The 72,089-nt window shown below is 32.4% G+C and overlaps 2 protein-coding genes and 1 pseudogene across 6 annotated transcripts; all 3 read right to left on the bottom strand.

The window, feature by feature from the left end:
- Nucleotides 1-5,984: 5,984 nt before the first annotated feature.
- LOC120075098 (BRCT domain-containing DNA repair protein) lies at nt 5,985-17,201 on the bottom strand. Of its 3 annotated transcripts, XM_090312949.1 has the most exons (12): nt 17,061-17,201; nt 16,814-16,891; nt 10,374-10,607; nt 9,962-10,054; nt 9,474-9,575; nt 8,558-8,820; nt 8,245-8,376; nt 7,887-8,009; nt 7,284-7,406; nt 6,867-7,084; nt 6,588-6,741; nt 5,985-6,455 (listed from the first exon to the last, which is right to left on the bottom strand). In XM_090312949.1, exons 3-12 carry the CDS (start codon nt 10,579-10,581, stop codon nt 6,237-6,239), a joined length of 1,635 nt encoding a protein of 544 aa, XP_090169075.1. In that variant the 5' UTR covers nt 10,582-10,607; nt 16,814-16,891; nt 17,061-17,201; the 3' UTR covers nt 5,985-6,236. The 3 variants fall into 3 exon arrangements, with proteins under 3 accessions (XP_090169075.1, XP_090169076.1, XP_090169074.1); XM_090312950.1 differs by lacking the exons at nt 16,814-16,891; nt 17,061-17,201 and adding an exon at nt 10,699-11,120; XM_090312948.1 differs by lacking the exons at nt 16,814-16,891; nt 17,061-17,201 and adding an exon at nt 10,692-11,120.
- A 45-nt stretch (nt 17,202-17,246) lies between these two features.
- Nucleotides 17,247-34,430, bottom strand: LOC120075097 (3beta-hydroxysteroid-dehydrogenase/decarboxylase-like). Of its 2 annotated transcripts, none has more exons than XM_039028264.2 (13): nt 33,968-34,430; nt 33,620-33,868; nt 33,440-33,529; nt 33,232-33,365; nt 32,931-33,101; nt 30,897-31,022; nt 29,630-29,709; nt 29,309-29,507; nt 27,563-27,668; nt 23,204-23,378; nt 22,880-23,036; nt 17,991-18,057; nt 17,247-17,660 (listed from the first exon to the last, which is right to left on the bottom strand). In XM_039028264.2, exons 2-13 carry the CDS (start codon nt 33,849-33,851, stop codon nt 17,524-17,526), a joined length of 1,674 nt encoding a protein of 557 aa, XP_038884192.1. In that variant the 5' UTR covers nt 33,852-33,868; nt 33,968-34,430; the 3' UTR covers nt 17,247-17,523. The 2 variants fall into 2 exon arrangements, with proteins under 2 accessions (XP_038884192.1, XP_038884195.1); XM_039028267.2 differs by having other exon boundaries at nt 33,620-33,889; nt 33,968-34,427.
- Nucleotides 34,431-47,875: 13,445 nt separating this feature from the next.
- LOC120076686 (ethylene-responsive transcription factor ERF018 pseudogene) lies at nt 47,876-49,099 on the bottom strand (annotated as a pseudogene). The gene has a single exon (XR_016529294.1). The product of XR_016529294.1 is annotated as an ethylene-responsive transcription factor ERF018 pseudogene (transcript).
- Nucleotides 49,100-72,089: the final 22,990 nt, after the last annotated feature.

A 72,089-nucleotide genomic window follows, 5' to 3' on the forward strand; every position in this document is an offset into this window, starting at 1 on the left:
AAGACGATTACCGCAATGACGGCGCAATGCGACAGTCGATCCAGAGCTATGTTTCAACCGCATGCGGTAATAAAAGCAACACCGCATGCGAACCTAAGATCGAAAGATGCAGCTGAGCAATGTAAAAGCGGAGGATTGAGACACGTGTACAACTAACGATTGTGCAGAATTGATGGTCTTATTGCATAACAGAAGGAATAATATCCCTTCATCTTCAGAATTACCATAACAATCAAGTGGGGACCACAAGGCCGGAGTCAAAGATCTGCACCTATAAATACCCCATTGATTTCAGAGAAACTTTATGCTACTTGATACGGGGCTAAGTGCTGCTAGATTATAGAGAAAAGGTTGAGCTGAGTGCTTAAAAGAAGAAATCCGGGAAGAAGACGAGATAAGGCCGAGAGGTGAATCTCAGATCTAATATGCCAAACACCCGATTGAAAGCTCTGTGCAAAGATCCCTGCTACCGGTGGAGCAAGCCTGAGAGGAAAGCTCTTCCTACCATCAAATCCATCCTATCCGACAAGCAGATCTTCATCGAATCAGTGCCAAGACATTGGCACTTGTTTGTATCTGTTCTATCTCTTTCATCGTTGTATTTCTCGTTCTCTTTATCTCTTCATTCACACACCATGTATCAAACGCTTAATAGAGATATTAAAGGTTTCGATAGCTTTCATTTATCATTTTCTATCTTTTTTCGTTCACCCGTCAATCACTTTCTTCATGATATCTTCTTAATTCCCTGGTAAGCAATGTGAATTGACCAAGTACTTAGTCTATATTAGAGATATAAAATGCGTTTAGCTAAGGCATGCTAGATGACATCTTCACCTAGGAGAACAGAAGTAAAGATGCTATGCTGATCTATCGAGAGAAGGTCAGAATAATGAATTAACTAAAGGAGTAGTACTTCCAAACATGGAAGAAATCTTGCGTTCATTACGCTAGTCTCTGTTTCACCACAGACATGTGGGAGCACGGCCGATCACTGAGAGGTGTACGCCAAGAGAAGAGCGGAACAGTATGTGTAGCTTCAATGCAATTAAGAACTTGCGTTGTTTATATTATTTGTCTCTCTCTTTCTATTCTATTCATAAGACTTGTTGCCGCATCCCACGTCTTTGCATAACTTTCACAGTCAGCCTTGACCCCAGCATCTTGTACATGAAGGCTGTATCTTGTATCATCTAGCTTAGGTTTACTGTATTTTTATGTTATTATCGCATCTTTACTGCTTTCCTTTATTTTATTGCAATTTATATACCTATACAAACACACTTTTAAAGATTGAAAACCTGGTCGCACATATCATGAACGTACCACAATAACCTAAACCAGTCCTCGTGTTCGATCTTGGATCACACCGAGAAACTTGCGGTGGAATTACACTTGGTTCCATCATAAGGAAACTTGTGACAGTGCATGGCATACTACATGACATCCATAATTAACGCATATTTAGAAGTAGTATCGCATCATTATGAGCATAGAACATCATATGTCTTTAGCATCCAAAGTAAGTCAACCGTATGTCTCTACATATATGTCTAAGCTACAAGATAACCATGGATGTTAGTTTATTGGTTTGTGGTTAATGCAATTAATTTTAAAATAAAACATCAAATATTTTATTACATAAATAAAATATTTTGTACATTACAAATACAAACTATAGAACCCTACGAGATTTAGGGCATCAATCCCAACACTAAACACTTTGGTTTGCATTTGAACTAGGAAGAGGAGGGCATTCCTCCGTTAAAATGAATCTCAGTTCATTAACAACTAGTATCGTATTTATGTTTGATTTCCAATTTGAGTAACCCTCGCCATTGAATTTATCAAAAGCTAAGAGTTGAATTATCGAGTTTGACATGCTGAAACATAAATAAATTTTATCAGAAAAAATTAATCTAAATCCAATTTTAGCAAAAGTAATAAAGTGCCCATATTTCTTTATTATTTGCAACAATACGTTTGTGAGTTAGAATAGATGCTACCGAGGGGCAGTCAAATACTCCTTCACCGAAACAAGACATTCTTGACTAAATACTAACTCTAGAATAACTCTTTATTCTATTAGTTATTTAGTTACCGTTTTCTATCAAGAACTTACTAACACTCAGTAACTCTTGTAAGTGTGACCTTCCAATTTTAGATTTCATAGAACGATATGGACAAGCCCCCGATTTGGAAGACAATGTTCAAGACAGAACGAAGAAAACCTATTTATTTCTGAAATTTGAATTGTTCTGAATCCTATGTTACAACTCTCCGAGGGGGTAGCCATGAAAAACAACTAATTAATGTCGCCTAAAAGCGACAGCAGGTGCAATATAAGAATCTCACTTTTCAAACTAATGGAAAAGATCGTAGGATATGTTGACATATTTCTTGCACTCAATTACTATGAACTACTTTCCCTATTCACCTTGTTATTGACCTATACAAGCACTTTCCAAATGAAGCAGTCGCGGTAAAAGTGACACAAAGTCGAGCATGGATCTCACGATGTGAACTCTTAGGGACGTGAGAACTAAAAAAAATTATCATATATATTATTAATCTCCCACTAAAGTATTCTCATTTTTTTGGGTATTTCTCTTACTTAGGTATATTCCTACTAAAAACAATCATAAGTCTAGGCGGTTTATCCAAATATAACGATCATATTTGGATTTTAACCTAGATGTCTAAGTGATAAAACCATTTTATTATCTCACACCACTCATACAAACTCATAAAATCAGGTTAACAATGCTCAATAATTTGGCTATAATCCCCAGGTAGCAGGTGTTTCGTAAACCATCAACTTAAGTACCTCTAGCCTTAGACAGGATTATAGACCAATTGAGTTTGTAACCAAAGTTTTACAAGATAATGACCTATTTTAACTATTAAAACAAGTTGTTATTTGTTAACCCTAAGTGAGCATGTTGTTTTATCTTTGTTATAGATTTTAAATGTCTAACTCATTTTATAACACTTTATAAAACTATAGACATGCTATAACATTCACCAAGCATTCCATATTTCAATATAACAATTATATTAAAATCATGAAACCCTACATCATGCATATTATATATTATAACATATTATAATATACTATCAATGCATGATACATGCTTCCTTTGGTGGGATTTTAAATCAACATGACATACTTTATGCACATACGAGATCTAATTTAATTATACATACATTCATAATGCATAAATAATTAAATTCACATTGAAATGGATTGGTTTTGGCATCTTAAACAAGCAAACAACCTAAATATTACATTAATAAATAGAAAACAGCTTCCCATAGCCTCTGGACCGCTCGACCCGAACCGCCTGAATCGAACCTCCAAGACTTCACAAAGGGTTAAACCGGTCAAAATCAAGTTGAAACAAACCACCAAGGCTTGAACTGGTCAAATTGATTCAGTTGAATCGCTGGTCATCTAGCACGAGCGTGAACTAGGCTGGGATGGACAGCGTCGCAACACTTCATTCCAGCGTTGCAATGTCATGGGTTTTGTTCTTCATTTCTGGGTAGGCTGAAAAACAGCGTTACAACACTACTTCAAAATTGATTTAGTTAGAGCGCGTAGATCCTTAATTGCTTCCATATGTTGAATGTCAACTCCATAAATTAGTACCAGAGCATGCATGTTCATTAAAAAAATATATATAAATAGGGTTTATAGAATACAACCTTTGTAGTTTTCACCAAATTACTCGATTGATCTCCAATTTCTTCTCCAATCTCAGTAGTTGACCGCCACCAAAGCTTCTCAATTATCCTTAGGCCTTAGATTAAAGTGTGGTCTTCAAATTGGGGAGGATTTAAGGTGATTTTTATAGAGTTCGAAGAAAAGACAGAAAAACAGTTTTTCAGCTTTTGTGAATCTCAAAGTTTCAATTCTTCCTCTCCCAAAATCAATTCAATAACTTCAATAAATAAAAGTTGATCATGCAGATGGATGAAACAAGAAGAAACCACTTCATTTTCTATTTCCAAATTAGTGACATGAGGTGGTTTTCAATGGAAAAAGTGGGATGAACCCATTATCCATTTTTTTTTCATAAAATTGATTTAATTTTTTAAAATTAAATCTGAATTTTAAAAACCAATTTTAACTAAATCAGTTTCATAATTTTAAAAATCATAAATCAAAATTTAATCCAATTAATTTCATAATTTTGAATTTCAAAATCCAAAATTTTGATAAATTAATTTGGAAAAATAATTAAACCAATTTAATAAAATTAATTTAATATCAAATATTAAATTAATAAGACGTCTCATCAAATATTTAAATCATATTTAAATATTGTCAACTCTCTAAAACCGTAATGTTTAATTCGTTAATTAAACATCGACTATATCAATAATAATCTAAACCCTAAATTGAATTTGAATATTCCAAATTCTCTCAACACACTATTCTGAAGTTTAATTCTTTTATGGGCTAGTAGAGGAACCTAATGGATCTACAGATCATGAGCTCCAATGATTTGGGATTAATTGGGTAAACTCTTTAAACCGAATTAATCATTATTCGTTAACTACTAAGACATACCACTATAGCTCAGTAGTTGTAATCTTCTCACTGTAGATATATTTTTGTCCACTTGATTTAACCAGTAAATTGATCCTTCACAGGTCGTTCGTATTTACAGCTAGGTCAAAATCACGGTTATACCTCTGTAATACATCCTGCTCCTTAAGTCTCCACTAATCTTCTATTGAACAATTTGTTTACGGTCCAATCAATAAATCAAATCCCTCTCTGTCATGAGAGGGTGGAGCCCCTTTGTTCAAGAACATGAGTCAATACTTAAGGGAACAACCTATTTGCTAACTCTAAGATGGGTAGGAGTGAATTTCTTCTTGCAGGATTATGTTCCCAGCTATCTATCTGGTCTTATCCCTAAAATTGGAGGCTTATTGAGCGGTGATGTTGAACCACTCTCACCTATGCAGATTAAAGGGTAATCCCGAATAAACAGGAGTTCATAGTTAACTCAAAATTAAGATTAAGTTACCTTAGGTCATCAAATTGAAATAGTCAGTTTTAACAATAAACAATTGTTTATAAATAAAAGTGACTATTTCGTGGTCCGATCTTATGCAAACGTCTTTTGCATAGGATTTCTCCACCCGCATGTCTTTACATGAACGATTTTTGGATCACATCATTTGTACCAACTCTATCTCTACATAGTATCCCCTGGAAAAGATACTCAACTCTATCCATATACTTATAGATCTTTTTGGCTATATACTAAAACTTGATTCTCTTTTATATCTCTACATAAAGTTTATTCATATTATAGTCGTGGGTTAGTTTATTGGATTTATAAAAGAGTGCAATTCAATAACTCCTTTATTGATGAAAATTTCAATAATAACTTTATTGTGAATAGAATATTTTTAATGTTTACAAACTGCGAATTTTAGGACATTTTGAACAATATTATAGTTAAAAATTTTATGTCAACAAAAAATAAGTCTTTTTTAAAGAAAATTAAAAACTAATAGTGAGTTCGTGACATAAAAAATGTGATTCACAAAATTGAATACAACCATGTACTTTAGAACCAAACTTTTTTTAAGAATCAAATCTTTTGACTTCAAGGTTGTAATAGCAAAACGTTGACCCATATTTTGGCCTTTTGAACCATACCATGCATGAAACATCACGTATACTTTGTTTGGTTTATTGTCCTTAGTTTCAATTATGTTAAATAAGTTTCAATTATACATAAACACTAGATTTAAATGTATTTAGAAACGAACAAAGATATCAAGGAGAAGAATAATATTTGAAATGTCCAAACAATATGTTACGTTTGATAAACTCTAATCAGGGAGGTCAACTAAAGAGTATTAGGGATTGTTTGATAATTTGCTTCCAAAACGAATGTTCTTCAAAATTATGATATACACGTCGAAACTACACAAATCTGTGATGAACTTTGAAACAATTATTCGAATATATAATTATTGTATTATTGTAGAAATAATTCTCAAACTAAGCTGAAGTTACAGAGGAATTGATTGAAAAGCTTCACCCTCTAATAAGTTGAAGAGCATGGCACTATCATCACAAGATTCAACAGTGCCGCTTAGACTTGAATTCTCAAATATGCTACATTAGCTTAACATGTAATTCAATGTTGATATAAGTGCAACTCAGTGAAAGTCGAAAAACAACCACCCTAGCTGGTATAGAAATCTCATGCTCTGATCAATAACTCGTAGACATTACTGTTGTTGTCAACGCTAACACGCTTCAACATTTCAAAACTTCTACGGCTCCCCAAGAATTCTATCCTTTTGAAAACTGTATGACCAGATTCTGTTGTTTCTCTACTGCAGTAAACCGATCGAAGTCGGTCAGCATGCCTCGAGTCAGTGTGAATTGCCATCTCTATTTCATGTTCTGACATGTTCTCCTGCAATCAGAGCACACAGTTTCATGTAAGAATAGGCAACTCACCTTCCTAATGAACATGCCCAATCTTTAAAGAACGATTGAAATTTAGTGGTGTGAATAACTAATTGAATTTTTGCCGTCATAGTAGTACCTGATAAAATGCATAAATATGATCGAGAATCTGGAAACATGTGAACCCCTTGTTGCTAAAAAACGTCCTTGAAGATGGGCCCATCTCGAAGAAACGATCCACTGGAAATAGTATGGTCAAGTAATGGTTTTTGAATACAACTTCAGATTTCTCACTGCAAGTGAAAGTGAAAAATGAGAAAAGGCAGCTGTGTCCAAGTTCGACACTACCCGAACTACAAGTTCCACATGATGACATAAATGATCAAATGCATCGATCAAACTGTAGAAGTGATCCGACCTTTCACTGAGTGGACGAGTTAAGTTTGCAAATGAAGCTTCAGATTCCTTGCCATCTCCTGTAGCATCAAAGAATTCTGGAGTATGATGCTCACTAATACCTTCACTACTAAAAGAGTCTGTGTAAATAGAAGCAGATGAACTTGGCTCAGATGTTGACCAGCAGATTGAATCCAAAAGGCTACTTGGGGTTAATGGACGTATTGGGTTTTGATACGTCTGTAAAAAAAAAAAAAGGATAACAAACGGATAAATACCATATTTCTCTTCAACCATACTCTGGACATTCCATTTTAGAATGTTAATACAGATTTTCAAATTCATCGACCCTTCAAGGTGATGCAGAAAATACGAAATAACTCTTGAGAAGCACAACCGACATAAAAAGGCCCTAAATAAAGTTCAAATAAGGGACAACCTGCATTCGGCAAGCACGACGTTTTCTCACCCCAAGTTTAGCATTTGAAATAATCTTTTCACGTTCTGCCTGGGTTGCCTTACTTCTAGAATTTCTAGCATCTTCTGGTTGCCAATGTTTTGCCTGTTGATGATGGGGCAAGGAAGGGGCGAAACAAGTGAAACACTATTATAAGGATTTATATATGACATATTGCTCATTAGAAGCAAAAGCGGGAGTTAATGTGTTCATGTTATAAGGTATAGATCAAGTGTTTGCGTGGTCCTGTTTCTTACAACAGCATATGTTATTTCGTTTTTTAATTTTGTTATAACGTGACTTTTCTTGTTGATTAGTAGCTTTGTGTTTACGATAAATTCAAGTTACTTAAAACTGAATTTCACTGTCATCTACATTACTGCACTAGTACAGTCCAGTATTAATACTGTATTGAAGTATGAGACTGAGATAGAAGATAGAATACTTGTAGTCACGAAATCCAGATAGCAGGAAACCTCATCAATAATAGACCTATTACTATTAGATTAGTCATATCAAAATTACTAACAAAGATACTTCAACGTTAGACAATGCTCAACAAAGGATTAAAAAGTCAAAATGTACCTCCATAAAATTTTCGGCATAAAGATCTTCAAGTGTTGAACTAATCTGTCGTGCCAAGTCGGCAGACATGTGAATAAGCCTTTGTGCACATTTCTCCTTCACAGTTTTGAGAACCCAGAGTGGCTGAAAGATTGTCAGATGAATCTCAGTGAAGCTAAAAGATTTCAAAAAGAACAAAAACACACACAACGAAATCTCAAAAAAATTCTTTTATGATAGCTAGGGCCTGTAAAGTTGTCTGATACCTACAAATGCAGACATGATATAAAGACAGCAAAACTATAGCCCATATAATATATCTGAAAAAATTCCTTTCTAACAGATTGATATGGGGAAAAAAAAGTGAAAGACCACTTACTGTAACTAAATTGCTGGAGTGGCCAAGATATCGATGGATGGAAGTCCTTTCACAAACCACGTGACTTGTGCTGCAACCAGCAAACCATTGATCCACAAGTGCGGCACCGACTCCCTTTGCAGCCTCAATAACCTACAAAAATTATGAGAATCAATCATTAGCTAGCAGCCTCAATGGCCTGCAAACTAGTAAATACTAGCTTCACGGAAGGGAAGTTCCATAGCACTCATATAGTCTAACATTAGCATTCATCTATAGTTACCTCCATAGTGTTAGTCTATTAGAGCTATAAAACCACAGTGCTTTAGATTACCTTATGTTGCAGCTCCGGTGAAATGTCTGTATCAATATACATGGATTGACCAGAAAGATTATAGTCCATTCTTCTGTCACGATCTTTTTTAGAGAATGATAGTTGAGATTCTCCTATCATATCATTTTGCTCAACTCCATTAATGCCCACTGGAAGGCAGGAATTTCCATCACCACTGGACCCTACTAGTTGGTTCAATTCATCCAGGCGTCCACTATTTTCTCCAAGACTCTTGATATTATAAAGAGACTCGCTCAGTCTTACTGCAACAGATTAGAACAGTTGACTCATTTATCTGACATATATGCTTACAGTAAAACTAGTAATTGCACATGTTTTTCGTCTAACTTGTAATGTTATATTGTTTTCCAACATGAAATAAATAAATATATATAAGAAAAAAAATCCTCAACATACAGGCCAATACAAAAGAAGTGAATAGAAAAAAGAAAAAAAGAAAAGAAAAGCCTACAACACTCCAATAGGAATATATGAGCAAACTACCCTAATTCGTAGGATTGCACTCAAACTTAAGAAACATCATAATATTGACCTCTATCCAAATTTTGACTTTTTTCTTACTCAGTAAAAGAAAATACTGGACAAATATGCATTCTACACCAAGACAGAAAAAGCTTTTCTGATCTTAAAATCACTTTGTAGAAAGCATACAAGGATTATGTGATTTATGGTCGACAGAAGATTCAACGAAGTTATATAGAAGTTATTGGACTTGAGAATCCAATTAAAAAGAGAAGTAAGATTGTGATTAGTGTTTATGTCAAGGTTTATATGCCTTAAGTATGTCAGTCTCATCCTGAAAATAGGCAGGAAACATGAGAAAAATTTTTAACAAGAAACAAAGGGCATCATAACCAGTTAGGACTCAATTTGACACTACATTGCTTGCTTTTACCATTTCTCCGTACACTATCCACAAACCAGCCAAGAGAGACAACAAAAAGCCCATTTTTTGATCCATGCTTGAACGCGTGTTCAAACTTGCGTCCACCTAAGCTGTAGTAACTGTCAAGGTATACATTCATACTAACACTGGCTTTTAAGCATGTCCCAGGTTTGATGATAAAATAATCACTTAAGATGTGGAAAAATGTAAAATGATTGATCCAACAGCCCTTTTTTTTTTTATTTTTTCATAAGTAACAAGTCCTTAAAAAAAAGGACAAAAGAAAGTTCACAAATTAGTTTCAGATACCTTGATGAATACCCCACTAAAATTTTAAAATATGCACATATTTTTCTCATTAACCTTGTCAACAAGATCTGATAATTCAGTAGGGGATGCGGATCATAAAAGTTATACCGTAGGGGTTAAAATAACCAACCAATACCAGATTAAAACAAGAAACAAAGTTAAATATATCCGAGATAAGCTAAAGGATATTTGAACCACCAAATGTGTGCACTGTGGATGCAAATTGGGGCTGTAAAGTCCACCTAATCTCTCAGTAGCTTCCTTAACTTGTTTCCTTGCTTCTGCCGAAACATAATGCAAATTATCAATAATTGAAACAAAACTTATTCAAAGCAAAATATATAAACCACAATTCAACAATTCTTCAAACCATCATCATAGATGACTTGAACAGATATCTCAACAACACTTCTTTATTTAAAAACTGCCAACATGACTGGACTAATTGATTAAGCAAGCCAAAAAAAGAAACTATTAGAATTTTCATCTTAATAGCAGAAGATCCAATCTAATTCACAAAGAAACTCAAAATACACAAGACCAATAGCGATCACAAAGAGTAACAATTTTGAAGAAAAGATTTAATGGAAAATAACAAACCTTTGGATAAACCAGTGACGCAAATTACGAGTCCAGTAAAGGGACCGGTTAACCGCGCTTTCACCGTTTCAGACCTTGAAGACGGAGAAGCGAGAGACATGGACTCAAGCTGTTGTAAGCCTCCCAATGATGATAACGGTGATGAGAACCCAAAAATCAGCCTAGAACAGCCTTTACTACTAACCACTTCAACCGTACCACCTCCCATAACCACCGGCAACGCCACTCAGCTTACTGCAAAACCTCAAAACAGGGCAATTTTAGAAAAGTTAAGCCCTAGAACGACAAAAAGGGGGGGAACACAATGAGAGAATATACCCATTACATGAAACTGAACACCGTGCCGATTCCGAGAAAGGAGATGGAAGAAGAGGCAAAAGAAATCAGAAAAGAAGAATTGATTCAAAGGCGGGAAAAGCTTTTGAAACATAACAAAGCGTAATCTGCAACCAAGAGTCAGAATTGACATGAAAAGAAGATTTTCCGAAGATTTTTTGACCGAATCAAAAGAACTGATCTCAGAAATGGAAAAGGGAAAAGGAAACTTTGATTGTGAAGAAGGAATCGAACAGAAAAGCAAAATAGGGATTGAAAAGGAAGGAAATAACGGAATTTAAAACAAAATTTGGATCTTTTAAGAGTAATCCAAGCTTCTCCTTTAGTCGCAAAAGCCAACTTTTTTGAACGAAGAGCAGAGGTTTGAGAGTGGAGCATCCAACTCGGCCTTCACTCCGACTTCTCGCATCGCTGGTGTTCAAAGTTTCAAAGTTAAATTACAAACTTGGGTCACACATCTATTTCAACCTAAACTTTAATAATTATTATATATGTATATAAGAACTTTAAAATTTTTAGTTCATAATCATCTAGTCTTACTTTTAAATTTTTTTTACAATTTATCCATGAACTTTAATAAATAATAAATTAATCTCTTTATTTTACAATTTCTATATACCAAGAACATTTTTCATCCAATTAAACATTTTTCATCCAAATTAAGTATTAATTTTTATTATATAACGACTTAGACTTTATAATTTATAAATAAATTTGATTTTCAATCAACTTATTAATCTACATGGATAAGAAATTTAATTAAATCATACTAATATTTTTTAAGAGAGATTAAATTGTTACGAATTGTAAAGTATATGGACTAAATCATCACCAACTAGAATTTAAGGTCAAATTATGAATTTCAAAAAAGTTCAAAAACCAAAAGTTAAAATTCATTGTTTTAATTCTTACAAATTTTAAAGTATAGAGACTAAATCATTACCAACTAGAATTTAAGGTCAAATTATGAATTTCAAAAAAATTCAAAAACCAAAAGTATTTTTATAAAGAAAAAAATTGTCTATTAAATACATGAATTTTTAATCTTAAAGTTTATTAGATTTCTAAGATAGTTAAAAGAATTAAAATTTAGATATAAATTTAAATTTTATGTTGTTAAACTTCAAATGAAAGTTCTTTTTAGTTCAAACTTCAAATGAAGTTGAAAATCCAAAGGCAGCCAATTTTATATTTGGTTATGATCTTGGTAAGTTCTAAATTGGCCAAATATAAAAACTTAATTTAATAAATTTTATATTATCATTTTGGTTCTTGGAGTTCCATATATCCTCAATTTTAGTTAATATGCTTTTAATAAATCTATTTTAGTTATTTGAAGTTATATTTTATCAAAATTGGTTAAATAGTAATAATGCTTTTTATGCAATAAAATTAAAATATAAGATTTATTGAGAGTATAAAATCGATAATGGTTGATGTTAAAAGGGAGAATCGTGTGATTTGGCTCTCTTGTCGCTTTGGAGTGTTTTTAATCATTAGTGTCTAAGAGTCTTTGTGATCTCGACATCTTGTGACAGCTTGGTCTAACCTCCTTTAGTTTGAAGTTTATATTCCTAGACATTCTTTCATTACTTGGGTTGCAATTTAAAATCAACTATAGATGTGAGACCGTATTAGCAAGCGGTGTTTTGACATCCCTAGTGTATGTGATAAGTGCGTTGGTAGAGTTAAGTATAAAGACCATTTATTCTTTGATTGCCTATTGGGGGCATGCTCTTGTTGTCTCTCATGGGGATACAAAACTCAATTAAATGTCACTTTAGTGCAAGTACGTTTGAGTCATAAGATTTGTAGAGTTGTTTGGTGTGTTGTTATCTATCATATCTGGTGAGTGTAATCATTGTGTCTATGGAACTATCTTCCATCTTCCTCAAATGGTCAACAAGTTGTGTTTTTCTTCCTTGTTCTAAGTGGGTTCAAGCTGCTATAGAGAGGATTCATGTGGGCTCATTTCTTTGGGGCCTTTTTTTCTTGCATTGTGTGTGCCTTTTCTTCTATTTGTTTGGTTAGTTCTTTTTGTTGTTGTACTTCTCTTAATTCATGTGGCTATGTTTGTGTTTTTAATTATATCTTGACCTTAGGCTTTGGGGTCCACTCCATTTGAGTGCAATTCGAAACCTTTAGAAAAAGAATCATGGTGAAGCTATCACATTAAATTAGTTGAAACAAATGAATTTGTACAACCTATGTTTAGATAATGAAAAAATGTAAAGAATCAACTCATATAGCTTGAAAGAATTTGTACAACCTAAATTCATGTGATTTGTATTTAATTTTATAAAAATAAGCGTACAATTTAAGAGTGAGCTTTCAATGACATCTGAGTTTTCAAACTTTGTATTGCATTTGGTTATATAGTCAAAATAATTTTGCAATTCTAAAAACACTTACAAATATACATGAATTGCCTAGAAAGAAAACATTTAGATCCATGATAATGATTTCTTTTTTAGTTTATTGTTTTTATAATTTATGTTTTTTTCTCAATTTTATAATTATAATTTCTCCCTATGCTAAAGAATCACTTGAATTCCTAGTCAAATTCTAAAAAAGAAAACAAAAAATTGAAAATCCAAATGTAGAAACTTATAGATGGAAGTAGTCTTTATAAGCTAATTTTCAAAAACCAAAAATCCAAAATAAAATGGTTATCAAACTAGACTTTATGGGTCATCCAAAAGTATTAATTGAAGAAGTATTTTCTCAAAAGTAATACATTTTCTCAAAAATTGGCCCCAATTGACTTCGAATCTTAAAAAAAAATACGTATTTAAAAATTTTATGTAGCACATATAACTAGGAACTCATAATTTGAAACAAACAAACTCACATGTAAAATCTAAATTCAATATAAGAATCTCATGCTATAAAAGATCAACCATCAGCCAGGGAGATAAATGCCTCATAAAATTTGATAGGAAGAGAGAGAGAGAGAGATTGATGGTGGCTGAAAGTTGTGTATGGTACCAAGTCTTTTTCCTGAATTACTGCTTCTAAATTGGATCTTGTAATATGATGTATACTAAATGGGGACACATACAGTTGTATGTGATTAAAGTAGACCATACGTATCAGTTTTGACCTCAAAATAATAAAGTGAATACGCAAACCAACTAGCCACTCAATGATTTTAAATCTTCAATGTAGATTTTTTCATATCTGATTGATACCAAGCAAATCAGGAAGAACCTTACTGAAACTTTTGAAGCCTGGCAAGCCTAACCAGACCCTAAATTCATGGTGTATTTTTCTTGACGGTAGTTTAGAAAGATATAGAGGAGATGTTTGAACTCCCAACTTTAAGTAGATGGAACCCACTCGATATTTGGGACTCCAATTATAATAGTTAGTTTTTTCAATTATCATAATCTACAATTAACTAATGTATTATTTTTTAGAATTCTTCTTTGTTACATTGTTTACTATTTATTATATAGTATTTACTATTTCCTACTCATCGTCTCTTTTCCTTTTTGTTATAGTATTTATTATTTCATATCCATACTAAAATAGTTTGCAACCCCAAGCACAAACTATTATGACCCAAACTAAAATATTTTACATCCTAAACATAGACTATTATAAATTATAGATTATTATGACTCACAAATTATAATAACTAACTCAACGTCTCAAATACCTCGTAGTGATTGTAGTTGAGAATTTGATGGGTATGAGTGTTTAGAACATTTAGAATCAAAATTAGGATTGCAAAGTTTTCCAACCACAATTATCTCATTTAGGTGAAAAATTCCAATCATATTATAGTAAATTGACTTTGGACTAACTATTTCGATCACTTATTCTAAAGCTTCATGAAAGGCTAACAGAAAATGATGATATCTTTCCTTACTTTCAAGCATTGAATTGAAAATAATGGTTTAAGTTTTACTTTAGTGAAAAAAGTTAGTTCAAGGATTTGGATAATTTATTTTAAAATTAAAAGGAAAAGTAGTTATTGAGTGAAATCCATAAATAACCTTATTAAAAGATAAGAAAAAGATACCATTAAATATTAATTTAGATGGACTGGATTGAATAATTAATTTCAGAAAAATATCTGAGCTAACACCTAAACCAACCCAACAAGACAAAGGTCGACTTCTTCCCTATTGGATAGCCCTTTATTAAATTTGAGTGCAAAATATTACAAAGAAACATATAACTCCAACCAATACCTGCCATTTACTGTGCTACGGTTCTTCAGTTTGGACATTGGACATGACAGAACACTACGGAAGTTTTGGCTATATTGCCTAACAAAAAACCCTTGACTTTACTATTTGTTTCAAATATATCCTCATTCTTTAAAAAATTGCAATATCACCTTTAATTTTCCATAAAGGTTCAAACCTACTCTCACATAAATTTGTGAAAATATTGTATAAATTTTAGACATGAAATAGAGTGATGGTCACTTGGAACCAAAATTGAGATCCAAACACCATCACATTGTTCCAAATCACTATCATAACTATTACAAGTCTCAATTTCGATGTATTTCTACAAAAAAAAAAAAAAAAAAAAAAGTTTTGAAATGTTTATGAAAGTTAAATAATATTACAATTTTGGAGAGTGAATAATTTTGGAACAAAGAACAAACTTCAGACTATTTATCGTAATTCAACCTAAAATTTAAATCAGTCTATCAGGAAATTAACAATTAAGTCATTGGAGGCTGCTGAAAAAACAGATAAGACTTAAGAGTAGGCCATCAATCCCCTGCCACTCTGAAACAAAAACTTGTAGTCAAATTTGGAAGGTTGATCCATTTTAGAGACCCAAAATGTTCAATGACCCATGTTTTAGAAAAAAATGCCAAATAACATTTTATTGATGTCATGATTGAGTGAAATTACAAATATACACTTAATTTATTTCTTCCTCCTTTATTCTTCTTTGGTGCGACCTTCGTACAAAATCCCCCCAAGAACACAGAATTCATCAAGCTATTCACATCCATCAAAATTATCACCACTACTGACTCATTGTTCCACCACCGTTTCTTAACTTCACTTCTGTCTAAACCCTCTCTACAACCTCACGCCGCCACACTCTCTGCCGGATTGCTCCTTTGGTTTTCTCAGAAATGTCGCAGTTGAAAAGGGGCCTCCGACTACGAATACAATAGGAATGATGTCAACTGTCCAAGGTGCTCCAAGCAAATGCCTCTCATCTTCTCCAATCGCCCCTTATCCATTACTAAGAGAGAACGAGACACTGAGAGAGAGACCGAGAGAGAGATAGAGATATAGAAAGAGAGCAAGAGCGAGAGCAAGATGCTTTTCCACATACGCACTAGTGTATTTTAGTAATTTCTTCTGAATTTGACGTTAGCAAATGATCATTCAGCATGTTTTTTAAAAATTTGGGTCATTTGACATTTTTTTACCCAGGTGTACCTCTTCCAGGGTGAAAAAAATTATTTTAAATCTGTTTTTCTTTGACTTGCCAGAGGAGTATTCATTCAAATTGCTTCTGTCGGAAATAATACTGTAGCCGACAACTTTTTAGTTTAGCTAGACCTAGATAGAGTAGCTACAAGAAAAGCAGCCTATGCAGATTCAAGAGATCAACTAAATAAGCCTTATCTTAAAGTAATTGCAATTGATACCCTAGTCGCCTCAACCACCACACAAAAAAAAAAAAAAAAAAAAAAAAAAAAAAAAAAAAGAAAAGAAAGAAAAGTGGTGTGGACGTGTGGTCATCTTTGGGTAAACTGTCAATAGGCCCGATGGTCACCAAGTCAGTGAAAGAAACAGGAAAAGGAAAAGATGGTTAAAGGTAAATAGAGCTCAGAGGTCAACGAAGCTATCAAACCTCCAGACTATAAAAGCACTAAAAATGAGCTTTTCTTCAACTGATCAACACTAATTTTCCAAATGGATAAAATTTCATCTAGCGAAATGACCTATCAGCTAGCTGTCTCTAATTCTTGGACTTCGGAATTACTTGATTTGGAAACGATTTTAATTAGCAAAAATAATTGAAAAACCAAGGAACATTTAGAACTTGAACAAGTTATCCATGGCAGTTTTGTATGGCATGTAATAGAGCAATGAAAATGAGAGGAGATCATCTACCTTGCTACAGATGGGTAATTTTGCTCGTGGCAATCGTTGAAGCATGATCTTCAAGTACATGTCTCTCTCATGGTTCTCCTGTTTGAATGACCAATTAAATAAGGTTCAGAACACAAGTTTAAATAGAAAAAGAGTTACAACTGCTAATAGAGAGACACCGATCAGTCTATATTCAATGAGCAGTCAGATCAAGGGAAACGCTACTATTTACAACTGTAGCAGTGAGTCAATCAGAAAGGATGATAACCGTGATAAATCTCACTAAGCTTGATGGAAAAGAAACGGTCTTCAAGATCATCCTTATGCTTTTCAACAAGTTCCCTGTGATTACATATTTTGGGTCGGTGAATAAGCTAATAAAAGTTTAAAATAATCCATGTCCTATAGCTATACTATATTCTACTGACATAATTAACGTATTCACGTGGTAATATGTAATAAATAAATTAATTCCTCATATATATTTGGGGTGGGAAGGTTTGTCAACATGAATGAAAAAAATTACACGAACCCTCAGCGCTCACACTCCAAAAAACTAGGGGAGAATCAGATCAAACAAAAATACAAAAAAGGAAAAAAGAAAGATACAAAAAGCAGACACAGAATAATGCTTATTTTTAACAGGGCATGAGCCCACAACGGCCGAAATGCAAGATGACAACGTAAACTTCAGCGCCACTTCAGTATAAACACAACTTGCACTAATCACGTTATTCTTTTGATGTTGAAACTTTTCCGACCACATTGCATTTGCTTCGAATCAAAGCTTGAAATCTTTGACACAAAGAATCGATCTCTTGCTCCTTTTTCTCGTATAAGAAGAAACCCGTGAAGGCAAATAGAACCACTGCAATATATAACAAATGTACTTTAGCTTTCTAGTTGGTATGTCATAAAAAAATTTCATCCGTAGAAGTCCAAAGTACTGAAATAAATGATGTTCCTCAAAACAAACCTGTGAACTTCTCTGACCCAGATAATTATTTAAGAAATTAATAATAAATTTATAATAAATTCAAAGAACACATTAGAAGCAATGATAAGAACATAATGAATCTGAGAGGCAAAAATTACATTTCAAGACTTTATCTTTGGTATCAACCTACAATTTCAGATGATTGAGATTGCTAAAGTTCATGACACAATGGAGTAGGAGAAGAGGGGGAGAGAGAGGAACCTGTCTTATATAAAGTTTGAAGAGAAATCACTCCAATAAAGCTAAGAGCCAACAGTGATACAGCAACCTGTTAATTGATGAAAACAACATCTAAGTTAATCAAACACAATTCTATGTCGAAGTATATGAATATCTCGTACTTTGATCAAATATCCATTACTTTTGGCTTCTACATTAACTAATTTAGGTTGTTAAATCAGACACTACATCCATATCTCAGATTGTAAGCAATCCGAATAGATGTCTTTTGATTTATATTGCCCTTGGTAAATAGTAACACTAACATTAATTTTGGACCAAGGTGAAGGAGGTGGATCTTTCCAAGATGGAGGATTGTGGTGGTGAATCCTTCTTCATCAACGATAAACCCAAGAGTAAGGTATTTGTTCTAGAGACTTAGGGGCCATTGTTTTTTTTTAAAAAAAAAAAGAAAAAGAAAAAAAAAATGCTTAAGGACTATTTGGGATGCAAAGTTGAGATAAGATGTTCATAGTTCATATGTCTATGTTTGGGATACAGAGTTATTTAGTCTGAGTTCATATATCTGTGTTTGGGGTACAAAGTTAAGTTATGTCTGAGTATCTGATATAGTTTTTTGAACTTTAAATAATATGCTTTTAAAATTACTATTTCTGTTTTGAAAATTTTTTATTCAATAATTCTACCCATCTTTGTTTGAATAAAATATGGATTGCAATTTTTTCTTTTAATTTTAAAACTTTTCTCTTTCTTCCTCTCTTTCTTTCTTTCTTTTATGAGCAACGAACAACAATTAACTCATTACATTTCTTGTAGAAATATGGTTAAATAAAATGAGAAACTAAAGCGAAATCAAAACTTTTGATTCTAGTTAATTTTTCTCCATGAATTTCATTATCATCTTCTTTTTCTTCTTCTTCCTATTGTTGCTCTATATTTTTTACTATATCATGAATTTTTTTAATTAAATCTCCCTATGTCACCACATTTCTTCAACAGTTTCACTTTCATTTCCTCTAAATTTGGAGGATCATCAGAGAACAAATCTCTATTTTTCACTAATTCTTGCTGGAAAATGTTTCAGGAAAAAAAATTCATTTTATGATTTTTTTTTTTTTTGTTATATGTTACATACTTTTTAACTACATACATAGTTTTCGTCTAAATATTCTTAACACTCATTTGATATGTGAATTCACTACATATAAATATTGTACTTATTAATATAGACAAAATAGTATATTTTATATAATCAACCCTACAACATACTTTAACAGTCATCAATCTTATAGTAGTCAGAAGTGGTTGTCGAAGTTGATTATCAAAGATGATTTTTGTTGGAGTTTGTAGTCGGAGGTGGTTGTCAAAGCCTAAAGTTGGTCACATGAAGGTGTATTGGAGTTGGTTGTCAAAGTTTGTCATCGGAGGTGGTTTTTGAATCCCAGAGTTGGTCGGGCGAAAGTGGTTGCCAAAGTTGATGATCAAAAATTATTTTCACTGGAAATTGTAGTAGGAGGTGACTATCGAAGCCTGAAGTTAGTCGCTTGAAGGTGGTATTAGAGTTGGTTGTTGGAGTTTGTCATCGAAGGTGGTTGTCGAAGCGTCAAGTTGGTCATCAGCTCGCAAAAAGGTGATCATTGAAGGTGATTTACATCGGAGTTTGTAGTCGGAGGTGGTTCTCAGAGCCTACGAATGTGGTTGACGGAGTTGGTCATCGAAGTTTGTTGTCGGAGCCTACGAATGTGGTTGTTGGAGTTGGTCATCAAAGTTTGTTGTCAAAGCCAATTGGTTGTCGGAGTTGGTAACGCGAAGGTGGTCGTCGGCGTTAGGTCACCGAAGCTTGTTATCGAAGGCCGGAATTGGTTGTCGGAGTTGGTCGCCGGAGCTGATATCGGAGGTGGTTGTCGGAGTCCAGATTTAGTCGCCGGAATTGACATCGAAGGTGGTTGCCGGAGCGGAGTTGGTCACCGGAGTTGTCATCGAAGGTGGTTGTCGAAGCTCAGAGTAGGTCGCCGGAGTTGTCATCGGAAGAGGTTGTCAGATCCCAAAGTTAGTTCTCAGAGTGACAGTTGTCGATAGGTGGAGCCATTGAAAACATGGGAATAAGGGAGAGTTGGGGTGAGCAACTCCACCAACATAAATAATGAATTGGTATATTATACCAATTAGAGGTGTTCAAAAAATCCAATGACCCGAAAAAACCGATCAACCCAACCCAACCCGTGCAGTTTAGGTTAGGTTATGAACTCATTTGGGTTAGGTTGGGTTCAAATAAATGAAAATTTTATGGATTGTGTTGGTTCATGGGTTCACCTAATATAACCCAAACCAACCCGATTTTATTATTAACTTTAAAATATATTTTTTTTACTACTTATAACACAATTATTTATACATATATTGATTTTATTTTTATTTAATTCCAATATTTTTTGAATAATTTATTCTTCAACAATTCTTAAAAGTAGTTTCTTTGCACTTTAGAAAGAAAATTTTCACTATATAAATTGAAACTGAGTTGTTAATCTTAATTCAATATATGAAAATAATTAAATTAGATTTTTACATATTTACATTTTACTTCTTTTTAGAACAAAATTTTAAATAAATGACTTGATTAACCCAAACCAACCCAACCCAAATATTTCATGGTTGGGTTTGTGGGTTCATTTTTTAATAAGGGTTATTTGGGTTGAAAAAATTTACAACCTGAACAATTGGGTTGTGTCTAAAAAGTCTTCCAACCCAACCTATGAGCACTCCCCTCATACCAACTCAACTCAACTCATGTTGGTGAGCCAAACACCCTTTTGATGTCGAAACATATGCCTGGGAATGAGATGTGTGAAAACAATGTTGCAGGAAATTGAATATCATTAAGTTTGGTTATGAACAGAAAGACTCAGATTTTTATGGGAATGATGTTTATTTTCTATTTATGAATTATTTGAAAAAATATTTTTAAATTCTGATATATTAATTAATGAATTAATCAAAATTTATCCCAAAAACAGATGTAAATTAATTTATTATAATGACAAATGATTTTTTTACTAAATATGTTCAGCTAATTAAATAAATATATTTAAGATATTGTTCAATTATTAATAATTTTAAAAAATTAATTAATTATGTATATATTCAAAATAAAAACTACCTACAAAAATGTTTGAAAGAAGATGACCAAACGACAGAAGGAACAGAGAGAACTCATAATTTTGCACGGGTATAGAATACCCTTTATGTATTGGTGTAAACGATGCCCTGGAATAGATTATTTCCATGGCCACATAACGGTACCAAACGAGGGAATCACAAATTCTAGCCATTCCTATACCTTGTACCAAACGACCCCTCAAGGCAAGAGTATCCATCTTCCCCTTTCCTTCTCTTTATGCTTGTAGCTGGTTTCTAAGCCTTCTATAGTCAAATTTAAGTTGGAAACGGGATTTGGGAGGGAGGGAGGGGGCGGGGGGATTGGGGGGGCTTCAACGGAACCAGCAAGTTCGCATTACCCCCACTGTCAATAAGAATGTACCATCGCATTACCCCCACTATCAATAAACCACTGTCATTTATGGCAGCGATAATAAGGAAGTGTTGCAGGTGCAGAGTTAGAGAAAATTACTCTTTGCTTAGCTTCAGTTCCAATCATAAATCTGCTAAAATCAGCCATTCTTGGGATGAACATTTGCAAAATTTAACATGGTCTACCTGAAAAATCACTGGAGACTCCTTGATGGTCTGAGAATTGAATTTTCGGAAGGCAATTGGCTCATTTACTCCCCCATTTGCATCTCTCATTTCTAATATGAAAAATCAAAAGGAAAACCAGTAACAGTGCTGGAAAGAGGGTATAATGAAACCTGGGATCTAGCTTTTAAAAGGATTGAATAGTGAAGTGGAGTTGATTGATTTGTCCAATAAACTGGATGGATCTTGAGCTGAAAGAGTGGATTGACTTTATCCAATAAACTCGACAGGGCAGATTCCTAATCAAAATTATGATCATTCCGTTTGGTTGCTGCACAGTTCAGGTAGTTAGGGCAGATTCCTAATCAAAATTATGATCATTCCGATCATTCTCTAAGCTTGATAAAATGCTGTCACATGGCTTAAATGGGAAAGTGAAACTACCCAACAGAATCAAAGTCTTCATCTGGCCCTTCGTTTAGAAAAGCCTAGAACACTCAAGACAGGTTGCAGACAAAGAACCCCCTTCTTCATCCTTTGGGTTTTTTTAACTGTTTAAAGGATGGGGAGACCAAGGACCCTCTATTCTAGCTTTCTGGTTTCACCGCCAAGAGTTGGAATGCTATTTTGGAATCTTTGGTATGGCCTAGTGCTGTGCTAGGATTGTCTTCTCGCTTCTCCCTGAACTTCTATCTGGCTAGTGGAGGATGTCACAGAGGCACTGCTTTTGCTGCTTTAAATCAATAGAAACAATATAATCTTTAAAGAATTATACAGGTGTATTTCTAATCTTTTAAAGCTTGTGGAGTGCTTTACGCTGAAAGCTTTTTAAGTTTCCTACTTTCTTCATCGGTTTAGATCTGGTTACCCTTCTCTTCTGGGGGGAACTCAACTCCCGTAGTTTTAATACACCCCTACTCTCATTTCTTACAAAGAACTATGGAGTCACTAAAAAAAGAAAGAAAAAAAAGTTGCAATTCCGGCACGGGAGTGCAAACTCAACTTAGGGTAGCGTCAACTAGGTCATGTGAAGGTCCATCCAAGTAATATTTTAGGCAACCATGTACTGTCACATCTCGATCTCTTCATAAAGTAGGGCAAACGTTTGTTTATGAAATAGTGAAAACAATAAAATAAATAAATAATAATAATAATAATTTTAAAAAAAAAAAAAGAAGAAGAAGAAGAAGAAGAAGAAGAAGAAATAGAGAAGGTACCTTAAGCAAGAGCACCCAATCATTCCCTCTGGAAAGAGATTTAAAATGTCTAATAAAAGAATTCCAGAATGATGTTACAGTGATGGCAATGCTTCGTGACCTCTCTTCTGACAAGGAAAAACATGACGAAGAAATTTTCTCAACTCGGTATCCATATCTGCAAGAAGATCACTACAATTAGAAATCGGAATGTGATGCTAGGATTTCTGATCTGATTACACAGGCCATCCATCTACACCGTGATAATAGGCTCCGTTTTATTCCTATTAATGTAATATATGTAATTGCAATTAACAGCATGTCTAGGAGAGTACGCAAACATACATTTTCTCTGGTAAACTCCCATGAATAAATAGAAATATCAATGCCACCAAAAGAAGCTTTGACAGTGCAGTGATCATGGTAGACTCAGGAGCAATGAAGTTATAATAAATAGCCACCAAAACTAACAATGCTACCAATGTTTTCCTTTTATCCTTCCAGAGTAAAATGTCAGCAGCTGCCAAAAGTAACACAGCAGTAATGATTATTGGTTCATCATTCTTCCAATACATAAAAGACAAGTCCACGAATAGGAATGAAACCAAAATCAGTGTGCAAATATGAACAATAGAAATAAAATCAGATTCTGTTGAACCAGAATTAGATTCCTGACGTGTTTATTAAATTTATCTATAACCAATATTCAAGATCCACATCCTAAATGTTTAATACATTCACGAATAAGATTAAAAATCAGATTTTACTCATGTTTCATTAAATCTAGAAATAATATCCAATTCTCATTATCATTGTTTAATAAAATCCGGGATATGATCATATATGTTAAAAAAAATGGTTGCTACAAATCTTAACTATGTAAAGCTTTTTGTTTTCCTTTTTTTTTTTTTTTTTTTGGGTAAAAGCCCCGCTTTCATTGAGATTAAACAAAAGAATACACAGGGAATACAAATAATGAATACCCCATGAAGATCCCAATTAACCTAACAAGGGACTCTAGTCAAGAAAAATAAGAACTAAAGGTTATTTACAAACATAGACCCAAAAGGAGGCACAACATTTAACAAGAGACCACACTTCACCCGAAGGTCTCTCAACCCCTCTAAAAATCCTATTGTTTCTTTCTCTCCAAATACCTCAAACAAAAGATCAAAGACAAACAAAGCACAGCAAGCCACCCTGATAACAAAAGAGAGGATGACAAAGAAACTCCTCCAACATGGAGTTAAATTTCCTCGACCAGGCCTAACTAACAAAAAAAGTCTTGATCTCCTTATCTCTCTAACCTCTATTCCCCCCTGTCCCTATCATTCTTCAAAGACCCATTGAAGTTCTTGCTTCTTCTACTATTCTTCATTCTATTGAAAAATGCAGAACTACAATCCCCATCCTTGGCCCATCTCACTCTTGGGATTGTAACTCAGCATTTTTTTCATAGAATGATTGATGGCAGAAGAAGCCAGAACTACGTTGGGTCTTTGGAGAATGGAGGAGGGAGTAATTGGTTAGTGGGAACAAAGAGATTGAAGAGGAAATTTAATCTTACTTCTCTAACCTCTATGCCCTGGAGGTTCATTCCAAACCCTTTGATGATGACCTCGATTTCGTGCCCCATCTATGTGGGAAAGAAGGCTGAACTGAATTCCCCTTTTACTAGGATGACATAAAAAAGGTAGGAAATTTAATCTTACTTCTCTAACCTCTATGCCCTGGAGGTGAATTCCAAACCCTTTGATGATGACCTCGATTTGGTGCCCCACCTATGTGGGAAAGAAGGCTGAATTAAATTCCCTTTTTACTTTGGATGACATCAAAAAGGTAGTTTTTGAGTGTGATAGAAACAAAGTCCCTGGTTGACATGGCTACTCTATGGCTTTTGTTCAGGCCAACTCCAACTGGGAGCATATTAAAAAGGATCTTGAGTGGGTGTTTAGTGAGTTCTTTGAAAGAGGTACCATAGAGAGCTTCGTGAATGAAATTTTTTTGTCTCATCCCAAAAAAGAAAGAGAAGACAGCACTAAGGATCTTAGATCTGTCGATCTAATCACGAGTGTGTACAAAATCGTTTCCAAGGTTCTGGCTAATAGACTAAAAAAGGGTTCTTCCATCGACAATCTTTGTGAATCAAGGGGCTTTAATTATGGGGAGACAAATTTGTAATTAAGCTCCCATCGCTAATGAGATTATTGAGGATTATAGAGGACAAAATTAGAAGATCATCATCTAGATTGACTTTGAAAAGGCTAAGGACAAAATGAGACTTTGGGTAAAAATAGAGATCTTGGATTTGGAGTTGTACTAGAACGGGTAAGTACTCCATTCTCATTAATGGAAGGCCTAGAGGAAGGATTCGAGTATCAAGAACGCCTCAAACTGTGGTGAATATTCTAAGAAGGCTTGTATTCAAAGGAGTTGAGGGTAACATCGTTGAGAGTTTTAAGATTGGAACATACAAGGTATCCCTAACACATCACCAATTCACACCGATGACACGATCTTTTTTTATTTGGGAAAAGAGGAGTCTTTCTCATTCTCAATCACATTTTAGTGTTCTTCAAGTCTATGCAGAGATTAAGATCGACAGAGGGCATGCCAAATTTTGGAGTTGAACTGTGATCTTGAAAAGATTTCCTATGGTGGATTGTGAGATTAGGTGTGTTTCTACTTTGTATCTGTATCTCCCTCTTGAGCATAATTTGAAAATCCTTTCATTCTAAAATCTTGAGGTGGATAAGATGCGTAAAAGGCTTGCTTCTTAAAAAAAACGTTTTTTCTCTAAAGGAAGAAGATCAATTCTCATCCATTTGGTAAAGCGTACTCCCAATATATCTTTTCTCCCTTTTTAGAGCTCTTTGTTCTCTTTGCAAAGATTTAGAAAAGCTGAGGGGCTTCTTATAAGGAGGGGTTGGTGAGGGGAGCCGTGTTCATCCTGTAAGTTGGGAGGCGGTGGAGAAGCCAGTGAACATTGTGGGTTTAGAATTAGGGGATTTGTGGACTCAGAACAAGGCTCTTCTAGCTAAATAGTTTCAATGATTTGTTTAATACCCTTTGGCACAAGATTATAGCGAGTAAATATGCTAGTCATCTTTCTGAGTGTATGATGGGTGGAAGGAGATATCCAAGGAGCTCTCTTTCTTTTTCTAACGTTGTCCACTGTTTCACTAGTGATAGGAAGGAAATGTATTTTTAAGAGGATAAATAGGTAAAAGATCAACCCCTCTGCATTACATTTCCTCATTTAGATCATTTGACCTCTATGTGAAGTCATTTCATGGCCGGTATCACTGTTCCTTCTTGGAGCTCTCCTACTTTATCACTTGGTTTCTGCCGTTTTATGTCCAATAGAAAAACGATTGATATTATGGCTCTCTTATCATTGATTGGAGAGTTTTGAGTTTAAACCTTGCAGGAGGGATTTTCGTGTTTGGTGCTCTAATCCTACTAGGGGATTTTCCTATAGCTCGTTCCTTCGCAATTTGTTCAACTATTCTGTCTCTATGAAAAGTGAAAAATCCAAAACAAAGTGAAGTTCTTTCTTTGGAGGCTATCCACGAGCAAGTGAACACGTTAGATAGGTTGGAAGTTGCCTTCTTTGTTGGAAGGCAAAGGAAGGCCTAAATCATATCCTCTCGAATTGTAATTTTTCTTAGTCATTTTGGAGTTGATTTTGTGAAACAGTTGGTTCCGGGTGTCTAGACACAAAGAGTACAAGGAGATGATCGGCATATAATCTTTACAATGTGCAGTCAACATGCCATATAAGCACTTAACAAACAGAGTTTGACGAGGTTAATAGCATGTACCAATTAGATACAAAAATGAAAGTTTAGAGCTTTATCAGACACTTTTTAAAATTCATAAACCTATTAGACAAATATTTGAAAGTTAAAAACTAAATTTGTAATTTAACCTATCATATATTGATATATTTTAATAAAAATATCGATATGGAACAAAATGTCTGTAATCTAGTCTATTAAAATTGAAATGGTAAACTTGAATTCAAAGCATAAAGTTGGATCGATTAAAAAAAATTAATTTAAACATTAAATCTTCTAAATTTATTTATTTCATTTTATTTGACCCTACAAATAAAATTGTTTAGTCTTCTGATTCTTCCCTTTCCCTACGTGGGCCCACCAGTGAAACGATTTATAAATTCCAACTTCCAAGTAAATCTTCGAAATGAGAAACGTGGAAATTCATTCTCGTTCATTAATGTCCATATATGGTTCTTTTTTTTCTTTCTTTTCTTATAACAACTTTCATTGAGATAAATGAAAGAATTCAAGGGCATACAAAAATGATGTCCATATATGGCCAAAAAAAAAAAAAAAAAATTGACAACTTGCCTACAACATAATAAGTGATAACATTACCAATGAAAAGATAAGTCCTTTTTCAGGTCACTTTGTCCAAGGTTTATAAGAGCTTAAATACACAAGATCGAATTCAAAAAGAAAATCATAATCTACTTATTTCTCCTCGAACCCGTAATTTATGTAAAGAGGATAAAAAGACAATGAATTGCTTATTTATCCACTGTAATTTTTGCAATAAATGGTGGCAAAACAGTATTTTGAAACTAGTATAGAGGAAATGAAATAAACCTTCAAAATTCTTCTCCATAAAACGTAAATAAATTTAATATTTATATATTAAAAAAGAAGAAGAAGCACACACCCGTTCCTCCCCTGAGGTATGCTGAGGCTTTGGATGGCCCTTCCTTTTTATGTTCATGCTCAGCCTTTAAATGGGAGTAGGCTTCTATTGTCCTTTGTATACCCTCCTGTGAAGAAGTACTACATTTTAAGCATCAATCATGGACGTACAGAGCATCACATGGCTATGCTAACATGCTTAAATCAGATAGCAAGCTAAGAGACGTATAGTTACACTCAACACTCATATTAATTGGCAATGATAATAAGCATGGACACTCATATACTTCGTACAGACTCGTTTGAAGTATAAATATTGCCTTGCAAGCATTGATATGGACACTCACACATCACATAACCACGTAAACATGTTTAAATATAGTGAGTTGTGGAGTGAGCAGCTAACAAGCTAAGAATACTGCAGTAACACTTCATATTCAAATTAACTGACAGTGTTGGTGTAATCATGGGCATTCTAAATCATGTCCTCTGTAGACCCTTCCTGTGTGAAGAATAACCGTGGCATTTTAAGCTTAAATCATGAATATACAGCATCGCTTGGCTATGTAAACATGTTTAAATGTAGTGAATTTCTAAATAACCAGCTCGAGGCAAAGTCTATTACACCCCATATTCAAATTTTATGATAGTGATGGTAGTCAATGTTATCGAGAACATATCAGATATTATTTCAAAATGTACGATTGGTATATTTTTTTTATAAGAACAACTTTTAATGAGAAAAAAATGAAAGAATACACGGGCATACAAAAATATTAGCCCACAAAAAAGGGGAATCCTACTACAAGAAAGGATTCCAACTAAACAAGATCATGTCAATCGAATAATTACAAAAAACCTTCGAAATCAAAACCCAGTGAGACACGTGAAAGCAGAAAAATAGGAATAATGCTCCACTCAGAGAACAGTGATCACTTTACGACTGGTATAAAAAGAGAGAGGCACAGAAAAATAGGAATAGTGCTCCACCCAGAGAACAGTGATCACTTTATTGATATTCAAGGAGAAAGATAGCTACGTGTCTTGCTATCATTAGGCTAACAATAACAGAAATAATAAACAATAAAGATAGAGAAAAAAATAACATGCACACAAAAGCTTTTCGCTATGAAGAAAAGTAAAGGTACGAGAAACACTATTAATCCTCTCTTCAGAAATCCACAAAAAGTCGCCCCATCTTAAGTTACTTCAAGAGGGCCTTAATTACAAGAATTAGACAATGGACTGCAGCAAGAACATTTGTCTTTGGACAAGAAAATTAAAATTGACATAATAAAATGTCCAGAAACATCATACGCAAAAAGTCACCCCACCCTAAGTTACTTCAAGAGGACCTTAATTACAAGAATTAGACAGTGGACTGCAGCAAAAACATTCGTATTTGGAAAAGAAACTTAAAATTGACATAATAAAATGTCCAGAAACATCATACAACCCCGTGGAACTGATCCAATGGGAGGAAATATATTCACACTTCCACTTGAAGTTTAACTTGGAAAGGCCATTGCTCTTCCCCTTTTCTTAATAATCAATAAAAGAAATGTGAATGTACAAAAAATAGACTTAGTTCTTCAGATTATGGAATTTCCATATTTCGATCTTCAATAGAGCAAAATGCACATGGTTTTCTTTAGTTCCGACAGAAACATCATCGACGGAAGGCATTCCAAGAGTATCTTAAAGAGTTAAGAAATGGAGTTAACATGCACAAGCAAAAAGTATATGCAACTAATGAAACATGAAGAACCTGAAGTGAAACAATGGGGGTGTAGAAAAGTCGATCCTTGGCTTTTGAGGAATCAAAAGTTCTACAACAAGAGAGGAGTCTTATACGGGAAGGTGTAAACTGTGGGACAGGCATTCCATAAGGACCTAAAAGCTTATAAGTCCAGTTCACCATATGTGCAATCGGCATCACTATGCAGGCAGGGATTTTTATTCTTGGCCTGCAACTCAAAGAATGAAAGATGTCAATATTACATATCTTCCCTTTACCAAAAGGGGGATAAAGATGGCTGGAATACCACATGCTCAGAGTGACTACAGCATAAATTACAATAAAGAATACCTTTCATAGCCAAGACCATCCAGAATAAGTGAGACAAACTCCCAAAATTTGATGGGCTCCATGTTGGTTATGAAATACGCCTGCAAAAGCCCATTCAAGTTTAGACGAAGGCTCCATTTAAAATTGATTTTGTAGGTCTAAAAGTGAGTAGGGGTACTATTTCCTAGTGTAAAAGTTCTGATCTTTTTGCTTCAGACTCATAAGCTTCTGCTTCCCTTCTAAACAACTGGAAATGCCTATTGCAATACCATGGATTGTATATCCTTTTTGTGAATTTCACACCTCAACAAAATTGTTTTGCATAAAAAGAGAAAAGAAAAAAAAAAAATGATTAGGGGGAATTTTAACCGTTTTTTGAGATTAATTTGTATGCCTTAAAGTGACTAGGAGAAGTTTAATCGTTTCTAGTGTTTGATGAAATGAATAATTATTTAAAGAACATCATTTTTTTCAATTACATTGACTTCAAAATCAGATTAACAGTTCCTTGTTTGAGATTGAACCCCTTAAAAATCTTATACATTCTAACCAACTTTTAGTAGTTTCTATTTTATTTTACTTCTTCACATTTAAGTTTGAAATTTACCGAACAGCTAACTTTCTAAAAACAAATTTGAGTGATTACTTTAAAAGCTACAACAATCCTAATCTAAGCCTCAGCATCCATGAGATTCCTGAGTTTAGTCCATTAATCACTTCCTTATTAAAAGATCTGCAGTAAATAAATTAACATCTCAATTTCTCCCATGCTCGCAAACAAATACAGAATACATATGCTGAAGATATTAATTTGCTGCTAGACCGGTGATATATGCACAATGAAAACTATTTTAATCAGAGTTTCAAAGACAGAGATAAGCATACTGTTAATATTCCAATGGCTCATACCCAAGGAATAAATGCAAGGAAACTATGATTTTTGTTTGATGATCCATTACATAATATTTTTAAAAAAGAACGCAACTTCTACAAATTCTTTAGTCCAATAGGGAAAATTAGATATGTCATGCTTAGCTTACAATATGAAAACTACATTTTGATTATTCATTAGAAAGAGAAGACAAAAATAACTTAACATAAATAAATTCAAACATTATTATCGTTCTTAGTTATCAACTGACAATCTCTCTTGTAATTGGGGTTTTCCCCTAATTTCATTTATCAACGAAATATTTCCTTATCCAAAAACAAAAATAATAATAATAATAATAAATCCTTCCATACCCTGACACGTTAACCCAATTTTTTAAAAAATCTGAAATGGTACCTGCCCTGCAGCTTTTTCTGAAATTATTCCTCCTGAAGCTAGAGCTCGTTCAGCACATACGTGGGCATGTGCCACGTTTTCAACATAAGTAAAATCATAGGCGTTATTGCCATCACCAATAATGAACTGTAAATTTTAAAACATTTGACAATTATAAATTTACAAGGAAGGTCATAATTTTTTTTTTTTTTTTTAATGAAATGTATTTGGATAGGGCATTAGAAAGAAAACTGTAACGACTTTTCATACATAATATGTAGGCCTGTTTTTTAATTTTTTTCTTTGCTCCCTTTGGAACTTAATCCTTGAACGGTTTATCTTCCTTTTCATTTATCAATAAAATGTTGTTTCTTGTTAAAGAAAAAACAATATATATATAGTATCTCAAAGAGAGCATTAGATCAAATGCTATTACAAATTAGTCTTAAATGGCAAATGAGAATTTCAATTAATCCATGCGTAATATGTGGTAATCTTGCAGCGCAAAAGGGTTCCTTTTTCTCAAATCTTCATTTATGGGATGGCATGATGGAGGTTGGTCTTTCTATTGAGCAGTTAGGTGGCCGGATGAAGAGTGTTTTTTTTTTTTTTTTTAATAGGATAGAGCACCTTGAAGAAAGGGTCTCCAATAGAGCAAAATTTGACCGAGTGAATAAATGCAAAAGGAATTTGCACCGATGCTCAAAGAGAGACATTAAATCTAACAAGAGATTAAATGTCAAAAGGCTCTCTCTCGATTCCGTTTAAAATTCTATGATTTCTCTCCCCCATTAAACTCCAGAACAAGGAGCGTACCCCGGCTTTCAGAACGAAGCTGCCTTTCCCCAAGGTGGGCATTATGTGGAGGCAAAGATGCAATAATAAGACACACACTTAAAGCAGGGTTGAAAATTCTGCATTCGGTTTCCACCTTCAGGTTAACAAGCAAAAGAAGATTTTCATTAACCAAGAGATTTGTTGTAACCAGTTATTTGGATGTGGAAGGGAGACCATCAACTTGTATCAAAAGTTTTCAAGTTTGAGGATAGTTCTTAAATTGTCCTGGGGTAATTTATACAAGATCTGATTTGAGAAGGGCTTAGAAGGCAGGCAGAGATGCCTGTACGGAGTGCCAAAAAAAATTATGATACAACAAAGCTCCTAGGCCAAATGGATTCATCTTGAAATTCTTCAAATGGACTTCAAATGTTATCCAGGTTGATTTTATCAAGATGTTCTAAGCCTTTTCAAATTGAAGTTGTATATTCTAGGATAATAGAGACCGACATCCATCTTATCTCATATCAATCAATCTTAGTTCGAAGCAGAAGGATAGAAACCAAAATGACATAATAGTCTTTTCTATAGCAAAAGCAATTACAGACTTACATCCTTTAGTTAAGGCCTATTATTTCTGCTCGTTTAATTGGCCTCAAGAGGAGTTAGATATATTGCTGCTTCCATTTTGATTGCTAACTAGCTAGTTGATGACTGCAAAAGGCCCATGGAAAGGCTAGTGCTTGAACTTGAAATTAAAGGTATGCCATATGCGACAAAGTAGATTGGTCATTTCGAGATATCATTCTGTTAAAGGCTTCAGTGAGACAAGGAGATCTTGGATTTTGATTGCTTGTCCTCTTCCAACTTCTTGATTATGATTAAAGGTAAGCTGAAAGTCTAATAAAAAAGAAGGATAGGACTTTGGTATCTAAACAAGAGGCTGACTACACTAGTAGCTATTACACTCCGAGTCCCAAATTATACTTCAGAAAATTGTTGACAACGTGAGAAGGATTGAAATGGATCTAAAAAATAGAGATCAGTTATTAAGTTTGGGAGGCGAATAGGTTCCATGCCTCTTTGTGGCGTCACAAGGTCTTTTTGTAATTATGAGCCTGTTGTTGTTATTTTGGATTGGATTCTTTTCTGTGGTTAGGGTCAGACTTCTTTTTCTGTTGGGGCTTTATCCTTTGTATGCTTTGTATATCCTACAATTTGTCCCAAAGAGTGGATTCTTACTAGGAAAAAACTAACAAAAATAAGGAACATGCTTACCTTGGATTTCCCTGCCCTTGCATTGGCGACTAGGGATGGAACCAGTAACCTATCACCAGGGCCAAAGATGCCACTGGGCCTTAGGCTGCATGTTAGAAGTCCACTTGAGCCATTTGCCTTGAGAACCAAAGCTTCCCCCTCGGCTTTAGTAGCAGAGTAGAAATCATTGTGCTGAAACAGTTGACAAACAATATCCAAGCACGACAGTAAATGCAAATTTCCAACAAGCGACGAAAATCAACGAAGTCCAATAATTGATGAGATGAGCAGAAATCTCTTGAACGGTCGATGGAGTTAGTACCTTCGATGCGTAGGGCATTGACTCATCCGCATTAGTAAGTCCATTTATCCCATCAAATACTACACTGGCTGAACTAGTATATATTAGTCGCTTTACATTTTGCTCGACACAAGCGTCAATTACATTCTTGGCTCCTGGAAAGCAAAGAAAACAATAATACTAGACAGCAAATCACAAGCAGAGTTGCTAAACCAAAGGGGTTTCGTACCTTCAACATTGACCGAATAATGAAGTTTGTAATTGTTAATGGATGAATTCGGAGCAGCCATGTGGAAAACAACCTCCGCTCCTTCAAACGCTGCAACATTCAAATTGACATTACAATCACTTTTCACAAATAGAAGAGAGATAAATAACGCTGCCAGGAAGGTTGTAAAAGATTCACAACCTTTGAGCACTTGAGCTTTGTCCCGAAGATCGGCTGAAACGTACTGAGCACGACCGGAACGCAATGCCTCTCCCAGAATCCCTTGCTCCTCGCTTGCTTCCAATTCAATGGAGGAACCTAAGTCAACGATTCGAACGGAAAACATGTTGTATTTGATCAGCATTTCAACGAGATGTCGTGCGGCGAAGCCTCTTCCTCCGGTAACCACGCACCATTTCTCCTCGCTCCCCATACTCAACTGTTCGCTTGCTGCAAACAAAGTGAGAGTAGCTGATTTTACCAAAATTTAAGCAATGTGAAGAGTGATTAAGGTTTAAGCAATGCAACAGGTAAGTTAAACATCCATACTAAATAATCACGCCGCCAGAGCAGATGACCTAGGACGGATGGGATCTGAAGCAGAGAGGAGAGCACATGTGCATATACGTAGGTACAGTAGAGCTGAGAAGGAAGGTAATCAAATTTTGGATTAAAGAATTCTTTTGGCTGATGATGTCGCCGGCGTCGACTTGCAGATCAGTCTTCACCGGAGGATCCGCCATTGGATTCATCTAAAGGGCCGACGAAAGCTTGAACAGATATTGGCCCAATTTGAGCCCATTGTTGTAACTTGCACTCAACATCCTCCCGTCTTAGACCCAAACTTGTGATAAATTTGGATAGATTTTATGTTTTTAGATTGAGAAATTAGATCCGGTAGCGTTGATTAAAGTTTCATTTGAAATTTAGCAGGGAAAGAAAAAGGAGAGAGAGAGAAACAGGAATCATAAGAAATCAAGTCACACAGGAATCATAAGAAATCAAGCCACGTGACTTCCTTGCTCGTGAGACTTTTTCTTTTAATTCTAAAATGCCCTCAACATGTCTTCCTTGCACATGAAACCAAGATGACTTAAGCTACAGTAGAGTGACGCGATCGTGTTAGACACCATTTTAGGAACATATATATATATATATGATATTTATTTTATTTTATTTTTAATGAAATTAAATTTAAAATATGAAAGTATATGTATTACCTTTCATAAAATTTTTCTTATAATGTTGAAATACAAACTACTCAAAAAATTAATAATAAATGGATTCATAAACTCTCTCGATTTTGATTGGCTGACATTTCAAATTTATTAACCTTTTATCTTTTTATTCCTAATTCCTTTCAAATTTCCTTAAATATCTCAACCATTCATAATACAACTCCCTCAAAACTTACATAAGCTTATGCTCGGAGATTGAAAACCTTTCGTATTTCTTTTTTTTATTTGTTTTTTTTCAAAACTAAAATCCTTCCCGTTCCCTCATAAATATATTATATATCGTAGGTTAAATTCATTTTAAGTTGAATTCTGTCTCTCTAAATCTCACTCAACTCTCATATTTCATCCAAGTTTGATCATCAATTGGTAGAGCAGAATCATTTCCTCAACTTAATCTAGTTGCTTTAAAGTTTCAGGTTTTTTCATTCAAATACTTTTACTTTTTAAAAATTAAAAAAAAATCATATTATTGATCGTTCAATACCATAACATCTAAATTTTTTTTATATATTTGCTTACTTAGATGCTATGTGGGCCAATATTGGAGTTAGGGATTGAGCTGGGCTCCAACTATTTTTAGTTGAGGCTCCAAATATTATGTCCCTTATTAGCAAACAGTAAATATTGTTTCCTACCCCAAGTTTGCTACAATGGTTTCCTCTCCCCACTCCTTGATTTCTCTCATTCTCTCTCGTCATTCTCTTCTAGATCTCTCATTCATTAATTCCATTCCTCATTTTATTCATTCTGTTGATTTCTCTCGGAGATTTCTTGTCTCTTCCATCTTTGTTGATTCTACATCTTAGATTAGGCTTGTCATTCCTTTTATCTCTCTCGTCTCTATCGATTCTCAGTCTCTTTCTTTTGTCTCTCTCTTTCGGTAGGTTATTTCAGAGGACTTCATATTTTTTAAGGTTTCATCTTCTCCTTTTCTCCTCAAGAGTCTGATTTTAAGTCAGTTTGATGAAACCCTAACTTTATTTCGTATAATCTTTCACATATCTATATATCTACATTTGTTTGGTACTCTAAATATATGTTTGTCTCTATATCTAAACCCGTTTTCTAACTTCCTCTTTCTCCTTGTTGTTCCAAATATTTTCCTTCTTTTTCCCTCTTGTCACTCCAAATGAAAGATCCCATTTACTGCTTCGTTTGATTTTGCATGGTGGGATATGGAGGTTCTCGTTTTGAGTTTGGTAAGGAGAGGAGGTAAAAGGTTTGTTTCTCTCCCTTTTCCAGCCGATGATGAGGATCATGTTTTTTTCTTTTTTCTTTTTTCTTTTTTTTTATAAGCATTAGACTAAACCTTCTTCTAAGTTTTGGATTTGGTTGCAATATATTTGTTCTTACATGTTCACTCTTGGTTTCTATTTTTCATTTTACATTCTTCGAAGTTTTGTGCATCTTTTAATTTATAATTCAATATTATTGGTCTTTGTATGAACGATGGTTGGTTTCTGATTTTCAGTTCATGTGCTTCACTTCACATTACCATGAAGTTTTGTGCATCTCTTGATTTCTAATGCACATTATTGCTATATGTCTGTCAATTGTAGGTCTCTGATTTCCAGTTCATGTGCTTCATTTCACATTACCATGAACTTTTGTGCATCTTTCGGTTTCTAATGCACATTATTGGTTTTGTATCTTTATTGTTGGTCTCTGATTTTCAATTCATTTGCTTCATTGCACGTTGCCTTGAATGAAATGACATCTTTTGGTTTCCAATTTTATATTACTGATTTTTGTATCTACATTGTTGTTTTTTGATTTATCATTATTCATGATATATTTTGAAATTCGAATTTAAATAAATGAATTTCATATCTCTGAGGATGGATCTTATTCTCATTCATTGGTTTTTTTAAATAGATTCATTCACATTGGTTGGTCAATCCCGTGTTTTTTTAGGCCTAATTTTTTCCTTGTACATTGATTGATATTAGTACTTTGGTGTTGTTTATTTGGTTGATTAAATTGTCACATCCCCTGTTTTTAGGATGGTTTATTATACAGTGATTGACATTAGTTGTTAGGTACCCTCTATTGGGTAGGTTTATTTCAAAATCGTTGACTTCTTGGTCTATGTATGTCTATTGTAGTTCTCCGATTTTCAGTTCATGGCTTCATTTCACATTACATGAACTTTTGTGCATCTTTGAGTTTCTATTGCACATTGTTTGTCTTTGTATCTCCATTGTTGGTCCCTGATTTCTAATTCATTTGCTTCATTGCACATTGCCTTGAATGAAATGACATCTTTGGTTTCTGATTTCATATTATTGATCTTCATGGCTTCATTTCACATTACATGAACTTTTGTGCATCTTTGGGTTTCTATTGCACATTGTTTGTCTTTGTATCTCCATTGTTGGTCCCTGATTTCTAATTCATTTGCTTCATTGCACATTACCTTGAATGAAATGACATCTTTGGTTTCTGATTTCATATTATTGATCTCGGTATCTACATTATCATTTTCTGATTTACCATTATTCATGTTATATTATGAAATTTGAATTTCAATGAATGAATTTCATATCTCTGAGGTTGGACCTCATTCCCATTCATTGGTTTTTTAGAAAAATAGATTCATTCACATTAGTTGGTGAATCCCTTGTTTTTAGACCTTTTTTTTAATTATTATTGTACATTGATTGATAGTAGTACTTTGGTACTGCTTATTTGGCTGGTTGGATTGTCATATCCCTTGTTTTTAGGATTTTATTGTATAGTGGTTGACAATAGTTGGTAAGTACTCTTTATTGGGTAGGTTTTATTCCAAAATCATTGACTTTATTTGCTTGTTCTCAAATGGTCCCTTTCAACTTTATTTGACATCAGTTATGTTCTTTATATATGGGTATCACTTTCATTTAACTTTACGGGAAACCCCATTCCATCTATTTCCTAAATGCAATTGGTATGTCATTTCCCTCGTCCTCCATTATTTTCTTATCATGTGTCTTCACCACTACTTTCCTATTTGTTTTTAGTTTTGTATAATATTGATGCTTTCCCTTTCTCTCATACATTGTTTTAAGGTTGGACTTGTTAGAAAACAACCACATCCATCTTGTTTGTCTACTTTCTCTTGCTAAGGTTAAACTTTATTTCTCGCTTTTGCTTTATGTAATTCTTTTGAAGGATGGTTATATAAAAAAAAAATTAGTCATGTTTGTATAGTTGATCATCTTTACTTTTGTGTGCTCTTGTCAGGGTGGACGTCTAACATACTCGATAGCATGGTTTCAGGTTTGTTAATATGCGAGAATATATTTTTATAGACTTGTTTCTATGATAAGCTAGAAAATGTATTTGCAATGACAGATTTACCCATGGACACACATATGTATTTTTTTCTTTTTTTTTATTCATACTTACGTCACTTCAAAAATAGCATATTTTCAATTATGTTTATCCTCACGATAGTTGTATAATTTTAGGCTTAATTTACATTATTTAAAGGAAAAATGCAATTTTTTTTTATACTTTGATTCAAAATTTTTATCTATTATCTAATTGCTAGTAAGATCATACTTCAAACTTAAACACAATTAATTCTCAAATACAAATAGCTTCAAAGTTAGAAACAAAACTACATGGAAGGAACAAAACAAGAATAATAGTTAAAACACATTACCATTTCTGCATTTGTATTACTTGTGTTATTGTAGCTTGAGGTTTCAATATCATTTTATAGTTGTAAAGAGAAAACCCTTTAAAAGAAAGATCAAAATATATAAATTTTCCACCAAACTTTACGTTAAAATCGAATGAGAACAACCTCATTTGTGAAATTGGGAAGAAGGTTTGAAATGGTTTATTACTAGGGTAAGGTTTGAAACGGTTGGACGTTCAACAAGATATTGTTATCTATGTGATGTCAGGTACCTAAATACAGAGGATTTTTTAGCGTCAAATAGAGGCGAAAGATATCATCTTTCAGAGTAGCATGGAGGAGGTAATGCACCTACAACTCCACGAGAATTCTTTAACATGAAGCATTCTTCTACACAAAATGTCATTGAGAGAGCGTTCGGGTTGTTAAAGGGTAGATGGGCAATCTTACGAGGAAAATCATATTACCCAGTGCAAATCCAATGTCGAACCATCATGGCATGTTGCCTTTTGCACAATCTTATCAATAAGGGAGATGAATAAGAGTGAAATGGTTAGCTTTTAACATAAATTAAAATCCAATTAATTTTGTATAAATTGGTGGAACATATAGTTTAAATTATATTTTCAAAATATGATATTTTATATACATAATTATTTGTATCATAAAAAATAATAGTAGAAAAAAATTACACACGGTCTAAAATTACTTACATTCAAATTTCAGTCTGTTATAATTAAGACTGTAATAACATGCACTCCAAGACTATTATAACACAGACTAAAATACACCCCAAACATAGACTATTATAAACCAAACTTAGTCTCCACCACAAACACAAACTATAACAACACACAGTTTATTATAACCCACAGACTATAATAACCCACTCTTTGCCCCAAACGTCTCCTCAAAATATCAATATGTATACTAAAAAATATGAGTTTGGATATGAAAAGCTCAAGAAGAAAAGAAGACTAGATAAATTGATTAAATCTCAAAATGTGCTCTCGATAAATATGTTATTGGAAGTAAAAGTAATAAAACTAATGAAATAATAGAAGAAATGATAAGTATAGACAAATCAAAATATGAAACAAAAATTGTATGTAATTGTATGGTTGAAAATGAAGCATGTAATCAAATAAACGTGAATGAAAAAGAAAAACTAGAGAGCGGGAAGGAAAGTGAAAAAAGAGAAAACAATGATGATATTAGTAATGATAATGAGACATGTATGATGCATGTTGAATATAATATATATGATCCACGAAGATGGAAAAATATTGATTCTAAATTAATTGACTTATTGGTAGAAAAAGGTTCCATTTAAGAAAGTTATTTAACTTTTCCAAAAGATGAGAATTCTAGACATTTTTCTAATATTCATTATACTAAAAAATTATCTAATGGCGACAAACATGATAGAAAATTGACTATTTTACAAAATGGTGGAAACTTTTACTAGATCACACAACCAATTTGACTATCAAACCATTGTCACAAACACGATGGAAAAATCAAATTGAAAGTGTTAAATCAATAAGATTTCAAGCAACTCAACTAAGGGATGTTTTACTAAAACTAAGAGAAACTATAGTGAACATCCTAAAGTGAAAAGTGAAGTTAATTGTTTAGCTACTTATGAATTTGAAAATTTTGAATTCTTATGTAAGGCGTGATTATATACTGATATCTTATTTCCTGTAAATTTAGTGAGTCCTACAACATAAAGATATGCATATTGATGTTGCTTTAGATAACTTGAAAGACTTAGTTTCATTTTCAAAAAAATATAGAGAAAATGGTTTCATAGATGCTATGATTTCAGTTAAAGAAATTGCAAATGATATGGAAATATGACCAATATTTCGTGAAAAAAGAATGATTCAAAGAAAAAAATAATTTGATGAGAATGTTGACATTGAAGAAACACGATCACCTGAAGATTCTTTTATAATTGATTACTTTTATTATATTATATATCAAGCAATTTCACTTAAAAATAGATTTGAACAATTTCAAGTATACGAAAATATCTCTAACTTCTTATTTGATATGAAATGTTTAAAGTCATTAGATAATGATAATTTGAAAAGATAATGTATTAATCTTGAAAATACATTAAACCATGATACATTTTTCTGACATTAATGGTTTAGATTTATTTTTTGAATTAAAAATATTAAGAGAAGTTTTGCAAAATGAAGTTGATTGTCCTAATAAAATATTAAATTATACAGAAAAGACAAATGTTTTTCCAAATGCATATATTGCTCATATAATATTATTAACAATACTAGTAACACGGTTGCTTAAAGAAGCTTTTCAAAATTAAAATTAACTAAATCTTATTTAAGATCGACTATGTTGCAAGAAAGATTAAATAGATTGACCATATTGCCCATTGAAAAGGTAAATATTAATAAAGTTAGATTATCAAAATTTAATATATAATTTTGCATCTCAAAAAATAAGAAAAAATAAAATTTAAAGAATATTTTATATATGAAGGCCCTTCTATCAAAGTTTTGCCTAAGGCCTCATATGATCTCGAGCCGCCCTATGGAGACTTTTGGACTCTAATTTTTTTAATCTTAAAATATAAATCGGATTTTTAAAATCTCATTATCTTCCAATCTTTTCTTTCAAATAGCTTTTATTATTATTATTATTATTTTACTTTTTATATTTATCTTGCTTATTTGAAGTTTTGTTTTTTCTAATCAAGAATAAGTTGTGTTTCCTCTCGAGGTATCTTATAGTTATAATCTTTATTATAATTTAGATAGGCATTTTATTTATTGTTTTAGTTACCGTGTAATTACTCTTCACTTCACGCTTGTATATTCCACATCCCAACTAGGTTGTGTATAACATGTATTTGTATTATAATCCTTTTATGTTGACAACCTTAAATCAAGGATTCAATAAATACGGTGTAATCTTGGATTACCATTCACTGATTCTCGTTTTCTTATTTTCTTCTCTTTTACCATACATTGTCACTACCCAATTCATCCAAAGAATATTATAGGAGACACTAATTATTCAGTTTTTTTTTTTTTTTTTAAGAAAAAAATATTTAAAGTTTAGAATATATAACATAGGTAAGATAAATCCTTCCCTTGCTTATTCATCTTCTCTCTCACTTTTTTCTTTTATGTGTTTTTAAAGTCTATTTCGTTCCTCATTTAGTGCATTTAATTAAAATTTCAATTTCCATAGTAAGACGGTAATTATGAATGAGTCTTAATCTTATATCCTTAAAATTAGGGAAGGGGTGTCACTTTAGAATAGATTCACACAAAGAATACAAGGCGAAAGAAGGTGATTTGATTTGGGATATTGTTATTGATGGAAGATGAAGAAGTAGAAAACTTGGAAGATCCACGTACTATCCAATGAAGAATAGCTCCACACAAAGTTGAGTTGATGATGGACACTGAATATGGGTAGTCTCATCTCCTTCATCCTTCTCCTCCTCTCCTCAACACATCTCTTTATCCTTCACACTCAAATGGCTTCAATGGGTAGCTAGAGAATGGAAGATTTATTGTTTCAAGAATACAAACTTTGGAAAGGGGAGGTACAACTGCTTGCGATGGGTAGGTTGTTTTTCTCTTTAATTTTTAACTTATTTTGCCATGTGTTGAAGCTCATTCAAGATCGTACATAATGTGATTCAATAATATGTAGTTGGTTGATTTTGAGAGTATTTATGACGTTTAGTAGTTAATGTTTAATTCAATTTGAAAATGTTTTTGCTATTTTTCAAATTAAACGTTAAAATCTGTTATTCCTCTTGTCGATTTTTTAAAATTTGTCTAATATAATTTTAATCAAATTGTTAAAAAGAACACCTCTTGCTCTGAAAATAATAATTTAATCCATAAATTTTGGTTTTGAATTGTAGTAGCTTTTAAAATAATTGCTGACAACTATGCTTTTAGAAAAATCAACGGTTAAAATAAGTAAAATAGTGTTTGGTAAATTTCGAAAAGTATGTTACAGTGTTTGGTAAATAAATATAAAAAAATCTTATTTTAGATATAATAACTAAAATAGACTTATAATCAACTTTTTTTTAAATTTTTTTTTATAATTTAAAATTTTAAATAATTGTGTAATATGATAAATTTTATTTGTTGTAGGTTAATTTTTAAATATTAAGGAAAATAGTTTTATTTTTAAAAAATTAATATGGGATTTTAAAAAAAATATATGCATTTAACTAATGAAAAATTGAAATTAAATTTGATTAGGTGAGAAATAGATAAATATATAAAATAAATCTTCTTTTTAAAGTATAAAATTGAAAAATAAATCTTAACTAAAAATTCTACCTGATTTTATAAATATCTAAAAGCTAGAACGATATTATTTTTAAAGCCAACATAAAATTAATGTGTTTTTAAAATGATATTATTTTTAAAACCAACATAAAATTAATGTGTTCTTAAAAATGAATTTTAATAAATTTGTTTTACCAAACGCAAAAAAACTGTTAAGAATTTTTTCAAATGGTTTTTGACACACCTAACACAATGCCAACCTTAGTCCCTATACTTTCATTTTCAATTTGTTTCATAACTTTGATGTGTTCCAAATCATTTTACGATGTCATCCATCATCATTTTTTTAATTTGAATTTAATGGAAGAGAGACCTTTTTTAAATTTATTAAAAAAATCTTAAAGACTAAAATGAGCAATTTAAAACATGTGGGGCTAAATGCACATATTTTTTAAAATTTAAGAATGTACGTATGTAGTACAGAGAACTGAATGAAAAATTGACATATAATTTTTTAAAAAAGTAATTTTGTTGTTGTTATTATTATTTTATTTTTATAGGTAAAAAAGAAGGAGCATGGAATTAATTGCTAATCATTGTTTTAAAAAAAAACTTAAAACCAAGACACAATCAGCTTATTAAACTAACACGAATATCTAAGGTCTCGTTTGGTAGTCATTAAGTTTTTAGTTTTTTTTAAAAAAAATTAAGCTTATTTCATCCATATTTTTTACCATAACTTGCATATTTGTTAGGTACAATAATCTAATTTTTTAAACCTTTGATGAAAGATTAAAAAAAAAATAGAGATGATAGTGTTGTGTCTATAGACTTAAACTTTTAAAAATAAAAATAAAAAAATAAAATGATTAATAAAAGAGGACTAATTAAGCTTTATTGAAAACAAATTGTTTTAAACTTTTAGAAGGAAAAAAAAGGTTGCTAGGGTTTGTAAAAGCGGGACAACGTGGGCGGTGCTATTCATTGGCTTGGCCAGCGCATAGCAGTACGGCGGCGCTAGGCAGTATCAGGCGTTTAATTCTATAGAAGGCGATGTTGTATTAATTGCCTATCCGCCCAACCTGGACCTCATTTCCAATTTCAATTCATTCTCCATCTTCATTATGATTATTCATATCCAATTTCTTTTATAATTACAACCAATTGGATTATTTTATATTCATATATCATATGATGTAATTGTATATATTATACTATTCCCCACGTTTTTAACGACTTACTTCCCCAAACACCTCATTGGTCTTTAGTCAACTTTCAGAAGCTAGCCCCCATTTTGTTAGAATAAGTCATATACTAAGACTGTAATAATGTACCCTTTGAAATGTGTTAGAATAAGAAACTCTACCCACCAAAGCCCCCGCCCCAAAAAAAGAGAAAGGTTTTGTGGGGTATTATAGTTCCATTTTATCCCTAGTTCTCGATAGGTTATGCTTTTATTCGTGGACAATGTTACATTTTTAATCTTTTAACTTTAAGTTTTGAGTTTGATTTTCATTCGATCTTTAAACTTCAAGATCTACACTTTTTAAGTTTGACTTTTCATGATTTTTGCTTCTAATAGTTAATGTCTACTCATTAATTATAATTAGTTTTCACTAATTTTTCATAAATATTAAAATTAATTTTAATGTTTTACAACATAATAATTTTAATTTAATTAACTAAAAGTTAATGCCCTATATCGAAATGGGCATTGGTTTAAACAAGAAAGTACAAGTTTAAAAAATTGAAACCTAGGTGCCCAATAGTTATTTTTAAAAACAAATAATGTTATTTAAATAAATAATGAAAAAAATATGACGAACTGAAAACTATTCTAAAAATAAGGTAGGTAAATCGTGGAGATAACCATGAATTTATAAATGAATTGTGCACATGATACATGATTAAAACTAAATTGAGAACCGCGTATGAACAGGTACCGTGTATAAAATTTACAGGATGTACATCTAACGGGTGCATATACTACATGGGTTTGTGGTCCTAACCTCATAATATAAAATTTTGTATCACTTTGAAAAACAAAACCATAACTTTTAAATTTAATTCATCACAAATTCATAACACACTCACCAAAATTTGGTCCATGAAAATAACAGTCAACTCCTTTTACTAAGAGTCTAAGATTCCCTCCTAGATTTTCATTCAAAAGAAATCTTTCAAATTTGATTCAGCCCTAAATCTTCGTCTCTCCTAATTTCTTTCTTAGCTTTGCAAAAATTGTGTGATGTACAATAAAATTCAAACCTCAAGTATAGGGGGAACTTCTAAAATTTAAATTCTAAATACAGAAAATAAAACTTTAAAACTTATATTCAAATCTCCAAAACGCTAAAGGTTTCTTAGTACTAATGTTAACCTAAAAAAGTGTATTAACTTAAGAATGAAAGTTCTTTTTTTCTCTTTTTTTTAAGGGAATTCGTGTACCTGAGTTTCATTACCAACTTGGAAGTCGGAAATTTGTATACTATGTACACGAGTTTCTTTAAAATTCGAATATTCCTTAGAGACCATTTGGTTCATAGGAATAAGAGGTGAGAATGGGAAATAATATTTTATCAGCATGCTTATTACAAGTTTTTAACGTTGGGAATGAAAATATCTTATTCCAAGGTATTTTATATTCTCACCCATGAAGTTTTTTCATAACCGCCCAATCTCTCTTTTACTTTTTTATTTTATTTGTTTTATTTCTTTCTTTATATTGTTTAATTTATTTAATTTCTATAAATATTTTTAAATTAAATCTATAATTGACATATATAATTAATTTTATTAATAATAATGTTAATATAATAATTTATTATGTTATTATGAATTAATATGAAAAATCATAATCTTTTTTTAAAAATATGATTAACCATAAATATATTTCATTAAATCTCTTTTTATTGGTAATATATGTTGATATCATAAATTATTTATTAAAATTATTGATTAGCCTTAAAAAAATATGAATTAACTAACTAATAACAAAATAAGTTAATTTTTTTTCAATTAAACAATCTAGCTTTAATCTATAATTATAGTTATTTTTTTAAATTAAAAAATTATTTGATTATTTAAAATCAATTAATTCATATCAACTTCTTTTGTATATACATAAGGCTTATAATTGACATTAAACAATTAGTTAGTTAACTCTTCAATTAACAAAACTACATAAAAAGAAAGAAATAAAATAGATATTTAAATTAATTATCAATAGTTTTTTAATAAAAAATGATAATATAAATGTGCTATATAAAAAATTTAATTGATAATAAATATATTAAACTAGAGGGTGAGTGGGTAAATTTAATTAAATTTTAATGGTTTAAAATTAATTTAATAATTTAATGTAATAAAAATAAAATAATAAACAAAAATTAATTTTATACTTTTTAATTGCATAAAATATAATACATTCCCACATTCCTTTCGCATTCTCATACATAACCAAACACAGTATCACACATCTTATTTTTTCATACATCCTATTCTCATATACTTTATTCTCAAACATCTATAAAACCTTGAACCAAACGGCCCCTTAAATTCACATCTATGCACTTAATTGCCAAAGCTTTAATAGTATGTGTGCAATTTGTTTCAACAGTATCAAACACAGCGTTTTAGTAGCAAGTGTGTGTGACTCCATGTATGTAAGGGCGCATGCATGTGCATATATGTACATATATGTGTATATACACATATATATGAGTGTGTATTTATATATACATGTATACATATGTATGTGGGTGTGCATGCATGTGTTTACATGTATGTGTGTATATATACATGTATATACGTGTGCATGTTTGTATATACATGTATACATGTGTATGTGTGTGCCTGCATGCGTATACATGTATGTGTGTATATATACATGTATATGTGTGTATATATACGTGTATATGTGTGTATATATACGTGTGTATCTATCACTATAAGAAATATGACTTTTAGTGACGAATACAGAGATTATCAATATCATCATATTTTTTGCGAGAAAATACACATTTCATCTCTACCTATACAACAAACAAATAATAAGTCGTTGTGCGGATGAATGAAATTGTTGCAGTCGACATGTGATGAACAATCACATCATTGTATTAAGCTTGCTACATATAAGTCATAGCAATAAGTGATGAAAACTAATTTTGACGCCCAATTAATTGGGTAGGACATTTAGGCGCTCGATTTGAAAATTTGTGATGAAATGGACTTTAGCTACAAGCCTGCATTGCGATGAAGTGAGCTTTGGTTGCAAGCCTTTGTGACAAAATGAGATTTAGTCGCGATATTTTTCTTAGAGTTTCGTTGCCATTGCAACGTTTATTAACACAATGGCACAAAAACTTTTAGTGACTATTGTTTTTTTTTTTGGATGAAATAGATTTAGCAAAAATTACTTCATCACTAAATACCATACTACGGCAATTCTTCCATAATAAGTCAAAAGAATAGAAAAGTAGAATAATTCTTCCTAAATAAGTTGAAAAATGGAAAAGGCGAGAATATGAACAATCATACTCATGTTGATTAAAAAGATGTTACTATCCATTTGATTTTAAGCTCTTTCTAGTGTTTGTAGTTTGCACGTAAATTCATTCATACATTTAAAGAGTCTTATACGCATGTAAAAATGATACGTGTATTAAAGATTTTTTTTTAAAAAAAAATCTAGCGAAGAAGTAAAATGGATTCATTTAGGTAAGTTTAAGATTTTAATTAACACATCCACTAAGAAATTTTGGGGTTCAAGTGGAATAAATCCCAAAGTTTTAAAGTATCAAAATGATATATATATTTTGTTTGACCAATGTGTAGTTCCAACTTCTTGTAGAATATGGTTGTCTAACAATTATTGGATAAAGTTTCATTCCACTAGGTATTATTATCATTTTGTAATAATAATAATAATAAATATAGAAAAGTGTTTTCGTTATACATCTATTCAATCGGATTAAAAATGAACCATATCATATCGTTGTAAAAATACATTAAAGTTATACTCGTCGTTGTATCTCACTTTCTACACCGGAAATGCAGCAATTTTAATGTCAATGGACAACAAAATGGGGGGTTTTCCAGGTTTTGGAAGGATATTTCTCTCTCAGATGGAGATGGTGCTTTGGTTTTCAACTATGTCACTATTTTTGGGGAACATCTGTCCCCTTCTCCCCCTCTTTTTTCATTATTATCACCCACAAACTTCACCTTTTGTGAACATGAAAATCCCCACGTTTTAAAAATACCAACCACAAACTGAAGATAAGAGAGACGTACCAACTTGCTAAAAGAGACAGAAGAATATAACACACACTATATATCTTCTGTCTAAATATATATATATATATTATAACATATACTTATTGCAACAATACACAGTATCAAAGCCATAAAAAACATACTCAAATTCTTGACTCAAAAAAGATGAGGAAAAAAAAAAAGAATCTTTATTTCTCTTCCTTTCCCCGGAAATAAAAGAACCCTAAACTTCAAAAATAAAGGTTCTTTTACGTAGAACTTGCGGAGAATAGATTAATAAGGGTGGTTTTAATTTGATTTTCTTAGCTCCCCCCAAAAAAATATAAATAGGTATCCCTTTTGCTAAATAATTAATTGATAATATAATGATGATGATGATGATTTTTTTTTTAAAATGGATTTAAAAATTCCAAAGAAAGGGTTGATTGGAGAAAGTGTCATCATCACCCGAAACGGCGTCGTAAAAGTCGTTGCTGTTGGTGGATTGATAAAAATCATTGGTTAAGATATTATCAAAATGGTCATTGTAAAAAGGAAAGAAATTGGAAGAGGAAGAAGAATCAGGAGCTGGGTCTTCGTTATGAATGGCATCAAGGAAAGACCAATCCATATTAGTATTGGAAGAGGAAGGTGAATTTCTACATTTGTCCTCCTCAGTAGGTGGATCAGGAGGTACGACGTCGTTTTGATGATATTCATTAGCAAACTTAGCAGCCAACTCTTGAATCTGATGGGCAGTAAGGGAATGAGCGTTGACAATGTCGGGCAGTGGTTGGTCAGGGAAGTTAAACTTGGCGTGAGGTCCACGGAGGCAGAAAAGAGCAGCGTCAAACGCTCGAGCCGCCTTCTCGGGTGAGTCGTAAGAACCGAGCCAAATACGGTCTCGGCTATTGGGGAGACGGATTTCGGCAACCCATTTACCCCATTTGCGCCGCCGTACTCCTCTGTACTTGGTGTCACCGGCGTCGGATGTTTGGGAGAGGTTGGGATCGTTATTGTTCATTGTGAGAGTGGAATAATGGATGTGTAGTTGTTTGACCTGGATTGGAGTGGGGGCAGATTCATATATATATGGGAAGGACTTGGGTGAGTGGACCAATATTTTCTTTTGCCCTTTTTCCCTTTTTTTTACGTGTTCAAACTTGAGAGTGGACGTTCAAAAAAGAAAATTACACGTGGCAGCTTCCGGAGGCTATCAGTTTACTCAAACGCGGTTCAGCTGCTGGTTTCCTCCTCCTTTAGGGCACGTTGCCTAATAATAATCATCATCATAATTTCGACTCAGTATTTCTTTTTGCAATAATAATAATCATTTCTAGAGATGGATATAAATTATAATGTCCTGATTAGGGTTTTTTTTTTCCTAAAAAGGATGTAACGAAAAAAGAGTACATGTCTTATGTATAAGCCTATGTGTTGGACAATTTGAATTCTAAAGTGTGTTTTTTTAATAGTGTTTTTGGAGTATGTGATCAAATTTTCCATTCATATTATAACTCAATTCATTAGGGATAATGTAATCAATTATAAAGTAATAGTTATACATGTTTTTTTAACAAAATTCAAAGTGGATAAATATAATTCGTAATATTATTGATTGATATATATTATCAAACCAATTTTAAATGACTATTTAAGTGAGAATCAAACTTCTGAATATACTACTAAACACATATCTAAGATTATAAATACAACATTATTGTACTCAATCCATTGTTTTCAAAATTGTCTATCAAATATGTCTTAGTTACTCAACAATTATGTTCAAATTTAGCCAAAATTTTCCATTTTGTTTTTCAATTTCTTGGAACTTTCAATTTTCTTTTTTTTTTGGGAAAGATGATACTTTATTAAACTATATACAAGAAACACAAGGGAAAAGAGAGTTATATAAAAGTAGAAGATCTATATCATTGACAAAGTATATATTGATCAGTAGACCAAAGAGCAATTAAAGAGATACGAAAGATATTGCTAACATGAGCATGACTCAACTGATATAGTGCTTCTACTATCGATTTTGAGGTCAGAGGTTCGATTTCTCACCTCATACTTTAGTTACAATACTTTTGAAAAAAAAAATGTTAAGATAAATGAGTTTGTTCCTCACTAATTAACTAAAATTTCCATGGAAATATTAAAACGAAAATGGAACAAATTAAATTTTTTATCAAATATATCTACTCGCTCATCCAAGAATTGTCCCTAAACCAATATTTGGCTTAAAGTCACGCTCAAAAGCTACATAATCAATTTGTTAAAAAAAGAAAATAATTGTAATTAGCATGAAAATGATTTTTTTTTTTTTTTTAAGTTATTAGAGGGCTAAAATGGAATTTAGACCTTCATTTAATTATTATTATATTTTATTTTATGAAAAAGTACAAGGTGAAGTAGTGATGGAAGTGCTTATGCGTTTGAAGTTTGAAGGAGCCGACCTTGATTCGGAATTTCAAATGCGATAGATGTCTGCGAGAAAGTGTTTCCATTTTAAGTAGTAAGAAGTTTTTGGTTTTAGTGGTAATAAAGAGGTTGATGGATGGAGGCGATGATGAAGGACCAATTTTGAAAGGTGACTGATCGGAAGTCGGCCAGAGGAGGGAGTGTGTACCGGCCTTCCGACAACATAAATTAAAAGATTTTTCGCCTCCATACAGTTCAAAATTTGACTCATATCTTGATATCAATTTAGGGTCCATTATCTTAAATTGTTTTTCAAAGGTCAAATAAAGCAATTATATTACGGAAGATCCATATTTTCTTCATTCATTTGGTAAAATTGTTCAATCATTCATTTGTTGAGATAAAAGTACTTTTTCGGTATTAAATTTTGGGTCTACATCATTCTATATGTTTAATGTTCAAATACAAGATCTTCCTAAATTTATATTTGACATATTTATATTATATACGATTTAGGATTTAGATAAATGCGCTATATAAACTTTCTAACTCTAAAGACATTTTTACTTTGTATTTTAAATAATTCTCTCTAATAATAAATTGCTCTCCCTATGCCTGTGAATATAGCTAACACATTGTTAGTGAACTATTCTCTTTTGTTTTTGCTTCACATTTTTTCTGTTTATCTTTGGTTGTCGATTCTTAACATTCCATTTGGTTTATCTTTCTATTGAAATGCCTTGAATCTATTACATGACACTTTGAAATAGGCGCCTCTCTGAATCTATATAATTTGAAATTTTCTTTATAATAATAAAATACTCTCTCCCTCTACTCATAGACGTAACTAACATACTATTAGGAACTACGTAAATCTTTGTGTTGATTCTCTACTGTTTATATTTATTTTTATCTATCTTTAATTGCGGATTTTATAACACTTTCGTTCGTCTCTTTATCTCCATTCAACCAATTAGGAAGATCGGAAAAAATATATACAAAAGAAAAGAGAATGAAAGAAACTCTGGAATAAGAAAATGTAACAACGCAATAAAATTATGAAAGAGAATATATAAAAACAAAGAAATATAATAATACAGATTTATGAGCTTCATCTCTCATTGAGTGGGGAGATTTTAGAAAACAGTGACAATACAAATAAGAAAAATGAAATAAGATAAAGAAAAGAAAACGCAAAATATTTAAAATTGTCATATCTTTATTTGGTCCCAGCTCTAACTTCGTGATCCCAATTATAAATCAAATAAATATAGAGGAGAGAATGCAATTATACAAGTAACTCTAGAATAACCAATTTTATCTTTACAACAGAATCATAACTAGACTAACAAACCATTGTCATGTAGGACTTGGAAGAAAATAACTAAAAACAGAAATAATAAAGATTTAGGGAAAAGTACTTTTTGGTCCTACACATCGAATCTAGTTTCTGGATTTGAAAATATTACACGTTTGGTCCGTAAATTTTAATTTTTTATTTCAATTTAGTTTCTCTATGTTTCAAAATATTACAATTATATCATTGAGATTTGAGTTTTTTTAAATTTGGTTACTATGTTTCGATATTTAGACTTTATAACCATCGATTTTTTATTAAATATTTACTTTTCATCTTTATATTAATTAATTTAAAATATTTAAAATAATTATAACTAATTAAATTTCACTGTTGATATCAAATTTAAATTTAAGTTTTTACTTTATAATTATTTTTAATTAATTAATAGACATTAATAAAATGACTGAAAGTGAGTATTTAAGAAAAAATTCAAGTTAATAATGTAAAATTGAAAATTTAGGAACTAAGTTGAAACTAAACTTAAAACTTAAAAAATTAAATGTGTAACATTTTTAACTTTAGAGATCAAATAAAAATTAGATCGAAATTCTAGGACCATTTTTCTCCGAGATTTATGAGCTTGATCATCTTATTGAATAAACAGACCCGTGAGAGAACAAGATAAAAAGAGAAGGACAACAAAAAAAGAGGAAAAAAAAACTATTCACACGTGTAATAATTCAATGTGTGAATTTGAATCAGTAATGCTCATTGGCACTTTTCTCCCTTGGTTAAGAAGGGTATTGTTATTAATTTTTGTCATACTTCTCCTATTCGATGATAATAAAACCATAAATTACTCATACATGTTGTAGATGAAGGATATCAAAGCGTACTCTCTCTTAATTACTAATTCTTTGTGTCACAATGTTCCTTTCTACAACCCCTAATTTAAATTTGATGTGCTTTTTTTGTCATATATTAATACTATAGGTTGATGTATGTGTATCTAACTTGTCAATCACGGATAGAGATGTCCAATTTTCTCACGGGAATGGGACTCCGTGGGCCCCGCCTCGAACGAGGCGGAAATTTTCTGATTAGGTGGGGAATGGGGGGAAAAATTTCTGAGCTAAACGGGGACGGAGAATGCATTCCCCATCCCCGCCACCGCCGTTGTGTTCCCCATCTCCGCCTTGATTAGCTTCTATATATTTATTTAGTATAGTTATCTAATGTTATGTTATTATTATTATTATTATTATTATAGAAATATTATATTTAAATTTCAAATTTTATTATTTATTGGGAAAGATAATGAATATGTTTAAATTGAATATTTAAATTTAGATTATATATGTGAATAATTTGATTTATATTTATTACTTTCTACTAAAAAAATTAATTAGCCTTTTTAGGCCAAAATTTGAGTAATTTATCTTTTAATTCAAATTGTCATGTAAAACTAACCAAAATTCCCGTGGGGAACCCGATCCTCGCAAATTCTCCACGAGAATCCCTACTCCGATCCCCGTGGAGAATTTCCTAAGAATGGAGAATGAAATGAGGAGCGGGGATAAAGATGGAGAATAGATCGGTTGGACAAGTCGAGTCCTCTACTTGATACCCACACGTCAAACTACTTACGTGGATACGATGCGATGCTCGATACACTATGATGCCCAAGTCACCATTAGATATCAAAGAAATAGTTTGCTGTGTGTAGGGTAACGATTACATACCTCAAGAGTGAGATTATCTGTTCAAGGGAAAGATCTACATTTCTATCGCAGTTTTGCAAACGGTCAATAATTAATATTTAATATATAAAATAAATTCCAAAATAAGCTCTTTGAATTTGAGTCCAACGTTAATGGATTCTAATTAATCTATGAAGATTTTGGTTGATGATGAAATGGTATTAAAAAAAAAAGAAAAAAAAAGTAACATTTCGATTCTTTAAGTTCCGGGTTAGTTTTCATTTGGTTTCTAGATTTTAAAATATTACACTTTTAGTTTTCAAATTTTTAGTTTGATTTCAATTTAGTCCATATGTTTCAAAATGCTATAAATTTATTGTCGAAGTTTGAATTTTATTTCAATTTGGTCTTAGAGCGTTTAAAGATTCACTTTTAGTCTCGATTTTTTACTAAATACTTAGTTTCAATCTTTTGTATTTAATATCTATTAATTTATTTAGAAGAACTAAAAGAATTATAATTAATTAAGGTTCACTAAAATTAATTTTAAAATGTGATTTCATAATTATTTTAAATTAATCAATGGACACTAACATCAAAATTGTAAACTAGTAAATTTTAGAATTTAATGATTAAATTAAAATAAAATCCAAAATTTAATGGTTAAAAACCTTTTGAAATATTAAAAAAAAAACTAAACATAAAAAAGATTTATCCCAATCATATATTGAGGCTGTAAAATTTGACTTTTTGAAGATTGTTTACTTTAATTGGTTTGTGAGAATTTAATTTGGAAGATATCGGCCGTTAATGGAAGTAAAGTGGGGAGGATCCCTTCAGAGCCATCCCTGTCCACGTCCAGTCTGACCAAGCGCCAGCTGATTGAAGTCAACAGGTAGTCGGAAAAAGCCACACAATAAGCTACTCCCGACCATCGGAGTCATCGAAAATTCAAACTTACAAACCTACATTATTAAAAGAAAAAAAAAAATTAGGCTGAACCAACCATCTCAAACTGCATCCAACAAAATTCTGTCATTAGTAGTTTTCTTTTATAAAACAATCTTTCTTTTTATTATATCTAAAAAGGACTATATGGAAGTTGTACTTAATCTTTTTTTTTTTTTTTTTTTAAATAATAATAATAATAAATATACAAAATCGTCATCATTACCTTTTTAATTTTGATCCAAATTTAAAATGTTTGATATCTTAATTTAAAAAAAACAAAATGTCCATTTCTAAAATAATTTTATACAAATTAAAATAATAAATAAACATTTCACTTTTTTTATTTGAAAAGAAAATAAACATTTCACTTAATGTCCACATAATTCAATTCATTATTGATTTATCAGTTAATAATTTATAGTTATTTTAAGTGACGTGTACCCATCTAAATAGGTTATTAAAACAATAATTTGGTGACATTTTCTCAACTTGAAATTTAAATGAATTATTGAAGATAATAGGCTAAACAAAGAAATTGAAAAGATTAAAAGATAAAAATTTTGAAATGATTTGGGAGTTTTGGGCATAATTGTGAGGGGTCCGTGATGATTGGACGGCGACGACCATGGGCGGTGAAAGTGTTGCGGCGTACGAGGAGCTGAATCACTGATGACGTTAGTGTTATGAGAGCGACAGCCGAAGTGAGACATTTTCTTTTCTTTTTCTTTTTTTTTCCCCCCCTTTTTTCTTTTTCCCACCCCCCCCCCTTTTTTCTTTTTGGTAAACGACAGTTGAATTGGATACAGTAGATGTGGAAATTAGGGCTTTTTATGGAATTAAATCAAAATTGAATTCCACGTGGAGACAAATACAATCATTTTCCACCAGCTTGATATATCCACGTGTCATTTAAATTGCAATATTTCTTTTTTTTTTCTTTTTTTTCTTTTTGATTTTTTAGGATTCATTAATTAATCAAAGAATTAAATGTGGGGCATCACACACTATGGACGAAAATATTGCCATCTGGGGTATAACTCTGAAAATAAAACTCACAACAAAACCCTAAGCACAACCTTGAAACGTGACGCCACAGCTTACTCACTGAACCCGAACCCATGGTTCAGTGTTCAATTTCAAATACTTCTTTTTTTTTTTTTTTTTAAAAAAAAGCAAATATCATTTTGGTCTCAAATGTTTTAGCATCTACGGAAATTTTGAGTTAAAATTTCATTGTCTATAATTTTTTTTAAAAAAATTATATGTTTGAATTTTGAGTATAGCTTTTATTTAGTAGTTTTAATATTTCACTCTTTTTAACCCTCCATTTTTATTAATACTCACTCATGGTTTTTTGGGTTAACTTCAGTTAATTAATTTTAAAATAAATATGAGGCAAAAATATTTAATTTAGTTTAATAGTGATAAATATTATTGGAAACCAATTTAATTAAAATTTTAAAATTTCAAAAATTAATAAATAGACATTAACTATGAATATTTAGTTAAGAAACAAAGGTAATTATAAATTTTGAAAATTAAGGAACAAAACTCTAAAGTCAATGGTAAAATTGTAATACTTTGAAATCTAGCGACAAAATGAAAACCAAACTCATAACTTAGAGTAGTATGTAACATTATGAACAATAGGAAACAAATAAAAAATGAGATCAAATAAAGACCCGTATATATTTTTCAAAAAAAATATTAATTTCAATAATAAACTTATAAATTTTTCCAAAGAAAAAAAAGTATAAAGTGAGATTTATTACAATTATACTCCAAAATTTTTATTTTCAATCAATTACTTTTGAAACTTTTTTACAATCATATTCATAAATTTTTAATTTATTAGTCAATCATTTATGTACTTTGTTAAGTGTTACAATCATTGATGTTGATATATGCCTAGAATAAGAAGTGCATGTTCAAATTTAACGTTATCCGGTAGATGGGGTATAATAGAAATCGGCAATATTGTCTAAGGGCACTCGAAAATTTCTCAAAAACCTTTTGTTATCGTAGGTCCAATTACCTTTTGTTATCTTAGGTCCAATTATTATATGGCCCAATTTTACTAGTCTGATCTTATAGGATTAAATAGTCATACTGAAGATATTTGACACTATCCAGAATTGTCCTTTAAAATACTATTCTTGTTCGTATATATTTGTTTTTTATTTCATGTACTCCCATTTTTTTTAAATTTTTTTAGTCATGCACTTCCAATAAATATTAAATCTAATGAATGTTTTTTTAATAAATCTTAAATTTAATCATACAAAATCATATTTATGTACATATATTTTTAGAATTTATAAAAAGAATGTAAATAAAGATTATTTTTTTCTTTTTAAAAATCAACAATATACAATTTTAGGATTGTGATTTATATAAAAGTATAAGAACTAAAATTAAACATTTAGAAACAAAACAAAATCTTCTAAGTATGAAGTTAAATAACCTAAATTTTAATATAGTGGCAATTGTTAATTTGTAAATTGAGTCCAAAATTAATAACTTCCCGTAATCGATTTAACTCTCTTATTATTATTATTATTATTATTATTGTTAATTTTGTATATCTTGTTATTGAATAATTAGCTTAATTAGAATACATAGGAATAACAAACAAATAGATACCAACACACCTAACAAAGAAAAGAAACTAAAAAGGAAATACCAGATAAGGAAAAAAAATACAAGAAAAATAATAATTGGAATAAACGCTAATTAACTTTAACACCCTTCCTTAAATTCAAGGTGGTAGAGTAACAACCAACTCAAGTTTGTGAATTGACCGACTGATGCTCATGACAGAAACTGAAGAAACTCTCAAATCAAATCACGACAAATCTAGGTTAGAAACAGATAACCATGGAGAACTAAAACACAAAGAATTTCTAAGCTGAAGATAGAACCCAAAAAGAAGTAGAACATAGAGAACTTCTTTGCTGAAAACAAAGATTCTTGTAGAGAGATCTAGAACATAACTCGAGAACTACTAATTTGAAAGCGGAACAAAAACCCTGAAAGATCTAAAAACAAAAACAAAGACCCACAAATGCGGATGAAAATGAAACAGAATGAGTGACAGATGCAAAGATAATTTAAAACCTAAATGTATTAGACTCTCTTAGTAATGGAAGAGATCGGACAGGGCTGGGACGACTAGAGTTTAATAGGTTATAAGACTCTGATAATATATTAACTTGGTATACAGAGAAATAACAAATAATACCAATAAACCCAAGAAATGAAAGACATTGAAAAGGAAAAATATTAAAAAAGAAAAACTAGATACAAAAAAGATTAAAAAAGAATAATGGAAATAAACGTTAATTAACTTTAACAATTATTATTATTATACAATCTTTTCTTTGATCAGTATTATTATATAATCTAATCAAACTTATTTGAAAGTGTATAGTTAATCTTTCTCCACTTCAGTGTATAGTGTACCAACTTGTGTAGATTCTCTTTTAGATGACGCAAGCAAAGATCTGGCTTCTCCGTGTCTGATGACATCAGCATGACCGGTAAACAGACGATAAATCTCGCTGCCACCTAAACTCTTTATCGTAAACCCTTATTTTTTATTTTATATTTTAAAATAACAATGGAAAATTTGAACTCATGACACAGTTTAAATTTCTGTCGACATGTCGATATTTTCATCGATATTTCTACGTTTCAATGAGTTCGATATCGATATGAGAGGTGAATCGATATTTCCATTATATCGTAGAAAAATTTATAGAACATAGAAAATAATCAACAAAATGTCACAAATGTAAATATGATATAAATAATAGGCATCTTAACTTGTTTAAAAATCATAAGATGTCTATTTACCAATTTAAATTTATTTTTTTTGAATTTTTTGTTTTTACCAAAATATCAACCCTCTTTTAACTTTAGTAAATGTTTGAAGTCCTTTATTCGACATTCCTTATAAAAATTAATATTTTTCATACAAACATTATTTTATTCAAGATTGCAAAAAAAAAAAAAAAAAAAAAGGTTTTTCTTCAAGAGCAACCCATATATATATTCCTCTTGGGTTTATTTCAGCATGTACATCTCAACGTACCCATATCTGGAAATGTTGTAAACTAGTTTTACCACATTTCTATATCCAAAAGTTGTCTCCAAGACAATTTTGGAGGGAATAATGTTTACAATGCAATCTTCATTGCACATCCTCACTAGAGTATGTTAATGATGTATAACTTATTAATGATGTGACCATGTCTAATAAAATACTCATCATTAACATGACCAAGTCCTAACAAGGTCATCTTTTCTCCTTAATTTCATCCAATTTGTATCTAATGTTAAAAGTTGAGATATAATCTCATTTCCTATCAATTAGGTATAGTATTGAAATTTATATAGTTTTATGATCTGATCATAATATCTTGATAGAATTGTCAATTGATTAACTTTAATCTGACTTCTTTGAACTCTTCAAAGAAAAGACTTTAGTTGCATTAGATAAAGATACTACACACTAGATATTCATCAATTCAATTGCCAACATATTTACGATGTTTGTTTGACTTTTACATTCACCAGACCACCTGGGTCAGAATGTGTAAGCCAAACATGTTCTTTGGTCTTTTGTCTTATCTAATAAGGTCTAATGACTATCTTGCATGAAAGGCAAGATCTTCAAACAGGTAAAGTAATCTAACTCTACCTCTTAGAGAATTACATGTACTAGTCATTGTATTAGAATTGATGACACTCAATTTTAATTGCTAAAGACAAGTACCTTATAAGAGAAAATAATTTGTCTTTCTATTCTAGATTCATTAATCTTGAATTTCTCAATATATTGTTTATATTTGTCAAACATTTTAACACATACTAATTGTACTTATTTAAGGTTGAATGTTTTCAAACAACTTTTGAAAATATGCTTTATTACATAAAGTATTCATATCTTATGAATAGTAACAAAGTTTGAGAGATTGAATTTTATCTTATGGTGATGAAACCACTATGTTCAGCATAAGTATCAATCATGACATCTCATGTCTCCCACTACACTAACTGAGATAGACCGTCTAGTGTCAATCATGTAGAAACTATTCTACATTATTAAGTATTTTTCAAGAATTACAATCTATTGTAATGAAGAAAAATTTTATAGTGAATCATTATTCAATTATCTAGGTGCAAATCTTAATTCTCCACAAAAAATCCAGTAAATCATACTTACTTTCATTCTTATTTTTCTTTCCTTTAGGTATTTCCAAAATTCCTCAACGTGTGACTTCCCAAACTAATTTAGAAACAATTTCCTCATATAGCTTTAGTCACATGGTTTATTTTCTTGGATTATAATATTTAATCTTGAGATCATTTAGGTAATTATCTAAATCAAGCTTATCTCGACTTCAATATCCTATATGTTGTTGTCTTATCATTTATCTTTCAAGATTGACATTATGTCAATAAGAGATAAATATAAGCTATCTCTTCAACTATGATTCATCAATCACATGATTCATGAACAATTCATGAAATGGCATTGGGACTTTTGATAATATTTCTCAATTAAATACTGAAGGAATTGAATTCCTTGCCGAAGCGTGCGAACACCATGCATTTGACAATCAATTTGAAAAACATGAAATACAAAGAAAAAAATAACAGAGATAAACATCAATATAAGCATGCTTCTTAGAAATGGAGAAGAGATCAAGAGGAACTTACCCTTGAATGCTCTTCTTCACGTTGATTCCTCTCCAAGTCACGAACAACCACAAACTAGATCTCCCTCCACACTCAATATACAATAAACTTTTCCACGAAACCACAAAACATGTACAGAGAACACAACCAATCGGGCTTCTTTGCAATTATCCGACAAGGAATAAGATTGTGGGAACCTCATGTTTTGGGAAAGGGAAGAGATTTTTCTTTTTATAAGAGTTTCCTCGAGAGAGTTTTTTTAGAGTTATTCCGTAACTCTTATAGAGAAAAATGTGTTTTTCTTCTACGTGAGAATGAAGATCGAAGAGGAGCTATTTGTTGAGGTTGATGCCCTAAATCTCATGGTTTCGTAGTTTGTAAATTATTTATACATGAATTATTTATTTAATAAAATAAAGTGTTATTTTATTGGGACCTTTTTAAATATAAAAAAATATTTTAAAATATTTACACTTTATAACAAAAAGTTCCAAAAAGTTCCAAAAGTACAAAGCACTTTTGGAACTTTTTTCTATAAAGTATAAATATTTTTGAGATTTTTCTATTTATAAGAATTTTTCTATATTATTTGAAATTTAATTTTCATTAAATCAAATCCAATAAACTAAGATCCTAGGTTATTTAATGTAGCTTAAACATGTATGTGGTGACATTCAAGTGGATCATGTTTACTTTGAATTTACCTGAATGGTCTGTAGTAGATGGATAAGGTTGGGTACCTTATCCTGGTGACACTACGGATACGATCCACTTTGTAATTGTTACAATTGTTGTAAAGTGTAACAAATTATCTGATCTTGATCATTCATGTGGAGATGTGTGAGTGTGGGTATCCTATACAAAGAGCGTATAAGACCAGACCATGAGATGATTAGTCTCTCTTTATAACACCGTTACTTGAAGAGACTTCCATTTCACTAGGATGATCATAGGTGACTTGACCTTAATCTTGAGAGAGCTGTGAACTCTTGCCTATGATGGCGGTCCTTTGATTTTTATGGGTGAGAATGGCCATATTCGCCGACTCAATATGCCTACCATTTTGGGGCTTCATCCGAGTAGGGATCTGAGAACGCAGCTACACAAGACAAAATTCACTCTTTCCCCTTATTAGAGTAAGTAGATAAATTGCTCCCTTAAGGGATGATTCTAGACCTTGAATAATGAGACCCCTCATCCTTTCACTAGCTAGAAAGGGGTCTAGTTTATAGTTGGACTATAATTAATTGTTCATTAGAGGGATTAGTGATACTTAAGGAGTTAGATATAACTACAGGGGTAAAACGGTAATTTGACCCAACTGTAGTTACGGACAATTTGTGAAAGGTCAACTTACTATTGATTGGTTATATCCAATGGGCACAAAAATATATCTACAATGCAGAGAGTGTAGCTATTGGTCTTAAGTGGAGTGACTGACAATTAATGAATGTTTATTAATTTAATTAAAGAGTCTAATTGATTAATCTTGTATCATTGAAGTTTCTAATTTGTAGGTCCATAAGGTCCTCTTGCTAGCTCAATAAGGGTTCGATGAGAATCAGTTAATTTTGGATTGAATTTTGAATTGTTCAAATTAATTAAAGAGAATTAATTGACTGAGATGCAATTAATATAATGTATATGGATACATTATAATATTAAATTTAATGAGAGAGAAAACATTTGAATATAATTCAAATATTAGTCATAGGGATGTGGAGAGTGTAGCTATTGGTCTTAAGTGGAGTGACCGACAATTAATGAATGTTTATTAATTTAATTAAAGAGTTTAATTAATTAATCTTGTATCATTGAAGTTTCTAATTTGTAGGTCCATAAGGTCCTCTTGCTAGCTCAATAAGGGTTCAATGAGAATCAGTTAATTTTGGATTGAATTTTGAATTGTTCAAATTAATTAAAGAGAATTAATTGACTGAGATGCAATTAATATAATGTATATGGATACATTATAATATTAAATTTAATGAGAGAGAAAACATTTGAATATAATTCAAATATTAGTTATAGGGATGTGATTCATATAAAAACTATAGGTTAAAACTAATATGAATATAATTCATATTAAAACTATAGGTTATATGAGAGAATGTAAAGTTTGATTATATTATATATGATATAATATAAACTATAGGTTGTATTATATAAGATATAATATAATGTTTTAATTTAATTATATTATTTTAATATAACTAAAGGTAATATGATGAAGAGAGTTATGAAAATAACTCCCCTCATCTCTCTCATATACAAGATCACAGAGGGATTTTTGGTAGTGGATGAACATACGTGAATTAAAAAAAAAAGTTGTGAACTCTCTTTGCATTTCTTCTTCCTCTCACTCTTGCAAATATTTTCCAATTCCCTTACCAAAATAAAAAGAAAACCAAACAACTCCTTGATTCTCACCTTGAGAATAGTAAGGAAGACTTCAGTGGTGGTGTCCAAGAGTTTCTGTGTTCTTGTTGTGCTCGTGAAAGAAGGTCTCATGACGTGGAGGATGAATTCGTGATCATTAGGAGAGGATCATGTAAAGAAATATTTCTTCAAGGGTAAGTGTTTACTCTTCCTTTCATCTCTATACGTTTTAGAAAGCATGCTTAGAATTATGTTTACCGTTCTGTATTTTTTCTGGCTTTGTTTTTGTTCCAATCACTGATACAAAAACGTTCATATGCCTTCGCACTGGGATTCCATCCCTTCAATTGGTACCAGAGACAGGTCGTGTCTCTGAATTTTTCTTGGAAACGAAAATTAGAGAAATGGTGAGTATTACACTACATTGTGAATGTTGGTTTGTAAATGGGATGTTTTAAAAAATTGACACTTTAGATTTACTGCTTTAAATTATTTAAAGTTGTAAGGGCTATTGTTTTGGACATTTAATTCATGCTATTGAGTATGTAAATCCGTGTTTATCGTGATGCAAGTGTTGCTGAGAAGATCGGTGCAATTTAGAACAAAAAGGGACTAGTTTGAAGTAGAAATTGCATTATGTGCTAACGTGTAATGGGAGATCGTTGCAACGTGCCTTTATGTTATAGCACATAAGGGCTAGTGTTGCAACTGCTCAGTTGAGCGTTACTACGCTGGAACATTTTTCAGACCAGTGTTGCAACATTCTAACTGAGTGTAACAACATTGGAGCGATTTCCAGACCAATGTTGTAACACTCCGAGATGGTCACATGTGCCCCAACGGTTTGGAGGTCGTGGATTCGAGGTAGACATGGTGCAACAACCATTTTTTACCTTTTTTTTTTTGAATTTTATGAAATTTATTTGTTTTTAATTAATTTAATTAATAAATGTTATATTACTTCAATTAATTTTTAGAAGGTCCAATTTTTTTTGTCAAATTTTGCTGTTTATTTAATTTTACATATGATGTATAATTAATTTTGTACGTTGCATAATGTATGGCATACAGTTTTTAATATCCCACCATAGGATTACAATTATCATGTATTATATTTAATATAATTGTTATATTATATAGTTGCATGATATCATAAGCATGCTCATGCATCATATTGAATATAGTTGTTATATTATATGATTGCGTATATGATTAACATGTCCATGCTTCATACTATAGTATAAAAGTTATATTATATGGTTTGGAAGTGTATAAAAGTTATATTATATGTCCATGCATCATACTATAGTATAATTGTTATACTACAGTGTATCATTAACATGTCCATAGAGTTCATATATCTGTGGAGTTCATATGTTTGTGTTTGGGGTGCAGAGTTATTTGGCTTAAGCTCATATGTCTGTGTTTGGGGTACAAAGTTGAGTTCATATTTTTGGGATATCTGGTGCAACTTTTTAAACTCTAAATAATATGCTTTTATTATTTTTGTTTTGTACCTTTTTTATTTAGTAATTTTATCCATCTTTGTTTGAATAAAATATGTTACAATCTTTTCTTTTAATTGTTAAAACTTTTCTTTCTTTCTTTCTTTTGGCAATGAACAACAATTAACCCTTTACATTTCTGATAGAAATATGGTTAAATAAAATATTGAACAAAAAGAAATCAAAACTTTTGATTCCTAATTTTTCTCCATGAATGTCATTATCATCTTCTTCTTTTCCTTTTCTTCTTGTTGTCGCTCTATACTTTTATTATATAATGATTGTTTTTAATTAAAGCTCTCTCATCATCTTAGCCGCTAATAGAATGTCACTACATTTCTTCAACAATTTCATTTTCAATTCCTTTAAATTTAGAGGATCATCAGAGAAAAAATCTCTAACTTTCACTAATTCTTGCTGGAAAATATTACAGGAAAAAATTTTTCATTTTATGTTTTTTTTTTATATGTTACACACTTTTCAATTACATATTTAATTTTTGTCTAAATATTCTTAACACTCATTTGATATGTGATTTCAATTAAATAAAAATAATTTTTCAATTTTTTTACGTATAAATATTGCACTTAATGTAGACAAAACAATATTTTTTATATAATCAACAACCTTACAACATACTTTAACAATCATCAATATTATAATAGTCGGAGGTGGTTGTCGAAGTTGATTATCAAAGATGCTTTAACTGGAGTTTGTAGTTGGAGGTGTTGTTGGAGCTTGAAGTTGGTCGCATGAAGGTGGTATTGGAGTTGGTTCGCAACCCAAGTAGTAAATAGGTGGGTTCGCAACCCTCCCACTACGTAAAGGTTCCCTCAACTCTTGAGGTGGAATCGACCTACTAGATGAACTATCATCAACAAATCTTGCTGATGAAGTAGGCCCTTCAACAACTCTTGTTGAAGTTTCAGTAGTTTTGTTGAAAAGCTCACGTAACACAATCTTACTACGTGGACTATGCTCCCTAATATCATCCTCCTCTAGGAAGGTAGCATTCGTAGAAACAAACACTATATTTTCTGATGGATCATAAAATTAATCCCCTCGTCTACCTTTAAGGCAGCCTACAAAGAGGCATAACCTCGATCGTGGTTCCAATTTCTTTATATTAGCCTCAAGCACATGTGCTGGGCAACCTCATATGCAGAAGTGACGTAAACTAGCTTTACGCCCGTTCCAAAACTCCAGAGGTGTTCTCGCAACACTCTTGGAAGGAACACAGTTGAGTATATACACTACAGTCTCCACTGCAAAATCCTAAAACGAGTTCAATAAGGGAGCGTAACTCATCATCGACCGAACCATGTCGAACAAGGTTTTGTTTCTTCCCTCCGCTATACTATTCTGCTGAGGTGTACCCGACAATGTGAGTTGGGAAACGATTCCATGTTCTATCAAATAGTCCTAAAACCCCAAATCCAAAAACTATCCACCTCGATCCGATTGAAGTGTCTTAATTTGTTTATCCAATGCATTTTCAGCTTCAGCCTTGAACTCTCTGATCTTTTCAAAGGATTCAGACTTCCGTTGCATCAAATAAACATACCCATACCTAGAGTAATCATCAGTAAAAGTAATGAAATACTCATAGCCTCCCCTGGCTCGCACATTCATAGGACCACAAAGGTCAGAATGCACTAACTCTAGAGGCTCTTTGGCTCGATAACCTTTTCTAGTAAAAGATCTTTTAGTCATTCTTTACCTTTGCACACTGGTAAAGAATTTTCATCTAACTCACTTAGAAGTCCATTCTTCATCAACCTCTCAATCCTATTGAGATTAATGTGCCCTAATCGAATGTGCCAAAGTTGGACATTTTCTTTTGGAGAAACTCGTTGATGTTTATTTTGAGTTATAGCAGTTTTAAACATCTCTATGTTATGAAGGGAACTTAATGCTAATGGCCTTAGCACATACAAGTTATTTTCCAGTTTCGCTGTATAGATCTCAACTTTATCTTTATGAATAAACACTTTATTCACATTAAATTCAAGAGTATATTTACACTACAACAAGGAACTTACAGAAGTTAAGTTCCTTTTCAACTCAAGAACTGCAAATACATCTTGTAAAATAAGAAATTTCTTCTGTAAATTGAACTAGATTCCTCCCACTGCCACAATTGAGACGACGTGCCCAGTGCCTACTCGCATAGTCATCTCACCAGCATTTAGCTGCCGCCAGGATCTAATCCCCTGAAAGAAGAACAAACATGATTAGTGACGCCTAAATCAATAATCTAGGCAGAATCATCATTCTCCACTAAGTAAGTTTCCAAAACTAGTAAATCATATTAACCTTGTTTTGATTTAGCCTTGGCCACCTTCTTCTCCTTAAGCCAACGAGGACAATTCTTCTTCCACTGTCCATCCTGGTTGTGCAGTGGAAACACTTTCCTTTGTCAACCGGAGCTGGATGCCTATTTTGCTGGTCGACAGGTGTTGGGTTAGCAGGCACCTTCGCCTTCCCCTTACCACACTTCTTCTTCTTCCACTTCCCACTGTTAGAAGTAGAAGGTGTAGACTTCATTCCTGAGGTCGAACCTCAATGGAACGTCTTTGAAGACGAGGCCACATTTTCCTCACCTCCTCTCTTCTCCTTACTTTTCAGTAAGGATTGATATGTCTGCAATTCGTTGAGGAGAGTTGTAAGGGTATAGTCCACTTTGTTCAGAATCACATTGTTAACAAAGTGTAGAAAGTTTTCCAGCTACGAATGCAGGATAATGCTAACTTGGCTGCCCTCGTCGATCCTAAAGCCATTCATCTCCGCCATATTGAATTGGACCATCATGTTAAGCATGTGTTCACAAAAAAGGTGCCTTCCTCCATTTTGGAGTTGAAGATGTGTTTAAGAGCCTTATGCTTGAGCTGTCCAGACAGTTATCCGAACATCACCTGTAGGGACTCCATGATCTCACGCACTGAGACCATGGGCTCATGATTTTTGGCCAATACATCGTTAAGACTAGCCAAGATATAGGCTCAGGTCTTCTCATTCGCTCATGTCTAATGCTCATATGCCTCCCGAAAGTTTTGAGCGGCGTTAGGAGGTGAAATAGGAGGACGTTCCTCCGTAAGGACGAACATGAGATCCTCGATGATAAGTATAGTCATGATCATGTGTTTCCAACTAGCGTAATTCTCGCCAGTTAGCTTATCGGCGCTTAGTAGAGCAATTGTGGCTGTAGCCATTTTAAAACCGTTGCTGAAAACAGAACAAACTTTTATAAGTCTATGCTTAAATCACATTTTAACACCCATTTTAGTTTTAGCAAAGTAGTTACCAAGTACCCTAAGTGAAAAGACTTCTATTTCACAATGACGCCCCAACGAAGCAGGAAAAAAAGTCACCAGTGGGGTGTCAGATGCCTCTTCACTAGGATGAGACACTCTCAACCATTAGGCATAACCAGCTCTTGGAACTGCAGCTAATAGTCACCATTTGTTCGGTCTAGAACTGTTAACCCTTAACAATTCCGCGTAAGTGTAACCCCTGGTTTTGGGCCCCTGAGTCCCGCCCTAATGCGCCCACTGTAGGGAAAAAGCAGATTAGGACAAGAGACTAAGTATCCTTATCCTATATAGAAGATCAAACAAAGAAACGTGCAAAATTACCATCCTATGGGGGGGGGGGGGGGGGGACACTCCCAGGTGCCTCGAGGCGATGCACAGAAACTTTATCTAACCTAACGAGAGAGACCGTGGGATATGCTGTCGCACGTCCCGCTCCCACTTACTATGAACATTTTCTCCATCTACCTTGATATTGACTTACCCAAACACCATTCTTTAGAGGGATACTCCTAGGGTGCCACGAGGCCGAGGATAAATCTCACGGTGTGGATAATAAAGGGAGAAATGTGAGAGGTTTAAATGAAGTATCAGATACCTCAAGTACCTCCCACTGAATGTTTTACCTAGGGGTTCATTAACTTAGACCATCCGACTATTGATTTTAATCTAGGTCAGTTTAATTTGCCTAAAAACAACTATTTTCTTTGAAATTAAACAAGTTCAAATAGTCACATTAAACTCTTTAATAGACTGTCCTCAAATTTGCATGCATGCATCAAATCTATCTAATTCCCCTTTCCAAGTAGGTTCCTAGGTAGGGGTGTTCTGTTTACGTCACTTTGAATACGCCAGCCTAGACAGAACCCGCCTTAGACAAAAGGTCCCTTATGGATAGACTTGCTACACTTTAACCTTTTATTAGTCAATTTAATCCTATTAAACTGATTAAAAGATTAAAGCCTAAGGTTGCTAATCTCATTAGAACCGTGATGTTAGGTCTATCTCCACTAAATTTTAAAACACTTTTAAAACAATGATTAAAACCCAAGTTGGCATACATGTCTTCCTTACAAATTTTAGTTCTAATTTCCTTATAACCTTTATAAAAGAAACAACTAAAACCACATTGCCACACAACTATGTATTTATAACACTGATAAATTTAACCTATGTGTCATGCTTCATGCAATGTCCGTTCAGTACTATACATAACTTTTATATACAAGTAACAAACCAAGCACACATGCTCCATACACCCCTATACTATAACACTTATAATATAAAGATGATGCATGTCTATGCTTTATGCATGCATAAATATAACTCTTATATTATATGATACATGATCATGCTCTTACGTAATTTAAATCATGCTTCTCTAAATCATAACACTTATAATAAAGAGATGATGCAAGACCAGTGCATAATCAAGGTGGGATTTCTTCTATATGGCATGCCATATGACATATAAATAAACATACATCCTATGTACATTCACAAAGATTAATGGACCAGGATGAACCACCTCAAAATTGGAAAGAAAAATTCTATCTATTACATTTTCCATCGAGTAAATTGGTTCACAGGCGAATCGGGTCTTGAACCGCTCGGTCAAAGCTCCCATCATTTAGTAAACATGGCTGAGTATACGATGTTTAGCTACGATCGAGTACCAATAACTATATGATGAAGCATGAGGTACCCGATCGTTTAGCGCACAAGAATAAAAACACGTGAGTGCTAAATGATCGTTTAGACGAAAATGTAGCTGCGAAGTCCGATCGTCTAGACGAGCACTTAACAAGCGATTAAGTAAATGATTTACTCTGTGATCGTGTAGTCAAGAACTAAGCGATGAAGCTTGCTGAGCTACACGATCGTCTAGTGCATGCGCATCAACTTGCTCCCGAGTATCTGAAACTCTACGATCGTCTACCCCATCATTTACATGACCCGACCAACACTTGGTCGTCTTCATCCTCGAAGAACAATAACCCTTGCCTTGAAGCTTCTTCACGAACGACTCACAGACTCAAACAACTTTGAAATTACAGACTCGGTAGCAAGTTAATATGCCCAAAAACGTAGGGGCCGTTACAATTAACTTCAAATGTAAAAAAATTTAAACAACCAAAGGCTTCATCCTAGAAACTCCATTAATCCACATCCACATAACTATTTAATGATTAAATAGAGAGTAGACATGCTTTAAACCACCGAGAAAGTAAATGCTATTCTTTACATCAATGAATTTGGAATATTAGAACCTGGCTCTGATGCTAATTGAACGAACTCTTATCAAAGAGAACCTCTGAGGAAGCAAGATCGTTCCAAACTCATTGTGACAGAATTAACGTATTTAAAATCTAACAATCTAGTTATGTAATATACAATAAATTATTGGCATGCTTTGAAACTTAAACAACAAGAGAACAAAAAGTACTAGTTGAAGAACCCTTATTCATAGAAAAACTCGTTTTTGCCAAGGATTACTCCTCTCGCTCTCGCTGAGATTGTCCAAACAAATCGTCCACCAAATACCCGGTCGTATACCCACGAGCGGACTCCACACGAACTCGGCAGCAAGGCAGAAACTACCACTTAGAACCCTCGTTATTCTCGGTGTGAGAATCCAGGAGGGTAGACTCTCTTGGATTTGGTAGAGAGAAAGAGGAAGAGAAATTGTATACCGCAACCAAGCAAGGTGGAGAATATCGGGTCTATCATATAAATAATGCTTGATCATTTAGGAGAGGTACATGATCGTTTAGTAAATAGGCCGCGATCGTATAAACGATCGTTTAGTAAACGCTCGGGCGCGCGATCGTTTAGGAAGAAGCTAGATGATTGTTTAGCAAATCCTATGCGATCGTTTAGTAAACTGCGTGCGTGTATACAATCGTTTAGAAATGTTGAGCTATCATGTAGGCTGTTGGTTTGCTATGCGATAGGCAGTATACACCAAATGTGAGCGAATGTCGGATCTCTTTGCAAAATGAAAACAAATTTCATTTTTATTCTTCAGTTACGAAAACTGAATGCAACCTCCCACTATCACATGGTTACGGAGAAAATGCCGGCACAATTATCCTATAATTGTCCAAAAATAAATAATAAATATAATCATATTATATTCACTAACCTATGGTTAAATATCACATCAAATGCAACATATGAACCATAGTCTTTTCTCCTTCACTAGTTATAAATCATATTTATATCCATTTTCCTCTAAATAATGTATCTCATACATAATGTCAATCATATCATATATAATTAACCAGTTCAATCATATCATATATAATCGAACTCCCTCTTGTCAATTTGAACATTCAAACTGACCTAAAAACTGATTCTCAACTTGAATCTATCAAGCTACCAAGGGGACCTTATGGACCTATGGCTCAAAGCTCCAACGGTACATGAATAGCTGACTAAACTCTTTAGTCACGAGATCCATCATCCGTTAACTGCCAGGCATTATACGAAAGACCGACAACTGTACTCTTCTTACCATAGATATATTTATGTGTTCATCAGATATAACCAATCAACAGTACGATAACCCTTCACAGATGCTCATAAGTACAACTCGGTCAATTTATCGTTTTTCCCCTATAGTTACATCTAACTCCTTAAATAGCACTGATCCTTCTAATGAACAATACAACATAGTCCTACTATGTGTGGACACCTCTCAGACAATGAGAAGGTGTGTGGCGCCACATCATTCAAGCCTGAACTTAGCACTTAAAGGAGCAATCTATCTACTTACCCCTGCATCGGGGAAGGAGTAAATTTCATCTTGTGTAGTTTAGTTTCAGATGCGTTGTTAATGTGAGATGCGATTATGGTGTGAGTTGCGGTGATGTGTTATGTGTTGCACATGCAAGTTTTCCTAATAAGACCCAAGTATAAGACTCACTAGGTTTTCTGGTAAGTCCAGGGTCGAACACGGGGACTACTAAGTAAATATGCGACGTTAATTTGATTCTCTTGCGGTGGTGAAAGCAAATAAGTTGGATGGTGTTTTGTTTAAGAATATTTCTTATGCAATGGAGTTCGAATAAAGAGTTGATGAAATCGAGAATTACAATGAGTATGTGATGAACGGATTGAGAAGGGGTTTAGCTAACACTTTCTAAGATTGCGTACAAGTTAGGCGATTATGCTACACACAAACAACAACATGTCATCTCTCAATGCAAATGCCATAATTCCTATTTCTAGGACGCATGCGATGTATACGAAGATGTTGATAGGACTTATGTCTAAGTCTCTATTATTGTCTATGTGATGATGAATGATGCACACATACACAAGGTGACCACATACTATCATATCCTATTTCTAGGGTGCATGTGATGTGTTAATAGCAATAAAACTTATGTTTAAGTTTCTATCTCTTTCTTATACGGTTCTAATCTGACTCTCTCAAGCCTAGATTCTAATCTGACACTCTCAAGTCTAGATTCTATATTTAGACTACTCTCTCAAGTATCTCTAAAGGGTTAATGACGAATACTTAAGACAAGATGATAGCATAAAATGTAAATCTTAGGTCATGCTAGCTAAGTACTTCTCAACCCATTCGAAAATTTAGTTACTCATGTGAAGTATGGAGAGATTGAACATAAGTTGAAATGAGATTTCCATTTTCTATAAATAAATGCAGAATACAGAATAGCAATGAAATATAGAGATAAGAAGCCCAGTAGCAATGTCTTGCTTCCCGTGGCCTTTTACACTGTCTTTTTCACTCCAACTTTGTCGAGATGATATTCTTGCTTTTGCAAATGTTAGCCCTCTCTCCTTTTGTAGCGCTTCCTGACAATCTCTCGATCTGTCCAGGAATGATCTCTTAGCTCGTCTCCGTCTTCTAAGTATACGTATGAATATGAACAGACTAACGACTCTCTAACTTATTCTCTATTCTATATGGCAATATGGCGATCTAACTTGTTATAATGATGGCCTTCGG

This window comes from Benincasa hispida, chromosome 4 (assembly GCF_027475165.1).
Source record: "Benincasa hispida cultivar pf3 chromosome 4, pf3_genome.v1.1, whole genome shotgun sequence".
In the NCBI taxonomy this organism is placed as follows: Eukaryota; Viridiplantae; Streptophyta; class Magnoliopsida; order Cucurbitales; family Cucurbitaceae; genus Benincasa; species Benincasa hispida.

Excerpts from the sequence above, each read along its gene's own strand:
- LOC120075098 (XM_090312949.1), bottom strand. The coding sequence starts at position 10,581 with ATGGGAGGTGGTACGGTTGAAGTGGTTAGTAGTAAAGGCTGTTCTAGG. Across the intron at positions 7,085-7,283 it reads GTCGTGCTTGCCGAATGCAG|ACGTATCAAAACCCAATACG; the intron begins GTTGTCCCTTAT and ends TTTTTTTTACAG. Across the intron at positions 6,456-6,587 it reads ATATTTATGCATTTTATCAG|GAGAACATGTCAGAACATGA; the intron begins GTACTACTATGA and ends CTCTGATTGCAG.
- LOC120075097 (XM_039028264.2), bottom strand. The coding sequence starts at position 33,851 with ATGGGGAGCGAGGAGAAATGGTGCGTGGTTACCGGAGGAAGAGGCTTC. Across the intron at positions 33,102-33,231 it reads CAATGCCCTACGCATCGAAG|CACAATGATTTCTACTCTGC; the intron begins GTACTAACTCCA and ends CAACTGTTTCAG. Across the intron at positions 17,661-17,990 it reads TCAAACTTTATATAAGACAG|TGGTTCTATTTGCCTTCACG; the intron begins GTTCCTCTCTCT and ends TATATATTGCAG.